At 34.9% G+C, this 72,089-nt stretch overlaps 1 long non-coding RNA gene across 1 annotated transcript; it reads left to right on the top strand.

The window, feature by feature from the left end:
* The first annotated feature begins 19,365 nt into the window (after window positions 1–19,365).
* On the top strand, window positions 19,366–46,729 carry LOC116574449. Its single transcript, XR_004279316.1, has 3 exons — window positions 19,366–19,702; window positions 20,282–20,422; window positions 46,446–46,729. It is a non-coding gene; the product is annotated as an uncharacterized LOC116574449 (long non-coding RNA).
* Window positions 46,730–72,089: the final 25,360 nt, after the last annotated feature.

A 72,089-nucleotide genomic window follows, 5' to 3' on the forward strand; every position in this document is an offset into this window, starting at 1 on the left:
AAAAATCCTCAGTATCACCTGTCATCAGGGAACTACAAATCAAAACTGCAATGAGATACCACCTTATACCAGTTAGAATGGCTAATGTTCATTTTTCTTATACGTAATTCACCTATTGCATTACTTTTTAACTTTGAAATGTATTTTTATTTTTATTTTATTTATTTTTTTTTAAGATTTTATTTATTTATTTGTCAGAGAGAGAGCGAGCGAGAGCGAGCATAGGCAGACAGAGTGGAAGGCAGAGTCAGAGTGAGAAGCAGGCTCCCTGCGGAGCAAGGAGCCCGATGTGGGACTCGATCCCAGGACACTGGGATCATGACCTGAGCCGAAGGCAGCTGCTTAACCAACTGAGCCACCCAGGCGTCCCGGAAATGTATTTTTAAATTGTGAGACAAAGTGTTATATTGAATTGATCCTATTATACAAATAATCACATTTAAATAATGAATGGAATTCCAAGATTTGAGAGAAACAACTAGTAACAACTGAGCACATAATGTGCCATGCTCATCAAATTTATGATAATGATAATCTAAAACCTACTAAATGATAAACATTATTATTATGTTTATGATGCTTAGTCATTTTTTATAAATGACTGCTTTGGTATTATTTTAAATAGTGATACTTTTCTAAATTTTTCTTGTTGTTTTCATTTTTTTTTTATTTTTTTATATCTGTAACAATCAGAAAGGCTATTGGTATTTCCTGCCAATATCTTCTGATAACAAATCATCATCACTTATTCTCCATGAATAAATATAATAAAGCAAAAACAAACACATACATACTTTAGATAAAACTGTGGCCTGTTTGCTGATACATGAACATATAAATAATAAATGATGATCTAAAGCATCAAGAAAGTATATAAGGCTTTATTTCTTACATATAGTATAATTAAACTCATAAAAATGACAAAAACAACAGTAAAAATTTTTCAACCACTGCAGAATTAACCCACAGTTAAAAACAATTAGAAAATATTTTCAACATTAATAAAAACACAGAATATCAAAACTTGGAAAAATGCAGCTAAATCTCAGGGAAATGTCTTATACATACTGGGGTGGGGGCGAGTTGAAAAGTAGTGATTTAATTCATATTTCAAGAAGCTAGCAACAGAGGACAGCTTTAAACTCAGAAAAATAAGGGACACCTGGGGACTCAGTCTGTTAAGCCTCTGCCTTTAGCTCAGGTCACATAATCCCAGGGTTCTAGAATCGAGCCCCACTTTAGGCTTCCTACTCGGTGGAGAGCCTGCTTCTCCCTCTCCTTCTGCTCCTTTCCCTTGCTCTTGTATTCAGTCTCTCTCTATCTCAAATAAATAAAATCTTAAAAAATAGACGCAGGAAAACAAAAGAAGAAAATCATCAAAATAAGAGGAGAAACCACCCCACGTCTACATGGCTTAACTGGTAAAATCTTCTGAGTATCTAAGAAAGAGTAACATCAATCTTACACAAAGTTATCCAGAAACTACAAGAGAAGAAACACTCTACAAATACTTTTCTGAGTTCATCATAGTCTTGATAAAAATTGACAAGAATGTCATAGGAAAAGAAAATTATAGATTCTTTCATCAATTACATATAAATATTCTAAACAACATATAAGCTCATTAATTCTGGCGATATATAAAATAATGAAATGCCTTCATCAAGGAGGATTTGTTACAGAAATGCAAGAAGAGGAGAAGTTTAATATTCTAATGTTAATAAACAATATGGATCGTCATATTTATAGGAAAAAACATGATGAGTTTAAATAGATGGAAAAAACTAACAAAATTTAACACCTATTTGTGATACATGGCAAATCCTTAACAAACGAGAAACAGAAGATAATTCACAAAACTGTATGAAAAATAACTACAGAAACCTCATAACAAACATCATACTTAATGTTGAAATACTGAACACTTTTCCTTAAGATGATAAATGAGAAAAGGATGCCCCTTCTATTAAACACATACTAGAGGTCCAACACAATATAATAAGAGAAGAATATTCTTTTAAAATCACAGAATTGCAAAAAAAATAAAATAAAATCACAAAATTGCAATAAAAGGAATAAAACAGTGCATACAAAGAATATCCAAAAGCAAATCTATAAATACCCCTGTTGGGATATTACAATGTGAATATGTTCAATTCTTTGAATGGTCAGAGCTTTCAGAGCAAAAATCATTGGCTTTAAAGGAAGACTGAATGGCAAATAAGCCTTGGAAATTAGAAATACTGAATGAACCCGAGGGATTTGCAGGTTTATCTTCCTGGAGACATTTATTTATTTTCAAACTGTGATTGTATAAAGGACATCCGCCTCCTTGGGGTGCCGGGGTGGCTCAGTGGGTTAAAGCTTCTGCCTTTGGCTTAGGTCATGATCCCAGTTTCCGGGATAGAGCCCCGCATCGGGCTCTCTGCTCAGTGGGGAGCCTGCTTCCTCCTCTCTCTCTCTGCCTGCTTCTCTGTCTATTTGTGCTCTCCATCTGTCAAATAAATAAATAAAATCTTAAAAAAAAAAAAAAGAAAAAAAGGACCTCTCCCTCCTCATCCTGGAGAGATTCCATAAACTCTATATACTCTCTATAGAGATCCTGTAAATTCTATAAAGATAAATGCCCATGTTCCCTTGAAGGCTCAGTCTCTCCCAATCTCTGTCTCCCTCTCCTTCTTTGTTCCTTCTCCCATGTCCTCCTTTCCTTTTCTCTTGAGGAAAGGAGGTATAGCTATATAAACTGCCTTATATAAGCTCCAAGATTCATAATTCTGGAGTTTCTCTCCCATATAGCAGACCCGCACCCATACATGCAGTCTATTCAATGCTTGCCGGGTTACCTTTGGGGGGAAATGTGGTATAAAAAATTGTCACTAAAATATTCTGCAAGTAAATAATTACTTACTTCTGATCGAGAAACCTCATATTTACTGCCAGGAATAATTAAAAAAAAAAAAAAAAGAAGGAAGGAAAGAAAGGAGGGAGGGAGGGAAAGGGGAGAGGGGAGGGAAGGAGAGGGGAGGAGAGAGGAGAGGAGAGAAGAGGAAAGGAGAAGAGAGAAGAGAGGAGGAAAGGAAAAGAAGGAGGAAGGGAGAGAGAGAGGGAAAGAAAGAAAGGGGGAAGGGAGGGAGAAAGGAAGGAAGGATTTTTTCTGAGTAAGTGAATTTAACAAGATTGTTGAATATATCATCAATATCCAAAAAACAATTGGCATTTCTACATAATAATAGTAATGTGATATATGGCAAAGTGATATACAGTAAAGTGAAAGTTAAGAAAATATAGCATCAAAATTATTGAAAACAAAATATATGCAAGATATCTATACTTATATACAGATACAACAAAAGATATGCAAGAATTCTATATTGAAGACAATAAAACAATTTTAAGAGAAATATTGTAAGATCCAAATGAATGAAACAGGAATAGAGCATGCTCATGTTCTAAAAGATTCAATATAGTAGTTATCTTAACTCTTTTCAAATTAATGTATGGATTCATTGCAATCCTAGCCAAAATTCAAGTTCTGGCCAAATCTGATAAATGGATTCTTAAATTTACATGGAAATTCAGAGGGCCAAATAGTCTAGGTAACCCTGAAGAGCTAGAACAAAACTAGAGTAACTTTACTACAATGTATGCTAATATATTGTAGTAAATATAAATAATAGATACAATATACTAAACACATAAAATATATTAAATATATATGCTATATTAAATATATACACTGTATTAAATATATATATAATATGTTAAAAATAAAACTTGCAAGAATGCAATGTAGAACTGCAAGGATCTGAAAAATAAATATAAAATGGAATATATTTATAGTACAAGTGAAGAATGCAGGCTTTGGGACACAATGCCCAGCCTTTGAATTTAGATTCTATCATTTACTAATTTTGTGACACCGGACAAATTATTAACCCCTCCAGGACTTAAATTCATTTCACATAAAATGATGCTAAAAATAGTAGCTCTTTCTTAGGATGGATTACATAAGTTCAATTATGTAGAATGTTTTGAGCAGTGTTTGTAACATATTTAGCACCCAATAAACATTAGATATCAATACTCTAGAGGAAATAAGATACACGGGAAATAAAGGGAGTGGAGGAGGCTAATGTAATTGGAAGACTGATCACAGGAGAGAGTGCTGCAAGATAATGCAGTGGAGGAGGCAGACAAATGATAATGACTGGTCCTGCTAACCATGATGAATATTTAGGAATTCAATATAATTGTAATTGGAAACAGAAACAATGGTATGCATATGTTCTCTGGGGGCACCTGGTTGGCTCAGTTGGTTAAGTGCCCCACCATTCATTTCAGCTCAGGTCATGATCTGAGGGTCGTGAGATGGAACCCCATTTAGGGCTCCGTACTTAGCATGGAGTCTGCTTAGGATTCTCTCTTTCCTTTGCCCTCTGCCCATCCCCACTGGCACTCCTGTACACACTCTCTCTATAAAAATGAATAAGCAAATAAAAAAAAAAATCTCTGGCTTCTGTGTGGAAACAAAATGTGGTTGTGAATCAGAGAGAAGAGCATCAATTATGGAATTGTTTAGGTTGATACAAAAGAGACTGGGTTAGTGTTTTTCAGTTGAAATGGTGAGAACTAGCTTGATACAAGTTATAGTTTGGAAACAGAGCTAATAGGATTTGCTAACAGACTGGACCTGCATGATGAAAAGAAGAAAAAGATCAAGGACAGATCTGAAGTTTTTGGACTCAGCAACATGTGGAATGGTGGTACTGTTCAGCAAAATGGGAAGAAGGATCTCCTCTTCAGCAGATTAGGCAGAAGTGGTAATTTAACGCTTTAGATATACTTAATATGAACTGTATATTTTGTACACAAGTGGGCATTTTGAAAAGATAGCTGGACACTGAAGTCTATATATAGCTCAAGGAAAAGATTAGGTATAAAGATTTGTGTGTGCAATGAATAGTATTTAAAATAATGGGGTGCCTGGAGAGCTCAGCCAGTTAAGTGTCTGATCCCCCCCTGGGATCAGGCCCCATGTCAGGCTCCCTGCTCAGCAGAGAGCCTGCATCTCCCTCTCCCTCTGCTTGCTGCTCCCCCTGCTTGTGCACTCTCTCTCTCCCTCTGTCAAATAAATAAAATCTTTAAAAATGATAATAACAATAATGACAATAATTATTATAAATGTTTAGCTATTTATATCTTCTTGCCAGATTCTGTGCCAGAAGCATTTTATGTATCATCTCATTTATCTCCCAGAAATGACGCTAAGGGAATGGTTGTATTTAGTATCCTCTTTAAATAAGAAAATTAAACCTAGAGCTAGAGTAATTTGCACATGATCACGAATAGGAAGTAATAGAGCTATGATCTGAACAAATGACACTCTGACTAAAAGCTTTCTTTTCCAATTATGTTAAATTTTTTTAAAATCAGGTTACTTCCTTAAGTTAGAGAATAAAAATGTGGCTAAAAGCATATAATTGTTTGTCACTATGTTGTCTCTCATACATTTATGCTTCATCTTACAGAAATTATAAATCTTTATCTGAATTATTTTGTATTAAGAGAGCAATAGTTCCTTCTCATATGTATTTATATTTTAATTTTATTTAATTTTATTTTTTTTATAATTTTTTTTTAAAGATTTTATTTATTTACTTACTTGACAGGACAGAGAGATCAGAAGTAGTGAGAGAGGCAGGCAGAGAGAGAGAGGAGGAAGCAGGCTCCCCACTGAGAAGAGAGCCCGATGGGGGCTCGATCCCAGGACCCTGGGATCATGTCCTGAGCCGAAGGCAGAGGCCTTAAACCACTGAGTCACCCAGGCGCCCCTATATTTTAATTTTAAACTGGTATTTTATAGCCTTGTAATGCAGTAACCATGATCTGTCCTTAAAGAAGAAAAGTGAAATGGAACTACGTCTTTTATTAAAGAGTCTAAAATAAGGAGGCAAAGCACCATCACTGGGGAAAAACAAAAATCATTTATCACACTTGCTAGAAGTTTTTTTTTCTTTTTCCTTTTTTTTTTTTTTTTTTACATTATAAAACACTTAAGATTTGAGCCAATCGTATACTGAATATAAATTACTTCCTGTGAATCCATCATCTTCCCATTTCAAATAATCTTCCATATATTCCCTTAGCAGATTCTCTTTTGTGGTCTCTTTGATACACAAGTTTCTTTCTTTCTTTTTCTTTTCTTTTTTTTTTTTTTTTTGAAGTTTTTATTTTAGAGAGAGAGGGAGAGAGAACATGCACAAGAGGAGGAGAGGCAGAGAGAGAGAGAAAGAGAATCTTCAAGCAGACTCCTGGCTGAGTGTGGAGCCTGATGCAGGGCTTAATCCCAGAAGAACCCCAAGATCATGACCTGATGCAAAATCATGAGACACTCAATTGACTGAGACACCCAGGTGCCCCAACACACATACTTACTATAGCTTAATCTCCCCTAAATCTGATTTTTTCTTCCTCTGCATAACCAAACTTCTCAACTGTACCTAATTAAATAGCTGAATTTATATGTTCCACCAAAAATACTGACCAACCCTTACAAGCTGCTAAGTGTTTGAGGAGAAATAAACTTCACACAACACAGCTAAAAGATAAAGACATTTTTCTCTATCTTGCTCCTTTACCCTCGTCCTCTTTCCCCTGATTTTTGTTTATTTTTTCCCTTTCCTTAATTGTTCAGTAAAAAAGAATTTATCTATGTCTTGGAGGTAATAGCATGTAGCCAGGGCAAGGTATGGTGAATAATTAGCATATGTGCAGAGTTTCCTTTTACTGAAAGATCCCACTGGGAGCAGTGGGATATAAGCCGACGTGGTTCTGCTAACCTGGAGGAATGTCTGCAACCTGGCTACAAGGCTGCAGTTCTAGATCTTAAATCCTTTAGATAAACGCTGCTGTAAGGAGAAGTAGCCAGGATACAGAGCCTTGTAAACATGATGCTTTTCTTTTGAAACCTGAAGGACCCCTGAGTCTTTCAGATTTGGAAGCTCTTATCTAGGTGGGAGTATTGCTTTTTTTTAGGATATTTTCTTGTATATTTTGATGGGTCTAATGTAGCCATTTCTTGGCAGTTCTTATACATACTAAGCTGAATAAATGAAACATCTCCTAAAGTACAAAGTGCTTAAATACAAAATATTGTGCAATTAATTATCTTTCCATTCTGAGATTTTTTTTTATTAATGAAAGATTTCATGGAATGAGTGAATATTTCTTTTGAGAATAAGGTACACACTTTCAAACAGCAAGATAAACAATATGATGTCAAAAATGGTTTCCATTTATCATATTGCAAAGAAATTACCTTTATTTCAGTTTATTTAGGAAAAAGTATTTCAGCTCTAGCTTTAGAATTTCATCATGCAATTCACTTGTATAAGACTTTTATAAGCAATGCATAGGTCATTAGGTTATTTTTCAGAAAGATATTGTCATACAGTTTGTTAAATGTAGAAAAAGAAAATTTAAAAATCACCACCCATTTGGAGTATGAAAAACCAGCACAGTATTAGGAAAATATTGTAGGCTTATAGCTAGACATACCTGAGTTGAAATTTTATCTCTATCATTTATAACTAGTTCTAGGTGAATCCCTTAACACCTCAGTTTCCTTAATTCTAAATTATAAGAACACATATATCTAAACATCAGGAGATAATAATGGTAAATGTTACAGAAGGAATGCTTGTGTCCACCTCAAAATTCGTGTGTTGAAATCTTCCCTACTGTGTTGGTATTTGAAGATAAGGCCTTTGGAAAAGAGGGCAAAGTCCTCAGGAAAAAGATTATAGAGTTCTTACACTGAGGCTCCAAGGAGCTCACTTATCCCTTCCACTATGTGAAGAACCAGAAAAAAACCTTTCATCTGCTGGTGCCCTGGTCTTAAACTCCCCAGCCTCCAGAACTATGAAACATGAATGTTTGTTTTTTTTTATAAGCCACTCAGTCTACAGTGGTTTGTTATAACACCTTAAGTAGGCTAAGGCAGAAATTGGTACCAGAAGAGAGGTGCTACTCAGACAAATACCTAGAAATGTGGAAGCAGCTTTGGAACTGGGTAACAGGTAAAGCCTGGAAGAATCTGGAGGTACATGCTAGTAAAACCCTACATTGTCAAGAATACCATTAAGGAGTGATTCTGCTAAGGGGCACCTGGCTGACTCAGTTGGTTGGACGTACAACTCTTGATTTCGAGGTTGTGGGTTCAAGCTCCACCATAGGTGTAGGAATTATTTAAAAATAAAATCTTAACAAGAGAAAAGATTACAAGAGTGATTCTGGTGACAGCTTAGAAAAAAAAAAGAAAGAGATACAGAGAAAGTTTCAATTGTTTCAGAGAATACCTAAGTAGTCCTGAACATAATATTGGTAGGAGTATGGATGGTAAAGGCTATTCTGATTAAGTCAAAGGTGAATTTGAGGAATATGTTTTTGCACAATGGAGGAAAGGTCATCCTTGTTATAAAGTAACAAAGAACTTGGATGAATTCTCATGTTCTAGTGTTTTATAGAAGGCAGAATTTGAGATCAATGAACCTGGATATTTAGGATATTTAGCTGAAGCAATTTCTAAGCAAAGATTTGAAACCACAGCCTGTTTCTTCCTTATGGCTTACAGTAAATTTTGAGAAAAGAAATGACTTAAGGTAGTACTGTTAACCAAAAAGGAAGCAGAATGAGCAGATTTTAGAAATTCTTAGCCTATGCACATTATAAAATACAAGGATGTGACCAAACATCCATTTGATAAGATTAGTCAACCACCTCCATTAAAGCCATCAGAATTGTTCAAGTCATTTTTTTTTGTAATTTAATACCAATTCATTAACATGATCTTTATTTTTTTAACATTTCAAGTTTTTGTTTAAATTCTAGTTAGTTAATGTTCAGCGCAGTACTGGTTTCAGAAGAAGAATTCAGTGGTTCATCACTTACACAAAATACCTAGCGCTCATCATAACAAGTGGCCTTCTTAATACCTATCACCCATTTGGCCCATCCTCCACCCACCTCCCCTCCGGCAACCCTAAGTTTGATCTCTGTAGTTTAACAGTGTCTTTTATGGGTTGCCTCCCTTTCTTTTTTCCCCCGTATTCATCTGTTTTGTTTCCTAAATTCCACATATGACTGAAATCACATGGTATTTATCGTTCTTTGACTGACTGATTTCCCTTAGAATAATACACGCTAGTTCCATCCAAATCATTGCAAATGGCACAATGTCATTCTTTTTGGTGGCTGAGCAATATTCTACTCTGTGTGTGTGTGTGTGTGTGTGTGTGTGCATGCGTGCATACATACATGTGTATATATGTATACACACACCATTTATATACTAAATATACACATATATATGCCACATATATACACATATGAATACCATCTATATGTGTGTTATTATAGTTTATTATAATATAAATATTTAAATATAAATATATAATAATACATAAAATATAATAATAAATAATAAACATATAAATCAAAGGAAATATAAAACACAGCAATAGAAAAAAGTAAACATCTATGAAACATTTCACAATGGAGGAAACTTTATTCTCTTAAATTAGTAGGTTTATTGTTTTACTTCTTTACATATTCGATGTTTACAGACTTCGCAGTTTCAATTAAATTCATTTTCTTATGTTTATTAGTCAACATGAAGTATATTCACTATTGAAATCATTATAATGACAAACCAAGTATTTCTAATAAACTTCCTTTATAAGTGACTAGAATAGTAGCAATTTGCCCATATGTCTAAAATGAGGTTTTTCTCAAATACCAGCCATTTGGGACTGACAAAATTCTCTACTCCACAGCTTTACCTTCAAACATTACTTGAAATAGTTATGACTTTTTTTTTCTTCCCATCTCAACTATTCATCAGAACATACTAAACCATTCATAGATGGTTTATTACATATAGGACTTTGCTTGACAATACTTCAAAAATTGAATATGTGTACTAATTTAATTTCAAGAACTTGAATTTTGAAGGAAGGGCAACAGAAAAAAAAGAGCCAATATCAAATATTTTATCTGACCCTATTTAGCCTTTTGGATAAATTAAAATAATTCACCAAATAATTTCAACTTACGTTTTATCATCATCAATATCATTATCATTGTCATCATTATCATAGTATTTCCTTTTGTCTATATAGCTCTTAAGGAATAATAATTTTTAAAAAATACTCTTTCATTTAATCTTAAAATGACACTGTAAAAATGATTATCTTACAAAGCAACTAAACCCAAGAAAGTTCTTTAAAAAAGCAATTGTGCAAGATAATATAAGTAGGAAGTAATAATGTTGTTTCAAGACCACAATTTCTAATTTTAATGCAGAGAATATTTGTCACACTAGGTGTTAGCTTTTTATTTTTATTTATTTATTTATTTTTAAGTAGGCTCCACACAGAGTGTGGAGCCCAACACAGGGCTTGAATTCAAGACCGTAAGATGAAGAACTGAGCTGAGATCAAGAATCAGACACCTAACCCTAACCAACTGAGCCCACCTAGGTGCCCTTAGGTGTTAGCTTTTTAATACGTGCATTTATTATTATTATCCTAGATATGTGCATAAAGTTTCTTGAGCACAGTAGATTATTATTACTTACATCTAACAAATAATAACTGACTCTTCTGTACCCCAATTTTTACTACTGATGTGGTACAATGAAAACCAGATGTCACCATATACACACAGGGTATATATTGTAAGTGAGGGACCAAGAAAAAATAAATCTGAACTTTATATAGGAAGAGACCACAAAAAGGTATATCTGGATATTTACATAGGAAAGTTCCCCTATCCCCTTCAGAGGGTCTGGTTTTTTGTTTGTGCGTTTTTTTTTTTTGTTTGTTTTGTTTTGTTTTGTTTTTTATTTTTTTAATATAAGGGGGAGGATCCTGGATCCTCACTCTTTGGAATCCAAGTGTACCTCTTCAGTAAAGTTGTGACACCAGTGTTTCTAACTTCATAAGCCAGGGAATGGCTCCTGTTCCAGGTTCACATCCCCCTTTGAAATATAGATTCATATTTTTGAATAAGTAAATACCTCTATCTTTCTTATTAGCTAATGAGTTATAAATTAACTTCTATGCCTTATCGTCTAGCATAGGTCTGAAGTTTCAGTAAGACTTGCTCAAAAAGACCTATTGTTCATAAACATATTTCCTAAACCACTTCACAGTAGGAGTATTTTTTGAACCTTTATGGTAAAAGTGTACCATGTATTAAAAAGAGTAGCAATTTCACAGGGTTAAGTCTCTTACATCTTGCACAAGAAAATGTCTTTTTTAAAATTAAAATTTTAAATAGAGCAACTGAATTTGCTATTTTTAATTGATATTAAATTATTGACTTATAATTAATATAATTATACATAAATGAATGATAAGTAAGGACAAGATTGGAGGAAAAACAGAATAGGAAAGATACACATGGGATGTATCAACAAGTTTCCAAACATTTATTCTCTCCAAGGTATCTTTTTTCTCTTTGAGACCAAAGCTACTGAAGGGGATTATGTCATGCCAAGAGGAAAATGAGACACTAATAAATAACTTAAAAAAAAGTAGTCCTCATGATTTGAACAACTATAAGAATTTCATCAGATTGTTCTTCCTGAAAAATAACCTCTTAGGTTGAAAAGTCATCTAGCATTATTTCTTGATAATAATTATCTGATCTCTTGTTACTGGGATTAGTTCTTACATTCATTAGATTTTCCATGTGAGCATAAACTCAAATCACATGGTTTAACTTAATGTGACATTAAGTGTTGACGTAATAAGCATCTTCTCTTTTAGGTGTAAACTTTTTACTCTCTGTGAACAAAAATAAGCAGCAATAATAAAACAGTAACTTCTAACATTTCAATAGAAATCATTTAAAAGTAATGTTGAAAGCATTTCAAACTGTATTTTATAAAATTTCTGTATCCTCATATATAATCTGATGAATACATTTTGTTATAATACCTCATTACTATTTTTAAAAATAACATCTAGATTTCCATAAACATTTCTTGATTTCAAAGTGAATGACTGTTGAATATCTACTGTTCTTATATTATAAAGAATTATGTTCAGAAAGACACGTTTAAGTTTTCACGGAATTAATTTTAAGATACTGTAGAAAAATTTTTTATTTTACTAAAACTACAACTCTACTAACAAACTGTTCATTACATTTTTTTTCTTTAATTCATCTGTTACATGAGATATGCCATTCACTTACTAGGCAGTTTCACCTCTACAGGAGGGAAAAAAAAAACAACCCTACTGCTTTATATTGACTCAGGATTTCCTTTATAGAGTACAGTACTATCTAAACAGTTAGTATCTCAGCCACTCTTGCTTTATCCCAAAATATTACCTGTTTCTTTTTTCTTTTTTGAAGAAAGGCAGACTGCCATATGCAGCACTTTATCTGGTTGTGTCTGGAGACTTAGAAGCTCCACTACCCTACATTCTCCTACAGATCAATCTTGCAAGTTTGTCTGGAGGTTCTAGTAGGAAGCACAGCCACTTGTATACCCTTGACAGAAGAATAGTCTTCCTTTATCAGGGAAGGTTGTCCTCTTCGGAAGGGGTGCAGCTTGGAGGGGGAAACAAATGGAGTGGTGGGGGAAGAAGGGGACTCCCACCTAACCAGCCAGATCAACCAAATCAGTGGGGTGACAGATGTGGCAGCTAGATTGCCTCACATCCCAAAATACTACCTATTTTATAAAGTCTTATTTAGTAAATACTCAAAACAGTTTTACCTAGTCTAATTCCTTTTCTTCTTGTTTTTTAAAAGATTTATTTATTTGAGAGAGAGAGAGTACAAGCAGTGAGGGACAAAGGCAGAGGGAGAGTCTTAAGGGGACCGGGAGCTGAGCATGGGGCTCCATGTCATAACTTTGAGAATACTACCTGAGCTGAAACCAAGAGTCTGATGCTTAATCAACTGAACCACCCAGGTGCTCCTAATCTAATTCCTTTTCATATTAAGTAGGAAAGTAACAATTTGTTCATGTTAATAGAGAATGGGGTATTTTCTTGTCAGTAGCAAAATGAATTATTCACTTTTTTTTTTTTTTAAACTTTCTTCCCCCTTTCTTCTCCCCCTGGTTTTGGATCTCTTCTGATTTTGTTAGTGTACATTTTCCTGGGCTCTTCGCCACCCTTTTAGTATTTTTTTTTTTAAAGATTCCATTTATTTAATTGACAGAGATCACAAGTAGGCAGAGAGGCAGGCACAGAGAGAGAGAGAGAGGAGGAAGCAGGCTCCCTGCTGAGAAAAAAGCCTGAGTGGGCTTGATCCCAGGACCCTGGGATCATGACCTGAGCCAAAGGCAGAGGCTTTAACCCACTGAGCCACCCAGCAGCCCCTCCACCCTTTTTAGTATTTGATTCTTTTGTTCATATATTCTTATTTGGATAAAATGACAAGGCAGAAAAACTCACCACAAAAACAAACAAACAAACAAAACCAAGAGGCAGTACCGACAGCTAGGGATCTAATCAATATGGGCTTTAGTAATATGTCAGAACTAGAGTTCAGAATGAAGATTATCACAGTGCTAGCTGGGCTCGAAAAATCCATGGAATATATTAGAGAATCCTTTTCTGGAGAAATAAAGAACTAAAATCTAACCAAGTTGAAATAAAAAAAGCTATTAATGAGGTGCGATAAAAAATGGAGGCTATTATTGCTAGGATAAATGAGGCAGAAGAGAGAATAAGTGATACAAAAGACTAAATGATGGTGAATAAAGAAGCTGAGTGGGGCACCAGGGTGGCTCAGTGGGTTAAGCCTCTGCCTTCAGCTCAGGTCATAGTCTCAGGGTCCTGAGATTGACCCACACATGAGGCTCTGCTCAGCAGGGAGCCTGCTTTTCCCTCTTCCTCTGCCTGACTCTCTGCCTACTTGTGATCTCTCTGTCAAATAAATAAATGAATAAATAAAACCTTAAAAATAAATAAATAAATAAAGAAGCTAAGCAAAAGAGAAACAAACAACTACTGGACCACAAGGGGAGAAATCAAGAGATAAGTGATACCATAAGACAAAATAATATTAGAATAATTGGGATCCCAGAAGAAGAAGAAAGAGAGAGGGGGACAGAAGTATATTGAGCAAATTTTAGCAGAGAATTTCCCTCATTGGCAAAAAGAACAAGCAACAAAATCCAGGAAGCACACAGAATCTCCTCAAAATCAATAAAAATAGGCCCACACATCATCATGCAATAGTAAAACTTACAAGTCTCAGTGACAAAGAGAAAATCCTGAAAGCAGTTTGGCACAAGAGGTCTGTAACATATAATGGTAGAAATATGAGATTGGCAGCAGACCTATCCACATAAACCTGGCATGCCAGAAAGGACCAGCACGATATATTCAGAGCACTTAATGAGAAAAATATGCAAACAAGAATACTATATCCAGGTAGGCTGTCATTGAAAATAGAAGGAGAGATAAAACGCTTCTAGGAAAGACAAAAACGAAAGGAATTTGCAAACATCAAACCAGCTCTATAGAAAATATTAAAAGGGGTTCTCTAAGCAAAGAGAAAGCCTTAAAATAACAGACCAGAAAGGAACAGAGATAATATACAATAACAGTCACCTTATAGGCAATACAATGGCACTAAATTCATACTGTTCAATAGCTACCCTGAATGTAGATGGGCTAACAAAGCAAAAGACACAGGGTATCAGAATGGATAAAAAAAACAAGACCCATTGATATGCTGTCCTCAAGAAACTCACTTTAAACCCAAAGACATCTCCATATTTAAAGTGATGGGGTGGAAAATATTTTCCATGTTAATGGACATCAAAAGAAAACTGGGGAGGCAATTATTTTATCAGATCAATTAGATTTTAAGCCTAAGACTATAGGATGCTATATCGTACTTAAAAGGTCTGTCCAACAAGATGATCTAACAATTTTAAATATCTATGCCTCTAACGTGGAGCAGCCAACTATATAAACCAATTAATAACAAAATCAAAGAAACAGATCGACAATAATACAATAATAGTAGGGGACTTTAACACCCTCCCTCACTGAAATGGACAGATCAACAAGGAAATAAAGGCCTTAAATGATACACTGGACCAGACATCACAGATATATTCAGAACATTCCATCCCAAAGCAACAGAATACACATTCTTCTCTAGGGCACATGGAACATTCTCCAGAATAGATCACATCCTGGGTCACAAATCAGGTCTCAACTGGTACCAAAACACTGGGATCATTCCCTGCATATTTTTAGACCACAGTGCTCTGAAGCTAGAACTCAATCACAAGAGAAAAGTTGGAAAGAACTCAAATACATGGAGGCTAAAGAGCCTTTTACTAAAGAATGAATCCGTCAACCAGGAAATTTAAAAAGAATTGAAAAAATGGAAACAAATAAAAATGAAACACAACTGTTCAAAAATCTGTGGGACACAGCAAAGGTGGTCCTGAGAGGCAAGTATATAGTTATACAAGTCTTTTGTATTATTTCCTTCAGTAACTTCACATTCAAAGATTTAGATAAGTAGGTAAGAGAAACACCAAGGGACTTGTATCAGTACCATGACTGAGTTTCTATAAAAATGGATGGGGTACAATAGAGGAGAAAGACTTTGGACTCATAGGAAATAAAGAAAATTCACTTTTAATATTTCCTTTGTCATATTTCCCCTTCTATATATCTCCCATTTGTTTCCTAACCACTTCATTAAAAAGACAAGCTTATTTTTTTTCAAATGAATTCATCAAAATACCAACAAATATTTGACAAGGCAGCCAAGAACACTTAATGCATAAAAGATAGTTTTTCCAATAAATGATATTGCAAAAACTTGGTAGCCACATGAAAAGAATGAAACTGGACCCCTATCTCATACCACTTACAAAAATTAACTCAAAATAGATTAAAGACTTAAGTGTAAGAGCTGAAACTGTAAAACTTCTAGAAGAAAACATAGGGAAAACCTCTTTGATATTGAACTTGGTAATGATTATTTTTGATGTGACACCAACAGCACAAGCAACAAAATAAAAAAATAAAGAAATGGGATTACATCCAACTGAAAAATTTCTGTGAAGCAAAAGAAAAAAATTAACAAAATTAAAAGGCAACATATACAGAGAGAAGATATTTGCAAACCATATATTTGATAAGTAGTTAATATCTAAAATATGTAAGGAATTTATACAACTCAATAACAAAAACCCATGAATAATTAGATTAAAAAATAAGCAGAAAACCTACAAATCAGAGATATAAACGATCATCAGGTACATCTTTTTATCAATGATCATCAAGGAAATGCAAATACAAACCAAAATGACATATCACTTAATACTTGTTAGAATGGCTATTATCAAGAAGACAAAAGATAACAAAAGTTCACAAGAATAAGGAAAAAAGGGAACCACAGGGAACCACTGTGTACTGTTAGTGGGAATATAAATTTGTTTAGCCACTATGAAAAACAGTATGGAAATTCATAAAAAACATAGAGAGCTACCATACAATCCAGCAATTCCCCTTGATATATAGTTGAAGGCAACAAAATCACTCTCGAAATATCTGCACCCCCATGTTTACTGCAGCATTTTCACAACAGCTAAGACATGGAAACAACCTAAATGCCCAGCAATGAACCAATGGAAACAAAACAAAACAAAACAAAACACAAACTGCAGTATATACAAATAATGGAATATAATCCAGCCCGCAAAAAGTAGAAAATTCTGGGGTGCCTGGGTGGCTCAGTCTGTTAAGCACCTGACTCTTGATTTTGGCTCAGGTTGTGATCTCGGGGTTGTGTGTGTGAGCCCCATGCTAAGCTTTGCACTCAGTGTGGAGTCCGCTTGTCCCTCTCCCTCTGCTCATTCCCCAACTTGAATGCTCTTTCTTTTAAATAAATAAATAAGTAAATAAAATCTTTTTCTAAAAAATGTAGAAAATTCTGCCATATGTGGGAACCCAGATGGACCTTGACGGCATCATGCTAAGTGAAATAAATCAGATAAAGACAAATACCATATAATCTCACTTATTTGTGGACTCTAAAAGATGAACTCATTGAAAACAGATAGCAGAATGATGGTTGCCAAGGTCTAGGGATGGGAGAAATGGAGAGGTATTGGTCAGTGGGTACAATCTTCAAGTTGCAGGATGAATTAGTTCTCAGTATCTGATGTACAACATGGTGACCAAGTAAATAATACTGTATTATGTACTTGAAAATTGCTAGGAGAGTATATCTTAAATGTTCTCATACCATGCCCCCCTCCCAAAAAAGGTAATTATGTGATATGATAGATGCATTAGCTTACTTTATTGTGGTAATCACTTTAGAATACTTCTGTGTATCAAATCACCACACTGTATACCTTCAACTTACATAAAGTTATGTCATTTATATCTTGGTAGAGTTGGGAATAAATATACCATGATATTGTGTCACCATTATGAGTAGGAACTAGGAAATGTGTAAGGTACAAAAAAAAAAAAGATATTTCCAGTTTTCTAGCCAAATAATTTGAGCAGACAAATCACCCAATTGCTTATGAATTACTGACATTTGTTACAGAGAAGCAAATGCAAGCCCATTTAAAACTCTCCAGGAGCTATTTAACTGTGGTTAAGATATTAAAATCTCTTAATGACTGGCTTGTCCAGTCCCTGCATTTCAAAAACAGATAATCATGTATAGAGAAGCAAATAGAATTTTCTAAGATACAGCTAGAGCCAGGTTCAATGTTCCAATAAGATACCATAGCTTCAGTCTATTTAGGATAAATATTATAATGTTTCCACAGTATATATTGTTTGATTTTTAAAACCAATGTTTGGAAAATTTCTCTCATTGAAGCGAACATAAAACCAAAAGATTAATTAAAGTATTTTAGACCTACTGGGTTATTTGACTAAAGCAAACAAATAGCAAGGTGACTGTTCGTTTGTTTGAATTTCACAATCTTGTTATTTTCTTCCAAGACCAAATTTTCCTCATGTTTGCTAAGGAAGTTTTGTCACTGTATGCATCTATCCCCAAGATAGGAATGCTCACTTCCAGTGTTTCCTGGTTAATGATTAGAACAAAAGGGGTGGGAGAGTATATAAATCTATTTTGAAAATTCAAGACTCCACCTGTACATTCTGGGACATGATGCTTCCTTCCCTTTCTTAACCACAACACCCTGTTTACATGTCAGCCTGGCCAAAAGAAGACCTAAGGCATCCAAATTTAATTCTTGATTCAGCCATCTAGATTATTTTGTTTGCAAGAGCCCTCGATCACAAGGACAATAGTGACTACTTAGTCAGGTATACTGCTTGCCAAATCTTTCTATAATGGGCCAAAGTAAGATCATATTAGAACTCTGTAAATTTTTTTAAAAAATTAAAATTCTAAACATTTTAAAAAATTTCCTTGTCCTTGAACGTACTATAGCAGATGAAATGTCTTCAGTGAGCAGGGAATTACTGAAGAAAAGGGTGAGCGTAAACCTATTGGAATGAGACACACTGAACTTTCACGGTAAAGGAGAAGGAAACACTTCAAGGGGTTGTTTCAGACCCAGAAAAGCATCTGATGGATAGAAGAACATAATGATCTATCTCTTTGAAGTTTACGATAAAATCTTCCTTAAAAAAAGAAAGTATTCTGGAGCAAGTCTCCTAAACCTTGCAGACACTTTAAATTTAAATCTTGTCATCCCCTGACAGATTTCACTGGCCACGATTTGATCGCCATTCTTTTTTTTTTTTTTTTTTTTTTACCAGGGAGCAACTGTGGTTAGGGACCTGGCTGTGCGGCTGGATCCCAGGATCCCGGGATCATGACCTGAGCCCAAGGCAGACGCTTAACCCACTGAGCCTCCCAGGCGCCCCACCATCATTCATCATCATCTCACTGAAACATCTGTCAGAAACAGCCAGGGAGGGTTCCCAGCTCCTGTACTTACCACTCAAAACACGTCAAAACACCCAGATGTCATCTCCACACGATTCTCAGTCATAACTGAGTAGGTCTGCTAGATGGTGGATGGATTCCGCTGGGCTAGAGGCAGGGGCAAATAGGCCGGGCTGGATCACGGAAGGCTGTAGGTTCGCAGCCTGCGCCGGTCTTCTTTGTTCCCTGGTGTACCTTTGACAGTCACCAGTGTAGCTTTGACGGTCTCCACAGTGCACGCAGCTTTTGGTCACGGCCACGGCAGGTTGCCCACACCTAGGCAACCTGCCTAGCCCTCAGGGCGTGGCGCGGCAGCAGTATGGCTGACAGTGGAAGGTCCAACAGAAGGTGTGCGCCAAACGCCTCACTGACGCGTGGAGTTAAGGAGAAGGCATTCCATGCGGCCTCCATCTTGCCTGAGAGCGTTTCTCTTCCGCGCCCTGCGTGTGAGCCCCTGTAGATCTCTCAAGATCCCGCGAGATCAGGCTTCTTCTGCCCAGTGTAGTAGTAGCCGCAGTGCCTAGAACTTGATTCTGCCTTTCTCTGAGCCTTCGCCGAGGCTCGGTGCGCGATCCAGGCCCTCTGCTCTCACGACCAGCATTTTCAAGTCAAGTCAATTTGAAGTGTACTATTTCCTTCCAGCAAACACATGGGAGGGCCTGTCAGCTTGTGCCCTCAAGTGATTCGGGTCGTGCTGGACAGACCCTAACGTGGCCTTCAGGTAACCGGAAAGATCTTTCCGAAATGAGGCTATCTTTGGGCTACTTGTCCCTGACTTTGGATGAAATTTTCGGGTGAAAGGTCTTGAGCACCAGAAGGCATTTCAGGTCAGCTTCAACCTGTTATACGGGGTGGTTATGAATGATGGACTTGCCCTAAACTTAACCTTTTAAGCCGTGACAGATTCCATGCAATTGCTAAAACAACCTTCTCAATGTGGATTAGTACTTTGGGAAAGGTGGAAAGGAAGGTACAGAAATTTAATGAGAAAGTCACGTGGCTTTTTAAGGTAGACTTTAGTACTTTATGGGATTTGTTAAGTTTATTTTGTCCAACACATGAAGGGGATGGTTGAGGTCTGTACTTAAATTGACCTCCTGCGACTTGGAGACCTGTTGACAGTCACCTTAATTAAATGTATGACACAGTTGAACGGTCACAGTCTCTGCAGGACAGATTAATCAGAATCATTGATCAAGTGGCATGTTCATTGGAGAGTACTATGTGTATCTCTTATGTTTCATGTTTAGTTATTTCTTGTAAACAAGACATTAATTTGCCTTCTCAAATTTTTTTTCAGTCTTTTTCCCCCAAATTCATCTTTTTAAAGATGTTTGCAAAGTGCACAACCTTGGAAGATACAGTGTCCCCCTTCAGAGGCAAAGGCAAATGTACTTACCCTCCAGTATGATGAAAATGACATCCTCCTTCAGAAAAAAGGGTAAGCTTGCTTAATATCCATTAAGAGAACCAGTTTTCCTAAGCTCAATCTTCCTTTCCTGTAACACAGTCCATTTTATTTGCTGGCATCCTTCTGTGCCTATCCCCATTGACCCTGCAGAAGTTGGGGTCAAGGTGAACTGATAGGTTGATGTTCGTGTTTCTTTCTGTGCCATAAGTAATAAAGTCCTTGGTCTTAGACTAGGAGTCTCATGTCCAGCCAGCATCCATGAAAATGTGGTAGACTGACACATTAGTTTGCAAGTGGGGTAAAATCTGAGGCTTTTCACAACTCTTGGCACCCTGGGGTCACTTAAAGCCTACTTATTTTTCTTGAAAAGTATCATGATTAAATTGTCCATTTACTGAATATTCAAATACATTTCATGCTGAGAGTCTCTTACAGCTATGTGTGTGTAAAAATATATAAAGATTGGTAGGATTATCAGACTATGAGTTATAAAGTTACAGAATACTTTCAAAATCCAAGGCCCGTCAGTTAGCGATAACAAAAAGTATGCATCACCCTTAAATGGTGACACAATATTTAGCTACATTGTTAAAACCAAATGTTGATAATAATCTCTAATCTTTCCCCAGGCAACTTCATTTGATATTAGAAGCTTTCTCTAGTTAAAACAACTTGGTGAAATTCCCAAGAAAGGGATAAAGTTGGTATTTAGACATTTCTATTAAAATGAAGGTCAGGTTTTCAGCCAGTCAGAGATTCATTAGGAGCAAGCTGCTAGCCCCTGGAAACCTTCACTGCCTCAGATCCATTATGGAGCTGATTAGTAGCAGAAATTCTATGTAATAAGTCTGTGTAATAAGTCTCATTACCCCATCTGCAGTACATCCTCCTCCACCTCCTCACAATCCGCACATTTTGTTTCATAGAAATTGTGATTTTTCTTGGTTGTCTGCCAATTTGCTACTGTAATGGAAATGTTCCAAATTAAATGTCACTACCAGAACAGGATGCCCATATTAAAAAATAGTGACTATAGACTCTGTCTAGTAGTTGGACATCAGAGCTTATAACAGAGTTTTGTATTTCCAGGATTTCAGTGATTAAATCATTTTAGATGTAGCAAAGGTTAAAGATAATTTTAGCCCTTTAGATGTTCTGGAAGGGAAAAGGGTGGGAGGAGGGAGGGAGGTGTTTTGTTGACAAGCTTTTATTTATCTTTATATTTCCTGGAAGACCATGAAACATCAACATACACAATAGTCCTTCTGTATTCTTAAGATTAAAGGTGAAAGGTGACTTCTGTGTATGTTTCTGTAGTGTCCTATGTCCATCATATAATCCAAAGAAAACACTTTATTGTACTATGATAATTTATTTACTTATTTCTTTGCTCTACTTGACAGTAATTGGCTTGGAAACAGACAATAAGTTCTTTTTACCTTTTTATAACCATTTCAAGAGTTTGGCTTATAACATCTGGAAACCTGAGAAATGGTTTTTAGATGAATGAAGTTTTGATTTTAGAGAGCTTTAACTTATTTTGTTCCATGATTCCACTGACATTGTACAGCTTCTGTCCATGAGGCTAGATCAGATAGAGAGGGATGCCACAGGACAAAAGGAAGGAAGACTCTCAGTGGTCATATTTAGCTGGAAACACTGTACCCTGGAAGATTTGCTATGGATACACAAAGCCATAATCAAAGAGAAAGACTGAGAACAACAAGAAAAGACAAAAGGAACAAAACAACTAACAAAAATAACAACAAAATGATAGGCTTTCCCTCTCCATCCACAATTTTAAAACCAAAAGCTATAGGAATCAAAATTTAAGCTGAAGGATTAAAGCAGTGTATTCGATCATATTTGAGATAGGAGAGAATGAAAATGATATAAAACAGTTAATACCTATTGAGTACTCAGGATTTGAATGCCTGTAAATACAGAAATATCCCTGCCTTTTAGGAAAAGCTTCAGGGGAGACTTTCTTAGAATGGACACAATCAGCCTTGTGTGCCTACCACTGAGCTAAGCCAAAGAATAGGAAATAATTATGGCTTCTCCCAGCACATTCAGCAGATGAGATCTATCTTTCCTTTGTTCTTTACAAAGAAAATGTGCTTTGAGGGGAACTTTAAGAATATAAAATGACTCCAAGGTAAAGAAAATATCAGTTAAAAGAGAGAGTTGTTTTTAGTAATTAAACATAGTTTATTTAAAACAGGTATTAATTAAGTTACAAACAACATAGGAACAAAAAATTTCTTCTGGAATTTCAGCTATACACATTAAACATTTTCACTCTTGAAAATTCACCAGAATCTCATTCTCTTTATTCACTTTCCATCTTTTTGTTTCTCTATAATTCGGTGCATCTATTGACCTAATTTTCAGTTTACTAGTTCTTAATAGCTCTCCCTTCTGTCTGCTGTTACACACATCCACTGGGATTTTTATTTCAATCAAAGCATTTCTCAGTTCTAGATTGTTCATTTGGTTTTGTAGTATAGATTCCAGTTTACTGAAGAAAATCTCAAAATAGTCATTTATTTCCCTGAAGATAGTCACCAGTCATCTTAAAATCAATGAAGCCAGGTGTATTTGGGGACCTAAGACCAATGCAGATGTATGTTTACTTTCTGGCAGGCTGTTAAAATCTTAGGATTCTAACAGTACAGAATCAGTCTAATGTACAAGCCTAATATACAAGTTAATGTACAAGTCTAATGTACAATGTCTAATGTACAAGTTAAATCACAGATTAAAAAGATTTAACCCTCAACCTCAGTTCCTGAAAAGCTGATTCATTTCCTGTTCACTGTCAATTCCAGAGTATAACTTCTCGGGGTTAAAATTGAAACCCCATGGATATGTCTGTGGGGTGGGGAGGGAAAGGGGAGAGAGGGAAGAGCAAGGGAGTCATAGGGGAGTGGAAATTATTAGGCCTTTCTTTGGCAGTTCCTCCTAACCTTTGTTAAAATCGAAAACTCTACTCAGCATCTCTGTTTTTCAGTTGCCTCTTCGAAAATTTGCCAGTGTGTGTAGTATGAAAATGCCACCCAGGGCACCTGGGTGGCTCAGTGGGTTAAGCCGCTGCCTTCGGCTCAGGTCATTATCTCAGGGTCCTGGGATCAAGTCCCACATCGGGCTCTCTGCTCAGCAGGGAGCCTGCTTCCTCCTCTCTCTCTCTCTCTACCTGCCTCTATGCCTACTTGTGATCTCTCTCTGTCAAATAAATAAATAAAATCTTAAAAAAAAAAAAATGCCACCTAAATCAGAACTCCTCCCTCTGGATTTCTGTCTTCTTCTAGATTCTGTCTAGTAATTTCTCCATTGGCTTGTAAGGCTTTCCAGAATTGTCAGAAGGATTTTTAATTATTGGTCTGCTCTTTAAGTTTTCCTCATAATTACGTGATTTGTTATAATTTGTTATAAGTCCTGAATTACATTTAGAAGCTAAATCATTAGAGAACAAATTGAAGCATCGTAAATCTTATTTACCATTATAATGGCATTATCTTTGGGATATCATAAATGTTTAGGTAAAACTGGGCCACAAACTATATGAAAGTATACTAATTTTCACTTGTGTCATAAATTTTTTAAAAAATCAAAAGATTTCACAGAGCCCATAAGAAAGGTAGCTTGGAGCAAGATGAATGGATAAAGCTCCCTTGATTCAATAATAATAGCACTTCTTTTACATGTTCATACACATAAAAGTTCCTTTGAAGAAAGGGTTCACCTGCTTAAAAATATGAAAATCAATGATATTTGCAGAGGTGTTAAGAATTCCTAAGCTGCATAATGACAGGAAAATGTTTGTCTATTTCATCAATGTTATTCTAATATTTCCCATAGTACCTGGCACATTATAGGTTCTCAAACAATGTTGATTGAGTAAATGAATAAATTACTCATGAAATTTGAAATGTCTATTGTATCCACAAAAATAATTATTGAAATAATTTATGATATTTAATTATTTAATGTTTAATTTTTGTTTAAATTGTAAAACTCATATTTTATAGATTTTATTGATATATAACTTATCATCAAGTTCAGTTTCTTAAAATGTATAATTCAGAGATTTTTAGTGTATCACCATATAGTTTTTATATTTTTCTAAATTTTAATTTTCATTATAGTTACACAGGATGTTATATTAATTTCAAGTGCACAATATATTGATTCAGTACTTCCATACAACACCCAGTGTTCCTCAGGGCAAGTGAACTCCTTAATTCCCTTTGCCTATTTAACCCATACCCTCACCCAACTCCCTCTGGTAACCATCAGAGTGTTCTCTACATTTAAGTCTTGGTATTTATGGCTTTTAGCCATCACCATATGGTTTTATAGTTTTTATGGTTTTTAGGCTTCACCGTAATCTAATTTTAGAACATTTCATCATGCCAAAAACAAACCGTGTACCCCTTAGCAGTCACTCCTTGTTCCCTCTCATCTATACCCACTTACTCCCTCAACCCTAGCTAACCACTAACCTATTTTTTGGTACCTAGATTTTCTTATTTGGTTGTTTGAGACAAATAAAACCATATAATGTGGGATCTTGTGATTGGCTTTTTTTACTTAGTGTAATTCTTTTGAGGTTCATCATATTGCAGCATGTATTACTTCATTCCTTTTTTATTGCTGAATATCTTCCCATTAGGTGGATATGCTGCATTTTGTTTATTTATCAGCTGATGGACATTTGAGAAGTACATATTAAAACTACAGTTAAGTACATATTAAAACTGCACCTGAGTGGCTCAGTTGGTTAAAGCGTCTGTCTTGGGCTTGGGTCATGTTCCCAGGGTTCTGGGATCGAGCCCACTTGCTCAGGGGGGAGCCTGCTTCTTCCTCTCCCTCTGCCTGCCTGATGCTCCCCTTGCTTCTGCGTGTGCGCATGCTCACTCGCTCGCTCTCTCTCTGTCAAATAAATAAATAAAACATTAAAAGAAAAAAATTAAAAAAATAAAACTATAATTAGATATTTCCTCAGACCCATCAGAAAAACTATTTTAAAAAAATAAAGACAGTTTTGGTGAAGATGTGGAGAAATTAGAACTCTCATATGTTGCTGGTGGGTATATGAAATGGTGTAGGTACTTCGGGAAATAGTTTGGCAATTTCTCAAAATTATATTAAATGTAGAGTTATTACCATATTACTTAAAAAATTTAATCCTAGGTATCTACTCAATAGAAATAAAAATGTCAATGCAAAAATTGTGCACAAATGTTCATTTTCATTGCAGCATTATTTATAAGAGACAAAAGAGTTGAAACAAACTATTTTTGTTTTTGTAGCAGTTTTATAAGATTCAAAATCTAAGAATCTATTAGGTCATCTACCAGAATGTAGGTATACAGGGGTCACTTAATGAAATGTATTGAATTCATACATAAATTCATAAATAAATATATAAGTAAATTCATAAATAAATACATAAGCAGCCCATGTATTTAAGGTCTAAAAGATTTATAAAGGCAACTATAAGTATTACACAAAGGAATACACAGGGTGATATATAGCAACAGTCATTTTAATCATCCTCTCTTTTCTAAGACTTATGGTATTCCTATCAGTGAATATGCTGTTTCATAGGTTAAGATTCTTTTCCAGTTTCACTGTGATTCATAACTAACTTTCTTATTTTTCATGTTTTACTCCTTAGCTTACTGCTTTACATAAGTGCTCATATGGTAAAATCAAATTTGAAGGTTGATAATCAAGTATTTAATTATAACAGAAGTATTTCCTTATAAGTGATACTATTTTTTATTAAACTGACCTACATTTCTTTTTTAGAACACTATCAGTGGGTTATTTTCCCTGTAATTTATCATTTTTGCTCTTCTTATTTCAATGTAAACAGTAGCACTGAGTTTTTTCCACTATATGACATATATTTTTCAATATGATAATTCAAAACTGCAGTTGGCTGAGAGCTTAATTCAAAATGCAGTTCATTTACAAGGGCCACATTGGTGGGATGAACTGCATATTTAACTTAGATTTTTAAAAATTATAAATATAAGACATTCACAAGTTAAGGTCTTATTTATATACTCAACCTATAATGTATTGCATAGAAAATAATCTGCTTATTAAAAACAATTTTGCTGGCATTGTAAAGTTTTGAATTATAAACCTGATAACAATAATTAATAGTGTTCCTGTTATTCCAAGCATTGTATTATGTACTATTATACATTAATAGATCATACCATTTCATCCTAACAACACTTTGTGGTGTTACTAGTTTTATTTTACCAATGAAGAAATCAAGGCTTAAAGGAATTATGTAATTTTTCAAGGTGAGTGGCAGAGCTGAAGGCTGATGATTTGAATTGCATAGTTATTTTGAGAAGAGATTTGATTCTTTTGTTGGAGTAGTTACAGAATAGATTTTTTCCTATGAATGTATTTCCTTGACTATGCTATTACCAACATCAGTCAAATAAATTAATCTTATTTGAATGCCTGAAGGGAGGGGCTACAACTTCTCACCTGTTTTTAGTCTCAAATTCCAGCACAATGTAGACTTTTATTTTTTTTTTTTGCTTATAACTATTTGATGAATACCTTTTAGATACATGTCTTTTAATATCTTTTTAATATGGGAATTTGCAACCCATCATAAATATCTCCTTTGAAAAAGAGCTTATAATTACTTGGAAAATAAGGAAAGATCGTGAGGGCTTGTTTCCAAATATTTGTTCTTATAAATTCACACATTGTTTAGTGGATTTTTAATAATTAATTTTATTTGAGACAAAAGGGTAAGATGAGAAGTAGCTTATAAGAAAACTATTCTTATCACTGTAATCCACTGCTTCCCAGATACCACATTCTATTACTTCAGATCTTCTAAAGTCTAGATTTATTTTCCAGATTCATAAAAAATTAAGTTGCTTTTGATAGGATCCTTCAGTGCAGGTACTAAAGGTTTTAATTAGCATGGAAATTACTTTAGAAATTAAATTGTAACAATGAACCAAAGGTCTTTAAAATTAACTGGAAGCAAGTGTTTATTGCTTTTAGAGACCTTTACATCACAGCCAAATGCATACTAACTAATTGGCTATCTTAAAACTGTAATTATTGTTTTCTGCTAAAATCATCTTCATTAAAATAATCTTCAAAGAGAGGAAAAATAACCATGATATCCAATATTTTCCTTTTTAGTATTTTTTATACTGTAAGGTAATAGAAGCAATCAAATAGTACCCTTCTTTTTCTCTTTTCATCTAGTCTCTAGGGTAAATTTGATATTTAACATTTCCTTGAATTTCTTCTTACTACTTCTACATCAGATTTTTTTCAAGAAAATTGTACTGGGATCCCTGGGTGTCTCAGTGGTTAAACATCTGACTCTTGATTGTGGCCCAGGTCAAGATCTCAGGATTGAGCCCCTGTCCATCTCTGTGCTCAGTGGGTAGTCTGCTGGAGACTCTTGCTCTCCCTCTGTCCTCTCCCCCCCATGCTCTGTCTGTTTCTGAAATAGATAAATCTTTTAAAAAAATTGTATTTTGCAGAATACTTATCATTCCCGAGTGTAGTTTTCCATTCAACATCATGTTTTTGGAATTTATCTATTCTGACAAATTTTGTGTATCACTTAAATGCTGTATATGTTTTACTGTAAAATGTATACTTTATTAATCCATTTTCCTGTTGTACTAAATTATTTACAACTTTTGTTTCAACAAACAATGCTATAATGATCACATTTATGTATGTTGGTTTGGGCAGGTAAGTGAGAATTTCTCTAGGGTGTTTAAGTAGATATGGTTGTTCATCTTTCAATATTATAAACCTCCAATTTCCTACTCAGATAATTTGTACAAATTCTGAATTCCACTAGTATCATCTAAGCATATCTCAAATACTTAGATTTATTTTACATTTTAAAGATTGCTGAAGATTTGAGGTATACGAAATGATTTTTTAGGGTTTTGATTTGCATTTTTCTAATTATTTAATGAAGCTAAGCCTCTTTTCATATAAAGCTATCTCTTGGATGAATCATTTGTTCATTTCCTTTATTCATTAATATTTTTGCTTTTTTTTTCTTTTCTTTTTTTGGTTATATTAATATGTAGCAAAATAGTTTGTTCCATTCCAAGGCTTATAATTTTACTTTCCTTATGGGGATATTTCTGTAAAGAAAATTAAAAATTATTGTGTTTTAATTAATCCATTCTCACCTCAGTAAGTTGTGTTTTTCTCTATATTTTTATTGGGGACATAAGGTACTCTTCTATATTTCTTGTCAGTTTCAAAGAATCTTTTCCTTCCTAAAAGTTCTTCCTCAAAGTCATTTTCTTTTCTCATTTTACTCACTAGAACATTTAATAATGTGCAAAATAGCAGTGATTGAAGCCGTGTACCTTTTAATTTTTTTATGTGAAAGCTTATAAAATGTCATCATTAAATATTGTAACTAATCTACTTAAAAAAAAAAACTTATGTGGTAAGAACACTTCACATAAGACCTACCCTATTAATAGTTATTTAAGTCTACATTATAGATGACAATAGCTACAATGCTGTTTAGCAGATCTGTAGGACTGACTTATCTTGTTTAAACTGAAACTTTATCATTGGTAGTTCCCCATTTCCCCCATTTCATTTGGTGGAAACCACCATTCTAGTCTTTTATCCTGTGGATTTGACTATTTTAATAACTGTATCAGTGAAATCATGCAGTATTTTTTGTTTTGTGGACTCGCTTATTTTAATATCCTCAATGATGTCATGTATTGCAGAATTTCTTTTTTAAGGCTGAATAATGTTCTGTTGTATGTATGTATATATGTATATGTGTATATACTACATTTTCTTCATCCATTCATCTGTTGATGAGCATTTAGGTTGTTTCCATATCTTGACTATTGTGGATAGTGCTTCAGTGAACTTAGCTGTGTGCAAATGTATCTTTGAGATCTGGATTTCAATTCTTTTGGACAAATAATCAGAAGTGGGACTGCTGGAGCATATGATAGTTCAATTTTTAATTTTTTAAGGAATCTCTATACTGTTTTTCATAGTGGCTGCACCATTTTACATTCACACCAATAGCATTTGAGGGCTCACTTTCTCTACATTCTAGCCAATACTTGGGGTCTTCTGTTGTTGTTGTCATAGTTGTTGTTGTAGTTGTTGTTAGCCGTCCTGACAACTTTAAGGTGATATATCATTGTGGTTTTGATTTGCATTTCCCTAACAATTAGTGATTTTGAGCATTTTTGCTGTCTTTTGGCCATTTGTATGTCTTCTTTGGAAAATGTCTATTTAAGTCTTTAGCTCATTTTTTAATAAGCTTACTAAATTTTTTGTGCTACATGAGTTATAGAAGTTCTTTATATTTTGGAGATTAACCTCTTCCTAGATGTTTCTGATAATCTGGCAGGTTAAGCAATTCTCTTTTATTCTTAATATCCTGAGAGATTTTTTTTTTTTCCCCTGGAATTTAAGCTCCAAGGTAGCAGGAAGATTTTCTTTTATTTCCCATATATAGTGCCAAAAATTGTGACTTCCTGAGATAAAGTTGACTTATACTATATTGATGTTGATTTATTAACTAAATCTTTAAATTGTATTTAATGTGTCCCCATCTATTAAAATAATCATATATTTTTCTCATCTATTAAACTGTTTTTTTAAGGAATTTCCTTTTTTCAGTTGTTGAACCATCTTTAATATGAACTACTAAAATATATTACTGGTGTGTGTGTGTGTGTGTGTGTGTGTGTGTGTGTGTGTGTGTTAGTATTTTATTTAGCATTTTTTTGCATTGCCTTTGATTAGATTGGTTTATGTTCCATTTTCTTATATTGTCTATATTGGGTTTGGTTATAAAAATTTGTATTAGCCCAAAAGAAAAAAAAATGAATAGGTTTTCATCTTCCCTATTTTTAAAAAGAATTTGTATAAGACTGGAATTATCTCTTTCTAGATTTAGCAGGGACTGTTAATGGTCTCCTAATATGCATTCTCTCCCTTTTCCTCAGCAATATAATTTTACCTAGGTATATGATCACTCAGAGTAGGGAGAGCATTTCCTAATCTCTCCTGCAGGTAGGTCTGGCCATGTGCCTGAAGTCTAGCTATGAGATATAAGCAGAAGTAGCCTTTTCTGGCATATTTCCTTTAATAATGACTGAAGACTCTACTCCCCTACCCTTTCTTTCATTATGCCCCTTTGAATGTGGATGTGATAGCTACAACTGCTTTTGATATATGAAGAAGATTGCCACATCCTTATGGATGAATTAGTAGGAAACTGTAAAGCATTACGGGTCCTTAATGACTGAATATTGCCATACCAAACCTGAACTGCCTACAGTTGGAATTTTATGTCACCCTTTATCTTGCTTAAGGTTTTTTACTTAGGGAATTTGTTCCATGCTATCAAGTATAATAACCTAACTAACCTGGAAATGAAGGGCAACACTCATGTCAGAACCTTAAGCAGATACACACATACACACATACACACATACATACACATGAGAAACTGATGTTGTCTTAGCAGTCAAACGTTAGGTTTAAAAAATTCAGTATGGAAGACTAGAAGGCCAATGATTCTTATTAAGTTAAAGTAAAAGATTTGGTAAATTTGACTTATATTATCAGAAACAAATTTGAAGTGAATAAGTTTTTGTTTTTTTTTAACATGGGGAATAATAAGAGAAAATATTCAGAATATTGGTATATGCTGTTTGCTTCTTTATAGTTTTAGTAAAGGTGCCTAAAAGAGACAAATTTACATGAGAAATAACTAGTGTGCAAAGCAAGCAACCATGAAAGGGAATACATTTCTTCTTACAATGACAATGTCTGCCTGAGGTCTGAAAATTAAGAATTGAGAACACTATAATTTACAGTCTTAAAGTATTTGAAAACCCAACAGCTTATGATTCTCTCAATTAATTAGTTATAAGAAATATCTTTGTAGCAGCAGCATTCACAGGGTATTAAAATTATGTAATACCTTACAAAAGGTTAAGAGATGGCTAGCAGATTCAAAAATAAGAATACAGGCTTCCAGAAAAGCCAGGAGTTCCATTTAGACTCTTAAGTAGACTCTATTAAATTGAGTAAAATAGGTAGAGTGTAGATGCTTAAAACCAATGTCTAGTGGATGTAATTCCCCATGATTAATAGGCGAGAAGCTGATAAACTCAAAACCATGTATGCTATCAAGAAATCTGTACTACTAAAGAAACCACACATCCATTGTGCAAAACCCTTTGTGCCTCCTAAAAACTACTGGGCCCTCAAATTGTATATGCTTATGTAGACTCACAGACTTTATGACCCCCAAAATGGGCATTGAGTATATAACCAAAGAGGATGATCCACAGGGCTGTTAAATGGACTGTTGTTGAAAATCAGTCTAGCCATTTTGTTTCCAATTATGCCTTGTCACAAAGTCAACTAGTCCTGTGCTACAGAATGAGGAACTATAATCATGAGGTGTTCATAGCAGAGAAGTACCAAGATGTGAAACTCAAAACACTCTCTTGACCAGAAATCATCCTCAATTCTGCTATTGTTTACCAGAGGCTTCTCCATTTTCCTATACTCCATCATCTAGGGGAAAAAAAGTCTTTCTATAATATTTAACTGAGGCTTATGTTTGTAGCAAGGATGATCCATAGCAAAAGAATATTAAACAAAACATGCTCTGAACTATATGAAAAGTTTTAAGACATTTGTGGACTAGAGGATGTTCAGGAAGAATAAGATAATGCATTCATATATAAATGACAAAATATGGATATTACTTATCCATCAGTTTATATAAATGTGTTCATCATTAACATGATAGAGTAAGGTGACTGAAAGGGAATATTATTTGAAAAACAAATTATACCTTCAAGAAGATAATACAAGAGAAGCAGAGGATTGAGTAAAAGGATATATAAATATTAAAATAGCCAGAAAGATTGTCATTATAGAGTTTTTTTTAATTTTTTATTTTTTATAAACATGTATTTTTATCCCCAGGGGTACAGGTCTGTGAATCACCAGGTTTACACACTTCACAGCACTCACCAAAGCACATACCCTCCCCAATGTCCATAAACCCACCCCCCCTTCTCCCAACCCCCCTCCCCCCAGCAACCCTCAGTTTGTTTTGTAAGATTAAGAGTCACTTATGGTTTGTCTCCCTCCCAATCCCATATTGTTTCATTGATTCTTCTCCTACCCACTTAAGCCCCCATGTTGCATCACCACTTCCTCATATCAGGGAGATCATATGATAGATTGTCACTGTAGAGTTTTATAAGAAACTGTTGTAAGAAGATGTTGTTTGTTTACATGCTCAGCATTACACGTAGCATAGAACACATGCTAGGCAGAGTTAAAACTTTGGGAAAAAAATGCAGAGTTAAAAATTTTTAAAGATCCATTCTTGGTATACTTCCTTTGTAATGAAAATATATCTTAGGTATATATGAAGTTAGAGTTCTTAAAAAGTGTCTCCAAGGATAAGTGTAGTAAAAAGGCACGTACGTTTCTGGAAGGCTGTTGAGTTCTTAATGAGTTAATGGGAGAAAATAATAATCATAATTTAAGCTTTTGTGAAAATATGACCTTGTTAAGTTTTTCCATGTCTACATTTACTCATTTATTCTGACAAGAACTGTATCTCTCAATCAGAAAAAACGTATTTACTTACAGAGCATCTTAGCATTACTGGTTCCTTTTGCCACAGGTCTCCACTGGGTGACATGATGTAGGCCGGATGTGCCTAAACTGATGGTGAAGCTTGCACCACAGAAGATGAGGAAATTATAAGACTTGGAGGTTAAATAGAACAGCTCTCAGATCTGCTGTTCTTTTACCATCATGAAAAGAGTAGACTTTATTTTCTAAGGTAAACACATTTCTAGGGAGGGATGGGGAAGTTCTTTATCCTGGAATATAAAAGATGACTCTGAGAGAGATAAATTTGCATGTGGGTTTCTTATGTTAGTATATAAAGACATGTCATGTCTGACATTCAATAATAAAGCCTGGACCTTGCAGAAATTTGAAAAATTTTATGGCCAAACAGAACTCATTCATTTACAAAGTTTCATGAAGCCTGATAAATTCTGTTTAAATACAAATGAGCATTTAACTTTGAAAAGAGAAATGAAATTCATTTGAAACAGGAATAAATGAAGATAGCATTAATAGTGTTAGAAATAGAGACATTGTTGAAACGTAAGCATGAGCCTCTGAACTATAGGAAACAAAATGAGGGTTGCTGGAGGGGAGGTGGATGGGGGGATGGGGATGCTGGAAGATAGGCATTAAGGAGAGCACATGATGTAATGAGCACTGGGTATTGTATACAACTGATGATTAGCTGAACTTTACATCTGAAACTAAAGATATGCTATATGTTAACTAATTGAGTTTAAGTAAAATAAGCTTAAAAAAAGAAACCTAAGTAGAGTAGAAGAGGAGAAGACTCTTTAGCATGTTCACATTTAAGTACTCTCTCTAGGATATCTTAACCAAAGTCAAATTGTGAGTGCGAAATAATTCCTCTTACTTAAGAATTGAAGGGCAGTTATTTGACTTCGTTGCATTGGGAAACAATGTCCACTGATAATGAGTAGAGGAATTGTTGAGTATTGCTTTGTTATTACTGAAACAAATTGAGTCCAATTATAACTGGAAAAAATGTTTATTTGCAGGTATCTAACAGCAAGTCAGACTGTTACTTCTGTGTGTTTGAATTAATTTTATTATCAGGTAGATTGAATTCAGTTCAATTAAATTAGAAAAGTAAAAAGAATATATCCATCTTCTGAGAGGTATATGCTAATCTAGTTCTTTATACTATAAACATCTTGAGTGATAAGATAATCTACCTACATGATCAGTACAGGTTCACTGAAGGAAACAGTAATTACTCTAGGTATTTAGAGTAAGAGAATTTGTAGATAATTAGATACTAACAAAACTATTCAAGTATCTGTAAGAGCAGCCAAAGCTGAGTCTTCAGGATGAGTCCTGGAAAATGAGAGCAGACTATAAGAATTTACTACTGTGAGACTGTGACACAAGTCATAAGGTCAAGAACATACACTTTTAGCTGCAATTTCAAAGCTAGAATAAAAAATCTTTTCTTCTGTTGCTATTGTAATTGCCTCTCAGCATCCAATAGAAAAACTTCTCATTTGTTCTGCTTATAGAAGAAAAGAAGCTGAAAAGGGCAGAAAATACTTTCTCTTTCATTTTTATTCCAAATCTCTTGAGAGTTCATTGAAGAGGTACACATTGATTTGAGCTAGAATGCTAGTTACAGAGAGTCTAGCATTCAGTTTTTAATATCTTTATGCTATGTGAAGACACTTTAGAATACTACTGAATTAAAAATCTGCAAAATATAATTACCCACCAGAATATAAATGTCATAAGGGCAGGAATGCCTGTTTTGCTCATTACATATCTTTATCCTCGAGAATACCAATTCATAGTAGACAAAAAGTATTTGTTGAATTAGTGCTTATTTTGAATAACCAACGTCTAGTAAATTGTATGGTACATGTGAACTATTTAGTATTGCTACTTTTTAAAAAAAAAATTATTTGTCAGAGAGAAAGAGAACGAGAGGGTGTGAGTGAGCATAAGCAGGTAGAGCAGCAGGGAGAGGGAAAAGCAGGCTACTAGCTGAGCAAGGAGTCCAAAGCACTCGATCATGAAAGATCATCGTCTGAGCTGAAGCAGATGCTTAATGGACTGTGCCACCCAGGTGTCGCTAGTATTGGTACTTTTTTTTTTTTAAAGATTTTATTTATTTATTTGACACAGAGCGAGTGATCACAAGTAGGCAGAGAGGCAGGCAGAGAGAGAGGGGGAAGCGGGCTCCCCGTTGAGCAGAGAGCCTGATGTGGGGCTTGATCCCAGGACCCTGAGATGATGACCTGGGCTTAAGCCTGAGGCTTAACCCTCTGATCCATCCAGGCATCCCCATAGTATTGTTACTTTTTACCAAAATTATACTTTCTCATAATACATAGCAAATACACACACAATACATACATAAAATTTTAAAACTAAGTTGAGAATGTCATTCTCTTATCTATGTTAATGTATTTATGTGATCATTTAATACCCATGATGGCTCAAAACCAGTTTATCATATCTTTTATGTTCCTAGTGCCTTTATCAAATTATTTCCCTTCTGCTGATAGTGTCCCTTGAACCTTTAATATGATCTTCCACTGCTAAATTTTCCCTTAAGTGTTCATCTCCCCCTCTAAATTCTTCATATGTTTCATAACCTATTTCTACCCCTTATAGCTACCATTTCCAACAACCACCCCACCTTGTGATACATTGCTACCTTATACCACCTCATTATCTCACATCTCCAATGAGGCTCCTATATGGCAACCTATCCCTGAGTCTTGACATTTCATTAAAGTGATACCAATCAGCTAGTCTCCGCTCTAGAAAGAGGTACCACGTGGTTGTAGCCTCCCATTGTTCTATCCTAAGGAGTTGACACTGCATTAAGAGAACAATTCATAATCCAAAGTCTACTTTACTGTTCAATATGATTTGCAATATATGGGTGTATTGTACATTCTTTTGTCTTATATCTTCAGTGTGGTAATTTTATACTTAAAACCTCTTCACTATTTTGGAGTAGTTCTTCAGATACCAAAGTGCTCCAGAAAGTTCATAAGAAGCAACAAAGCCATATTTCCATTTTCTGATCCCAGGAATCCATCTCTATGCTATTACATTAAATTTTGAAATGCAAATTCTCTAGGAGGAATTTTATTAGGGAGTGTGCCCTTGGGAGAGTGAGTGTATAATAGAAAAAAGGAAGCAGATCTGGGCAGATGAAGTTGGTCTATAATACAGTCTAGACTAAGAACTCACACAACCCCATGGAGTATTCTTATTACAAAATAATCCTGCTTGCATTGTTCTACTTTACAGTGAGGGACAAATATATATCCATTTTATAACCTTTATTTGCTTTGGTGTAGTTTTCTATACCCTGATACTGTATCTTTGTTAATTGATGCACCCAGTTGAGTTGATTTCTGACTTGTTTGTTTGTTTGTTTTTCCAGTTTTCTTATTTAAAGCTATGTAATGGATACTGTTACATGCCACCTAAACCTCTATTCAGAACTGGAAGACTTAATTCCCCAGTTGCTTAGACTGTCAGCAGGCAACTCTCAGTTTTTAGTCCTCTTTATAAATTGCTTTTGGGGTGCCCTGGTGGCTCAGTTGGTTAAGCCGCTGCCTTTGCCTCAGGTCATCATCCCATTGCATGGGAGAAGAATGAGGCACAAACAAGTAAGCTTCAAGAGAAAGGGATCAAGGGTAGACTGTAGAAGACTGTCACCCCAAACAAGTCCTCAGTCCCATATTTATTAGATATTAGACAGTAATCAGCAAAGAATCATATGCTTTGTAGATAAATAAGAAGGAAGGCAAAGTATACCTGGTCAAGCAGTATAAAGTTTATAGGTGAGCAAGCACAATCAAAGGGATCATCTAATTAGCCACAGGTGCTCTCGGGGAAGGGGAGATAATGGAAAAATGAAGCAGGCAGCGTTCTGCCCTGAGTGGCCCGGGTGTTCCCAGCTGCTCGGCTTCAAAGATGTATATCTTCCTCCCCCCCAGAGGCCTGTTGCCAGTACTTTTTCTTAAGGCTATATCTAAACATGCTTGGTAACTAGTATAATTTCTCATGGGTTATATTTTAAGTAATACATTGTTCTGAGGGACAGTTACACCTGGGATTGAGGCCCACCCCTGCCTCAGAGGTGGGGAACGGGGAGGTGAGTCTGCTTCTCCTTCTTCCTCTTCCCCTCCTCGCACTAGTGCTCTCTCTCTCTCTCTCTCTCTCTGTGTCAAATAAATAAATAAAATATTAATAAACAAATTTATTTTAATTAAAAAGATTTGTCTCACCCACCTTCCCCGGATGTGCTGTTTCTAGTGACTGTTACGTGAGAGAATCTGAAGACTTAACTTCATTGTTTCAATGTAGGAATCTGAAGAGCCATCCCAGTTTCAGAGCTCCCTGTGGAGTCATCTGAGATCGTTGTGAAACTAACTCACAACACTACTTCTCTTTTTTTTTTCCCAATCACTCTTCCCCATCTTCCACAGATGTTTATCCCAAAATAAATATCTTCCTAATAAATGTCCTGCATAATAATCTCTGGTCTCTGAGTTTGTTTTCCAGGAAATTCTACCTACAAAAGATCAAATGTTTTCAGATTTGAGAAGCTCCCATAATTTGGTATATAGTGCTAAATAGAAGTAGTTAGCTAAGAATTATGTGAAACAGGATTGTAGCACTAAAAATAGAATTTCAAAACAAAACCCTGTAATGCAATGCTAAACAAGATCATGTGGACTAAAATAACCATAGAAATTCAGAAAAGGAGGAAATTACTGAAGCCTGTCATATTTAGAGAGATTTTTATGAAAGAAATATTGAGCTCAGCCTTGGTAAGTGGACAGGATTTTGATAGATGAAAGGAATGAAGAGCATTCCAGACAAGGTGTACATTGCTGAAATGAACAGTGAGTCTGGTGAATTTCTGGTATTCGTTATCCATCAATCTGAGAGTGGCTTGGTGGTACTTGGAAAGGTGGCAATCAAATAGCTCTTATTCAGTTGTTTTAAAGTATACTTTTATGATTTTTTTTCCCTGAAAAGCCCTTAAGTTGATTGTGTCTCTTATCACAGTTTCTATGAAATCTTTAGATTTAATGAGCTTATTACTGGTTTAAGTAAGCTGCCACTGGAGAGCTGTCAACCTAAAATAATCTTACATGTTCTCATTTGGAGAACTCTCCCAGGAAATGGATGATCAAGGAAATGATTACCCTTAAAATAAAAGTATTTAGTGAAATTCTAAAGAGAATGTGTGTCCATACTCAGACTAGACTGTCTTGAGCATAGCTAAATATATTCAGATTGACATTACAACATGAATAACATGCAGAATCAGTTTTGACATGCTCTTTATATATCAAGCTCCAGTATCTTAGGGAGTCCACATTTCCAAATGAAAATTAGTGAAGTTATGTGTCCTATCTCTAGGTACAGAAAAGGGGATCTAATGGGGCAATTCAATATTTGACATTTTTATTTTTTCTTATTCTTTTTCCACTAGTCGCTCTAAGATTTATAAAACAATAGTCACTATTGTTAAGCTCTGCTTATTTTAGGACATACATAAAAACAGAGAAACTTCTAATCAGTAATAGTTGCTCACTATGGTTGGCATTCTTGAAAAAGACATAGAAAAACAGAGTCTGCTGTAACATAGATAAGACCTTCTTATATGATGCTTAAGATCCAATTCATTTACTCAGTGTTTCTCTTGAACAAATACCTAAAGCACAGAAGCCATGATCCAGAATAAGTCATTACTGCCCCATCTATTGCCAGCCAAATACACTTAAACAATTAAGACAATCTTATCCAGAGACTACAAGGCAAAGAAGGGCAGCCATTTCCACTACATTCCTCTTTGTCAACTCCATTGAAATAGGCTTTTGTATTTTGTATCTGGTTGTGAATGAGTTCGGTTAGTAGTAGATAATTTTATTCCATATTATCTGATTTATCTAACTTAGAGACAGTTTCAGAATCCCTGTATACTTTGTCAAATGGACTCTGAAAAACAATCTGAGGGTTTTGAAGGGACGGGGGGTGGGAGGTTGGGGTACCAGGTGGTGGGTATTATAGAGGGCACAGATTGCATGGAGCACGGGGTGTGGTGCAAAAATAATGAATACTGTTATGCTGGAAATAAAAATAAATAAAATAAAAAAAAATGCATAAATCTAATCCTCAGCTACTTTATATAGAAACTTTCAACTGAAATAAATGCAATACAATAAACAGTAGTAAGTATTCACAGTATGAATACTATTTGCACAGCATTCTCTAGATATGGAGGGCAAAAAAAGTAAAAAATAAATGGAACTTAACATTAATTAGACATTCTAAAATTCACTTACATGATTCTATATCTAGGCTTTCTGAAATAGAAAAAAAAGCACTAAGTATGCATTGGTCTACTTCTATTAAAGAACATCGAAAATTGCCTTAAATACATAATTATTTAAGATAAAAACCATTTTTTTAAGTAATCCTTAATAATGTGGGTAAATGTATGTGGTAATAGAAACAACACTCAGCACACACTCCAGTAGGATATATTATTTTCTATTTACATCAACACTGTGAGTTAAGTACTCTTATTATTACTGATTCACAGGTGGAAAACTCTAAGATACAGGTTAAATAACTTTCTCAAGATAGTAGAGCTAATAAGTATCAGAGCTGGGATTCAAACCTAGTTGCCTCACTTCCCATTCTGTGCTGTTAACCTCTACTCTGTGTTGTCCTTTTAATGCCTCTATATCAACACAACACAACATAAATGAAGCTGCAATATTGTGCTCACTTTGGCAGCACATATACTAAAAAAAAATAAATAAAAAGTAAAAAATAAATAAAACCTGCAATATTAAGAAGGAAAGCTTTAACTATTTTGTTAAATATGATTCATTTGATATTGCATAAAATGCATTTAAATTAATCAGTTGACCTAGATGTAGGTACTTCAAATTATTAATTTTTACATAACAATTATTTAGTATGTATATATTAGAAATTATCTGGTAAGAGAGTCAGGAGTCTATAAAATAGTAATTTTTTTGTATAAGCCAATCCTTTTGTAGTCTGTCTCAAGGGATTAGGTGATTTACCGTAAACTATAAGCTATAGTGCTGATTAGAAGAAGCACTGACAGTTACTTGGTCTCATGTGTCATAATCCAGTGATTTATTGTTTTCTGTGGTATTCCTATAATATATCAAGCAATAGAAATTCAGAATCCTATCCCACACATGTGTAAATAGGCATTTAATAATGTTTGTGGTGATGAAGAAGTGATAAACTCAATGTTTCGTGTGTTCTCTAATTTGTTTTTTGGAAGTCTGTCTCACTGTTGGAATTTTAAAGAAATTCTGAATATAAATTACTGCTACTGATGGCTTATTTTCCACTTGAATGGGTTATATTGATATGCTCAAGAAATGGGACATCACTATGGAAATATGAGAACAATTTTGATTATCTTGGCACAGTGGCCATTAATCTTTTATATTAACATAAATCAAGTAACTGTGTAGTTGTATATTATGTAACTTACTATTTCAGGAATACAGTGATTTCTAAACTATGGGAAAATTCCCACAAATTAATAGAAGATCATTATCACTTATGTATGTGTTATGAATAAAAACTTTCTTGCAGGGTCCTAATATCAGCTTTACCTAGAGAAACATAAAGCTCATGTCTGAGTTTTCAAAATGAATTTAGATAGGTTTCCTGTCCTTTCAAAATTAGCTTAAACAAACCCCCTCTGTAAAATATTGTGTAGTATTTGACAAACTTAGAATTCCCTTACTCCAAATTAAAATTCCAAATATGAGTTGAATTTTTGAAACTATGTGTATTTTTTGATAAATCCATTTTTATCTACATTCAATCCATAATTTCTAATTTATTATGTAATATAGTACAGTGCCACTTTTATTAGAATTAAACTTTTCTTTTTAATTTTCAAAAGCAAAAATTATGGTCTGTCCTCAATTCCTTTAAATATCATTCCTGGTCTTGTATATAAGCTTTTTTCATCTTCCCTTTCTAGTCATGCTCCAGAAAATATCATCTGTCACATTCTCCATATTGTCTGAAATACCTAAGGGCTATTGTATTTATTCTTACAGTTTAACTGAGAAATAAATGTTGGGCTACCTTTTGATAAAAAAATTCTTTCTTAGGCAAGCAGAGAGATCCATATGCATATTTGAGTTTGGTAGATAAACATTATTTTTGAAATTGCAGGTAATAAAATCACTTTGGGTTAGTTTCATTTCTGACAATTGATCAAAAGGGATGGTAGAAAACAAGCACTGTGGGGTTTTTAAAGATGGTAACTGATGTCTCAAATTAAACTCCATGTCAAAATATCCTTCTAGAAGGTGATAGATGACATGTGATCTGCAAGTTACTGCTCAGCAATCTCTACTTCACAGCAAAGTTCAGTTTTCTTGGTGCCTTTCTTTAAAAAGGTAGTCTTGGATATATGAATAACATTTACAAATATCCCTAAACTTGATTGAATATAATTTCTTTCATATCTCTTATATTCTTACAAGATCATTTCTTTTTCATAGAACAACAGAATAATTATAAAAATATTTTTTAAATGTGTAACTTTTACAACTAAATTTTTTAACATTTATAACATAAAAATATATACATTTGTATAGTACCTTAAGATTATTATATAGTAGCATAGTAGCATTTGTCATTAGCAATAAGTATATATTTTTGCTTTTTTTTAAAGATTTTATTTATTTGACAGAGAATACAAGCAGGGGGAGTGGCAGACAGAAGGGGAGGGGAAGCAAGCTCCCTGCTGAGCGAGGATCTTGATGCTGAGCTCCATCCCAGGATCCTGGGATCATGATTTGGGGGAAGACAGATGCTTAACCAACTGGGCTACCCAGGTACCTCTGAATTTTTTTTTTCTTTTTGAGGATTTTTTTTTTTAACTCTCAATCAAGATTATGGTCTTCTAAAATGAAATTTAAATTTTTTATTAAATTTTCCTAAATATACTGACTTTACCATCTGTAAAATAGTGAAACATTTTTTTTTTCAAAATTACTGTTGAAATTGTTCTCCAAATGATTTCTAAACAAAGAAATATATTTTCTTAAATATATTGGGTACATTTTTTAAATTATATTACTTGTAGCTCATAACATCTTGCCAACTTTAACATTTATATATATATATTTTTTTAACATTTATATTTTTGTAATAGTTTTTTCTTCCAAGTTTTGGTATATGAGTTGTTTAGCTTGCTGTACTTTCAAGACAGTTTTCCCTATTATTCTGAGGTCATAAGAATCCCTTATATTTCATATGCATTTGTCACTGTGAGGTTATGAATCTATGAAGAGTCTATGAAGGCTTTTCGGACTTATGTGTCCTAAAGCAAATTGTTTGTTTGTTTTTTAGTTCAAACTTCTGTTCATCTTTTTTTTAACCTCTTCTTGCATCTCAAAGGCCAATTACAATCATTGTTTACAAAAATAAATTTACCTTTCATCTTTATCTACAACTGCTTTTTCTCTTTCATAAATTAACCACTGTGGCAAACATTTCTAGCCTTCACCAACAATCCATGTACTCATCTACATTTCCCAGACTCCTTGCTTTGGAGCTGATTCCATAAGACCAAGTTTTGGTTCACTTGATTTGGATAGGAATAATTAATGTCATTCCCAGTCATAGCTCTTAAAAATCATTCCATGGGCTTATCTGTGCTTCCCCTGCTAGAGATATCTTGAAAGCAACTTACTCCAGAAGACATAGGTAGAAGAAAAAGAAGAACCTGCCTTAAACTTTATATTAGTGACAACCTTTGGGGGGTGGCATAAAAAACTGAGAATTAGGGGCTTTTTTCTTCGTTACTGCTAGCATTACTTACCTCAAAACGTAAGTTGGTATCAAAAGACAGATATACTTATATAAAAACCCTAAAAAATATCTGTTACTTAATTAAAAGTGAGGTCATAGGGAATAATTAAATCAATATCAAAGACTGGAAAGACCAGGGTACATGTTGTATAGTGGCAACACATATGATAAAAGGGGCAACTGCAATCACTTGTGAGGCAAGGCACATGCTGATTTTAGCTTTAGAGGAAATGTTTCAAAGACATGTTAGTAGTGTTTTACTTATTAGTGGCTATGCTTAGCAGGGTTTGTGAGATAGAAATGAACTAGTCTGCAAGCAAAAATGCACAAAAAATACCACTACATAAATTCAGAATTTTTCAAATTTGGGAAACTTCACTGCTTTTTGGTAGACCTTTTAAAATATATATATATATATTTTTTTTTTTCTCTTTATTTTTACTTATTTACTTTTTCAGGTATAATTAACATATAGTGTTATATTAGTTTCATGTGTATAACATACTGACTAAACAATTCTATAAATTTCTCAGTGCTCATCAGGATAAATGTACTCTTTTTTTTTTAATTTTTTATTTTTTATAAACATATATTTTTATCCCCAGGGGTACAGGTCTGTGAATCACCAGGTTTACACACTTCACAGCACTCACCAAAGCACATACCCTCCCCAATGTCCATAATCCCACCCCCTTCTCCCAAAGCCCCTCCCCCCAGCAACCCTCAGTTTGTTTTGTGAGATTAAGAGTCACTTATGGTTTGTCTCCCTCCCAATCCCATCTTGTTTCATTTATTCTTCTCCTACCCACTTAAGCCCCCATGTTGCATCACCACTTCCTCATATCAGGGAGATCATATGATAGTTGTCTTTCTCTGCTTGACTTATTTCACTAAGCATGATATGCTCTAAACCTAGATGTCCACCAACAGATGAATGGATCAAGAAGATGTGGTATATATACACAATGGAATACTATGCAGCCATCAAAAGAAATGAAATCTTGCCATTTGCGACAACATGGATGGAATTAAAATATATTTAATGATGAAGGCCATGTAAAATTTTCAGTTAGAAGTGACAGAAGTCAAAGAAGATAGTAAGGTATAACCTTCCCACGTAAGACTCTTGGACTCAGGGTAGCCACATTAGGATAGTTGAGAAGCATGAGGATGTGAAAGAAAGGAATCAGATGGATTTAAGAACCATATTAAGAAGAAAAACTTTGAGAACAATTACTTGTGCAAGGAACTGACTAGAAGTGAATAAATCAAAAACCTATTAAATAATTATTTGGCAAAGATACAATGAGCAGAGACTAAAAAATACCTTTAAATCTTTGAGCTATAAATGAGCTTTCAGGCCATCAAACCATGAGAAAGAGATCATCTTCAAAGTCAGATTGGCCAATGAAAGCATATTTTCCAGCATCATTTCAGATGAGCCCAAGTAGGATAATGACAAAGGAAAAAATTCTGAGAGAGTTGAGCCAAGGCCAACAGGGAAAACCTGACATGTTTCTGTAAGAGAGAAGAATCGGGATCTGCTCAAGAAAATTTCTCACTACAAGTCCAGTTTTTTTTGTTTTTTTGTTTTTTTTGGTTTTGGTTTTAGATTACAATTTCCAGTGAAAAATTAAGGCTTAAATAATGTTAGGCTTTTATTTCGTTTTATTGAATCAATATTCTATGTATCCCCACAATTCTATGAAAACTATAAAGGAGTAGCCATAATTATTTTATGAAGAAAATACAAAATATTATTTCTCATCCTGGGCAGGTTTCAGGGGAAATACACTAAGCCTTAAGTATATGTCTCACCACAGTCACATTTTTTGTGAAATGAAGTCCTAATCTTTTTTAATGTATAAGAAGCTAAGTTGTTATGTATATGGATATGAATTGAATACCTGTTTCTAATTATAACAGGGATGAGAAAATGGACTAACAGTTATTTAAAAGGTTCTTGTCACAAGACCACCCAGGTTTTTTTCCCCTCGACCAATTTTGAGGTAGCATTCTATATTAGTGCAGTGAGAATGACACCATAATTTCTGGAAAGTGCAAATAAAGATAGAAAAGAGTTTTCATTCAGGCTCACCCTGATTTTATTCTGCTTCCCCATGAAATTAGCTGTGCATACCAGTCTTTGTAGCATCCAGTATGATGACATGACTCAGGGGACATTCCTTGATATCCCAGGTTCATATTAAAATTGGACGTAAATCTGCCAGAACTGTGTGGTAGACCCCTGTTTTTTACAGACACAATACATTATCAGTATTACTACACAGGTGTGTAGGCATTTTTGAAGGTCTTGAGAATGCAGTTAATGGTGAAAAATTGACATAACTTGATTCTTAAACACCATCAAAAGTTGTCTTTCTTTATACAAATGTATGGCATTTGGGAGGAAATGAGATATAAAGATATTCTAAATAAAACCTGTCACAGTTTTCTCTGTGGCTAGGGGAGTAGGAATAGAAAATGGATTCATTACTGTAGAACCATCTAGAGGCCAGTAGAAGAAGCAGAAGACACAATGTCCTCTATACTGCTTCTTTGTCATAGATGGCACAGGTTTTGAGTTAACCTTATAAATCACATGACTTTTCAGGGAATAAATATATATCCTTGAATGTTCCTTTGTGTCCTAATCAGGATCCATTTATAATGTACTGCTTAGAAGCACATCTGTAGCATACTGAAAATAGTCACAGGGGAAGTGGTCATCTACTAAAACACTCTCTGGAATCACATAGCAGTTTACTGAATATTCTGAAGACAAAAGTTATGGGTATAGAATAATAATTTTTAGTAATTTGTGGATAGAGAATACTTTTTGAAAAAAATATTTCTTCACATAAATACATAGTTGGGTTTCTCTTCTGAGAATTCCTGTATCCAGGGATTAAATTGGTTTCAAAGTTGGTAGAAGTTAAGAAATTGCCCTAACTTGCCTATTTTCCTTTAAAAGTAGTTAATAAATCTAATAGTTATGAAATTCCATCATTAAGCAATGATCACAGTCAATCATTCAACAAATTGATTCATTGAGTGGTTTAATAATTATCATATACTGGGCATCATTCCATGTGCTACAGAAACATAAAAGAATAATATGGACAGAATTCTTGCGTTAAGTGGTAATGAAGTCAGACAAAACTAATATATAAGTCACATTAGTATTGTTTTGAAAGAATTCCTCTGGCTGCTTCGTTTGGGAATACATTAGAGAAGAGTGGGAACAAGAACCTCTAAAACGGTTATGAAGCTATTAAATAATTCGGACTAAGAATAACAGTGGCTTGGACCAGGATTGTGGCAGGGCAAGTGGTGGTAAGACATCAGAGTCTGGATGTGTTTTGACACATAGTCATAATTTTCTTGGTAATATAAATATATACTATTTTAAAAATATTTTTAGAATTATATTCCTTATAAACTAAAACCCATCTTTCTGTGTTCTAAAATTATGGTTCAGAAAAATTAGGGAGGTTATGTCATCCATGGAAGGAAGAATATGTGACGTAGGAGCACAATCACTTCTCCAGGACCAGTGGAGAAAAATATACAAGTAGGTGGAGGTAATATGTTGTGTGACTAGATGTCTTCACTCTGAAGCATTGATGAATAAATTTGCATTTCTCAATCTCAGTATATAGGAAGTTATTCCATTAAAAATATCCCAACAATTGTTGGTCATTCATTTCTGGGTCATGTGTATATTATAACTTCCAAGTAGTATAATTATATGATTCCACAGTTTTTTAGAAATACATTCCCAATCTAATGTAACATGGACTGTATCTGGGAGATTCATTAATTCATCATGCATCCAAAACCTCACAAAGCTGTGGTACCATGAATTACATCATCCAGGTTCTCTTACATGTGTGTGTTCAGAATGTCAGAGATCAGTTACTGTGGGGCAGTCTTGGACTCAGAACACATTGATATGTTAGAACTCACAAGAGATTCATAGATCCTTTGCTTTTGCTACAGTTTGAACCACAGAGTTGCCAAATATAAAGAAGAGTATATGATCCTTAAAAATTCCTAGGAAAATCTCAAGAGAGGGACAGGACTTGGGACATTATAGTAGGCAAAACAAGAAGTGATATAGACATTTATTTAGAAAGGGCCTCCACCACTGGGTAATGGTACTAATTCTGTGTTCTGGAGAAACAAAGCTTCAGGTAATACTCAAATCAAATTATCAGCTTGGCTACAGTAAAAATGAAGTTTGGTCTTTAGCTAAGTGATATTGGATTTAATACTAGAAGCTATGCTTCTCACATGCTAATCAAATATATATAGCTATATCAGCACACTCTCTGAAATCAGTCTCATTGGACAATATTGCTATAGCAAGATAATGACTCAGAGTTATACCTAAGATATTAGCATTGCCTCCACCAAGGTGCATGAATTATGAGGTTAGGGCAATTATTTATTATTTATATGAAGGGAAGAGCATTTCAAGAGAATTATCAAACTTTTTTTCAGGAAGAGTAAGTGGTAGCTGTTGATTTGTTTTAGTCATATTCTGAGCTGGTAGAAAGAAGGTGCTACTTCTTCTTAGATTGATTCCTGGCCCCATAATATAATTGTGGTTTGTAATTATATGTCTCAAATAATGTAGGAGTTTCTAAAACCTTGTTATATTTCTCCCATGACGGTTTCATACTGATCTAAGGAAACTTCAGTTCTTTCGTCCTTTGTATGGCCTAACCCACTTCTTTGCCTGGCTTGTCAGCTAGCTTAGTAAAAAAAATGTTATCGAGTCAGTCTCAGGGATGTATATGAAGTATTGCCTTATCCCTAACAGTTCTTACCACATCATGTGTAATAGGGAATTCTAAGATTTTTACTTGGACTGTTAATAGAGGGATAAAAACCATAAATGATAAAAAAAAAATCAGAACTGAGACACTGAATAAGTTTTCAAGGGTGAAGATAAAATGTAACTTCCATTGAACTATTAGAACTAAATTGTAAGGCAAGGGCTCAGATACAGAAAACTTTCTCACCTTTTTGTTAACTAGTTTAACTAATTTTAGTATTTTTTAAAGATATTATTTATTTATTTGTCAGAGAGAGAGAGTACAAGTAGAGGGAGTGGCAGGCAGAGGGAGAAGCAGGCTCCCCGCTGAGCAGGGAGTCTAATGCAGGACTTGATCCCAGGGCCCTGGGATCTTGACCTGAGCCGAAGGCAGATGTTAACTGACTAAGCCACCCAGACATCCAAATTTAAGTATTATTAATTGAGAAACTGATAGTAATAATTTTGGGTATTGGTTATACAAAGATAAACAGGACATACTTCTCTGAAGAAACAATAATCATTTGGAGACACAAAAATGTAGTGGAGCCTGGTATATATATTATAACTGAAGTCTTCTCAAAGTATAAGATGACACAAAGAGAATGTTGAGTGTGTTAACAAAAGACACAGAGAGAGCTTCAGAGATGTTTTAAACCTTTAGTCTTAACATGAATTGCAAGGCTTCTCTTAAAATGGCTGTAGTTGAGTTATTTGGGAAGAATACTTAAAGAGTGAAAATACTATGTTCAAAGACATAAAAGAATGAAAAGTATTGGTACTTTCTGGAAATGGCGTAACTGGTTATGACTAAAGAAAACTATCTAAGGGATAAAGTGGCAAGGGCTGAGCCTGGGGCGATAGGGCCATGACCAGATTGAGAAGCACCTTTTGTACAGAAATAAAGCCACAGTGTCCATCTGTGACATGGAAGATCCTGAAAGTTATCACAGTAGTGGTAACAAGGGACTAATGTCACATTTTAGAACATCAGTTTGGAGCCAGGAAAGATTAGTGTGGTAGAAAGAATGGAGACAGTATGACAAGTTAAGAAAATATTAATAAATTCAAAGACAGAGATCATGAGGAATTGAATAAATGTGTTGGCTGACTCAGTGAAGAGAGATGAGTGTAGTAGAAATGTCTTTGAACACATTAATTATAAGACTTCATTGACTATCATGGTTGAGAGAAAAGAATTAGTGACCACACCTAGAATTCTGAGTTTTATGATTTGTAGGTGGTACCATCATTCGCTATCTTAGCACTTTGCTCTGAGGTGGAAGAAGAGATTTCCGAGAGAAATAATGACTCACTTAAGGATTTCTACTATTGTTATAGCTGCATCTGTGGAAAAGCACTAGACATATCAGCCTAAAGTCTGGTTGATATCAATGTGATATATCCATGAAGAATGTGAGCCTGGAAATGGAGAGTTAAGATGTGGAAGTTCTAGAGCAATCAATAAAAATAAAGGTCATCATATAATTTCAATTTTTTACAATCAAAATTGAAAAGAATTTGTGTTTCTATGCTGAAAAACACAACTACTTGCCTGTCAATGTTCTGATCTTTATCATAATGAGGGTTGCTGGGGGGAGGGGGTTTGGGAGAAGGGGGTGGGATTATGGACATTGGGGAGGGTATGTGCTTTGGTGAGTGCTGTGAAGTGTGTAAACCTGGTGATTCACAGACCTGTACCCCTGGGGATAAAAATATATGTTTATAAAAAATAAAAAATTAATTAAAACCTTTTTTAGTAGGGTCTGACTTTTTACTTTTAGGAAGAGTTAAAATATAATGATTAGCCTATGATTCATCTTGTTTGCTTCTCACATGATTTTTAGTTCTACCAAGAACTGATTTACTCTGAAAGGTTTGTAGTAAGTGGAAATTGGCATGCTTATTTGCTCATCTGGAAGTGAAGCCCCAACTATAAAGGATAAATTTCTGGAAATGGCCTTTTAAGAAAGTCATAGACAGTCTTTAAAGAAAATTAGCTAATAGCCATGATTTTAGTCTCTAATATATGAACTTTTTGCGATCTTCTTTCTTTGGTTCTGCTTTACTAATAGCATATATATGTTCAATCATGTGAAGTAATTAGAATATTCAGTATCATGGGGTGACAAAGCTTTTCAGGCATATGTGATCAATTTATGCTGATCACATTTATGAAAAACAATCAATTTATGAAAACAAATACTGATTATTTTGTTATTTTGTAAACTTATCAAACCACAGATAATAATAGCCAACAGTTCTGGGTTGTAAATATCAGTGATGATAGGAAGAAGAACTACCACTCCCTTAATGTGGCGATTCTTGGCAAAGATTACTACCACCATTATATAATGTATACAAACACACACACACACACACACACACACACACACACACGGATTTTGTTTATTTATTTGACAGTGAGAGACATACCAAGAGAGGGAACACAAACATTGGTTGAGACAGAGGGAGAAGCAGGCTTCCTGCTGAGCAGTGAACCCAGTACAGGGCTCAATCCCAGGACCCCGCAACCATGACCTGAGCCGAAGACAGAAGCGACTGAGCCACTCAGTCACCCAATTACAGATATTTATAAATGCTAATTTTGGATAATCTGGAAATTGGCAGGAAAGAGAACAAAGTTGATTGGAGAAACTATGAGTTGCAATGGTAGGAAAAGTTTTGATGAAGAACTACATGCCAAAAATATCTAAGAAAATAAAACTGAAACAACTAAGAGGTTATTCAGATGTGGAATTCAGGAGAACTTTGAGGGGACTATATTTTACTGAGAACAACAATTCTCTTTATGGGAAATAGATGGGAGAGAATGTTCACTTTATGCTATCACAGACCTTCTGGAAAGAGCAGTTTCAGTGAAAATGTGAGTTCTTCTCTGAAAACCAGGAATAGCAAAACAAAACAAAATAAATAAGTAAATACATAAAATATTGTATCTTGTTAGTGGTAAAGGATCTTACAGAGAACCTTCATTATTTTTGAAGCAGAAGTAGGGGAAAAATAATTCAGTAAATCAAGCTTCTCATTTACATATTATAAAGCAATCTCAACTGACTATCCTTTATCAGAAGTTTGTCTGAGGATGTTTAAAACTGTCCAGAAGAAATGCCTGTACACCAAGTGACTAAAGTATCTGTAACTGTACTATGGCTTTCAATGAGAACCATTTTGTTTCTACTTCTTTTGCACCTGTTGCAGTATCAGAAGTTTTTTAATTCATCCTTTCTCTGAAGACCTTATTTGATGTCTGAACAATTTCAGCTTCTGTGTTTCCATCACCTACCCTCATTCTGCATTTGATCTAAGCTTGGGAAATCTCCAGTTTTACTTGACTTTACCACAAACAGAAAGTCCCCATTTATGACATGTTTTATAGCAACTGATGGGATTTCATTTTGGCACAGATAGGGTGCTTATACAGACATTGCAAGTCAAATCACTATTAGCTGCTTTTGTACTGTCTTCTAACTGTTCTGAAGCCAAGGATGAAAAATTTAAAAAGTAAAGATGTTCTAATAATAATTAGAGTATTATTTACCATTACTAAAAATGCAAGGACAGAGATCATGGGGAATTGAATAAATGTGTTGACTCAGTGAAGAGAAATGAGCGTAGTAGAAATGTCTTTGAACACATTGAACACATTGAACATTGATTTTAAGACTTCATTGACTATCATGGCTGAGAGAAAAGAATTAATGACCACACCTAGATTTCTGAGTTTTATGATTTGTGGGTGTCTTAGCACTTTACACCAAGGTGGAAGGAGAAATTTTCTAGGGAAATAATGACTCACTTAAGAATTTCTACTATTGTTATACCTGTACCTGTGGAATGCAATGAATGTATCAGCCTAAAGTCCGCAGCTTTATTTTTGTGTAACAGGTTCTTCTCAATCTGGTCATGACCCTGTCTCCCCAGGCTCAGCCCTTGCCACTTTATCCCTTAGATAGTTTTCTTTAGTCATAACCAGAAAGTACCAATAATTTTCATACTTTTATGTCTTTGACCATAATATTTTCACCCTTTAAGCATTCTTCCCAAATAACTCAACTATAGCCATTTTAAGAGAAGCCTTGCAATTCATGTTAAGACTAAAGGTTTAAAACATCTCTGAAGCTCTCTCTGTGTCTCTTGTTAACACACTCAACATTCTCTTTGTGTCATCTTATACTTTGAGAAGACTTAAGTTATAATATATATCACACTGCACTACTTTTGGGTCTCCAAATGATTATCATTTCTTCAGAGAAGTATGTCTTGTTTATCTTTGTATACCCATTACCCAAAATTATTACCATCAGTTTCTCCATTAATACATAAATTGGTTGAAAGAGTTAACGAAAAGGTGAGAAAGTTTTTCTGTATCTGAGCCCTTGCCTTTTAATTTAGTTTTAATAGTTGGATCACTGTACTTTTTATTCCATATCCAAGTTTCTTCCTTGTAACTTGTTTAATATTCCTGTTTCTCCAACTCTGGAGCTCTAATTTATACCCTGATATTCCTTGTTACTAAAGTTGTATTTTGCACTCTGCAGTCTCTGTAAATAGATCATGTCTGCTTATATTTACATAATGGCCTAGAACTACCTCTGGTGGCATTTTGTTTTTCTATTGGATGTCACTGACATGCAACCATGCACCTGTTTGAATCTGCTCATTGGGCCTTCAGTGGAGGTTGTATTTTATCTTCACCCTGAAAACTTATCAAGCGTCTCAGTTCCGATTTTTTTTTTAATCATTTATTATGTTCAGCCCTCTATAAATCCAAGAGGTACATATACCTACTGGGTTGTGAAAAGGATATGCAAGTAAGTAATTTGGAGTGTATTTACATGTATGTGCAAAAATAAAAATCCAAATACCATACAACTAGATTGTTGAAAAGTTGTGAAGTATTGAGCTCTTTTAAAAGAAACTTATCATCCACAATAAGATGATAATTCTTAAATAGTAGGGAATTTATTTTATTTAAATAATTTTATTTTTTATTTTTTTTAAAGATTTTATTTATTTATTTGATAGAGAGAGATCACAAGTAGGCAGAGAGGCAGGCAGAGAGAGAGAGAGGGAAGCAGGCTCCCTGCTGAGCAGAGAGCCCGATGCGGGACTCGATCCCAGGACCCTGAGATCATGACCTGAGCCGAAGGCAATGGCTTAACCCACTGAGCCACCCAGGCGCCCTATTTAAATCATTTTAGAATTACTTAAAAGTGTCATGTGTTTTTTCAATGTTAGTTCATACATGTATATTTTAATTTATGTCTTCAGTTTATATTGGAAGATGAAGAACAACAAACAATGTTATTTGTTTATAAAATATCACATTTCATGCCTCAAATTATAGGGGATATATAAAGATTAAACAAATAGCTTAAAACATTGTGCTGGAGAAAATTAGGTAACTGAGAATTGTTATTTTTATTCATGACATAGTTAATATGGTTACACCAGCTTGTGAAAATTCGTCAGTATTGGCTGAAGAGGTATCTCTTTTCTTGTTCAAATAGACAATGCTAGATATACATAAAAATGACATTATCTTTAAATTAATTAGGGGCATCTGGGTGGCTCAAATGGTTGAGTGTCTGCCTTCGGTTCAGGTCATGATCTTCAGGTCCTGGGATCAAGCTCCACATCAGGCTCCCAGCTCAGCAGGGAGTCTGCTTCTCCCTCTCCCTCAGTCTCTCCCTCTGCTTATGTGCGCTTTCTCTCTCATGAATAAATAAAATCTTAAAAAAAATAAATTAATTAGAACATCTTTACACAATTACCAGGGAAATTTTTTATTATATAATTTATCTGTTCATGAAATTTTGCTTCAACTATAGGAGTCACAATATATAAGTCCACCAACAAGATAATTCTTTTTTGAGATATAAGGGAAAGATAAGAGTAGAAACTTTTTTTTTTGAATTTCAAAAAATGGGTAGATTTTATCTGTTTTCTTTTTTCATTTCATTTTATTTTATTTCTTTCCAGTGTTCCAGAATTGATTGTTTCTGCACCACACCCAGTGTTCCATGCATACGTGCCCTCCATAATACCCATGACCAGGCTGACCCAACCCTTCCCCACTCCCCTCCCCTCCAAAACCCTCAGTTTGTTTCTCAGAGTCCACAGTCTCTCATGGTTTGTCTCCCCCTCCAATTTCCCCCAACTCATTTCTCCTCTCCATCTCCCAATGTCCTCCATGTTATTCCTTATGCTCCACAAGTAAGTGAAAACATATGATAAGAGTAGAAACTTTTAAAACTTTATTGGATTATGATTATTTATACAGTACTATTACATTATATATTCATTTAATATTTATTAATTAAACTTAAGTGACTGAAAACATTTTATCATAGAATCTTTTTTGTAATCATAGAATCTTAGACTTGGAAGGAGTTTTAGTGATCATGATCCTTTAGATACAAAAAAGTTTATGAATTTGCCTTAATTTATAAAGGTTATAAGCCAAAATACTCCATGTGAAAGTTTGGAACAACAACAACAAAAATGTACCTTCTTTGTAAAGGCTGAGATGTTTAAGTCTCATAGACATTTATAGCTTATGAGGGATGCTAAAGAGGAAATCTCTGAACGACACTTGTTCTAATAATGAATGACTCAGTTTTGCCATGGTGGAGGGATCACAACTTCATTCTCCAGGATATTTACCTTTCCTGCCAGAGACGTGTACACAAATGTACCTTAGAGATTTCTGAAAATCAACATAACACCACCATAGTTCCTTTCTTAACTAAAACAATTAGATTAAATATAAGTTATATAAGATCAAATCAATATAAGTCTTTGATGATGGTGATTGAGGTTGTTCCTCTAGTTTAAGAATCTTATAAGAATTCTACTAGCCACCTTCTATTCAAAAGATTTCAAGTCCTGAACAAGTCTGCAACTAGGTAAGTATCCTTGATTCATTTTGTTAGGATTTTAGTTCATCAGACAATCCTGACCCTTTAGCTCCCATTTTGTTGTGTCAAGTCTTCTTTTTACACTCAAATCAGAAAAGCTCACTATCTCTGCAGCAGTATCCCTCCTTGCTTAATTGTGAGTTGGGAAATTTGCCACTGATGAACACCAGAGATATTGTCAGTTACAAAAATGCATCTGACATGGTTGCTTGAGACCATGGAGTGTTCAAAAACAGCGCTATAAATAATAAAGAAGAGAGATTGGAATAGGGTAAAAGTAGTTCTGCAATAATTGCAATTTGTCATAGACAACAAGAGGACATTAGAAATTAAAGCACATGAGGTGATTGTCAAGCCAGCCCAAAGAAGCACCTCATTAGTCTACAGATATAAGATATCATAGACAGGAAAAATGGGTTTGCCTCTTCAAACCATGTTTAGTGGTTTCTATTAGGATTTATTCTTAAGAAGAAAAATGTCTCTTTGTCCATGCACTGGAATGGCAAAGAACAGTATTCAGAAAAATACTCAAATGACAGGCAAATGATCAGATGAAGAATCTCTTATTCTTGGAGTCTTATACCTCTTTCACAAATATGAGTTAATGCATATGTATACTTTGATTAAACAGTACAATCCACATCATGATTGGTATGTGGAAAACATCTGTGAAGGCAAAGAAGTAGCAATAGCTAAACCTGCATGAAATAGAGTCTTGTAGAGGAGTTTACACTTAATTCTGAAAGGTGTTTTATTTTGGTTTGTATTATTTCTAAACAGGCAGAGATATCTCAGTATTATTCCAGGAAGTAAAAATAATGTGTTCAGGTATTATGTGGAAAAGCATTGTGTGAACAGGAAACAATGGTAGTGTAGCATAGAGTGTATAGAATTGAATGGTTAAAACTCAGATTTGAAGGACTACATTCTGGTTCATAAAATAATTGCTCAGCTGTACTATGGAGTTTAAATTTTATCTTGTAGGTGGTAGGAACCAATGAAGGCATTTTAGTAAAAGAAGTAGTATAAAGGTACTAGAAATGGAGAAGATAGAGGCAGTAAGGCAAGTTACAATGTTCTCAAAGAAAAGTGATAAAAAGTTCATACTAATAGTCAGTTGTAGAGAAGAACTTAATTTTTATCCATGTTTAAAGAACCTACTTCTCCTTAGTTTTGGTTTTCTCATATGCATAATCTGTGTTTTGAACTCAGTGATTCTGAATATTTTTCTAGTTAATCAAATTTATTTTCCCAGTAATCTATTGAACAGACAAAAAGTTGTATTTTGGCTGAGATGATAGAGTGAAAATCCAAAAATCAGTCTCCTTTTCCCAGAACAGTTCTTGTGGCATCTCTGAGAGAACATAATTCTTATAGATCCAGTTATAAAACTGCTGGATTAGATAATTACTAAAATCCTTCCAGCTCTATTGTGTTATTATTCCCTGAGGATATGATTACTGCAGTGATTGATTTCTGTTTTTACACAAGGTGAATATTCTCAGCAATAATGTCATTCACTAACAGTGAAGTATGATAACTTACATGAGTGGGTGGAAGAAAACAATATATAGTCATTTCCTTTTAAAGTTGTGATTACACTTCTTTGTAATATGTCAGTGAAAATACTTCTAGTTAAAACTAAAACTGAGTTGTTTTACTGATTATACCATTTAAAATTGTAGAGTAAGCTAGTTTAGTCAAGTAAGGATTAAGTGACCAGTACTTTTTCTGATAGGCAAGAATGTATATGAAAGAGGAAAGAAAACTACTACAGAGCCATTCTTTCAGGTAATTACTATGTATTAAGACCTGTTGTTTATTAAAGTCTCTCCTAGTTTAGGTCAAACAAAGTTATATCATTATCAAAGGCAAGGCTCCCTGTTCTGTTCTCTGAGGAAGATGGCAAATGGTTTCAAGTGATAAGAAAATAAATATAGGGAAACAGTACACAGTTCAATTTCTTCCCACTTGAAATTGCTCAATTTGGTGTTTTGAATTCTGTTAATTTTGGTGTTTCTTGAGGCTTTAAAATACAAGCTTTATATAAGCTTTTATTAAAGTATTAAAAAATGTTTAAAACATATTTTTAATATACCTTTTTAATTATCAAAGAGATGTTCAGGATACTTAAAGGAGAAATGAATCATGATAACTTTATAGGATAAATTTAACTTAAGTTTCTGTTTTGGAAAACATAATTTTTTTACATGTACGTTAAGCAAATGATGTAAGCAGGCATAAAAAATGTTTAATATGAGTAATCATTTTGTTGAACAAGTATAATCCATAGAAAGTAATCAGAAAACAACCTAATACTTTTATAGCACTCTCCATTTATCTTACTCTTCAAGACTAATTCTTCTCTGTCTTTCTAGAGCAAAACTAGAATTGATCCTTTATTCTTCTGATCATTTTCACATGACAAAAAGAGCTTGGTTTCTTTTTTAGGCACTTGTAGTCATAAGGACAACTTTAGTTCAATAATTAATATGCATCTTTATCCTGGTTTGTTGTTTTCAACTCTTTTGTTGATATCTAGTTATCTGGAGGTGTACACCTCTAGGTTTTTTCTGTTGAAGTCTTCTAATCCCTAGTAAGCTGAATCCAGCAAACATATGTAGCAAACCCATGCTAGCTACCTTTTGTTCATTATTATTATCTGGTTCATGGGGTATATGTTCCAAGCATTCTTTTGCTCTGACAAACTATGGGATATGGGGCCAACCCTAACCCATCCACCTCTCCCCCTTCCATAGCCTTCTCATTTATAAAACATTCATGTTGTTTAAATGTATTAGCTCAGAGGAAGACCCTGACATTCCATATTTTTATAGAGTTCCCAATGGGGTTGACTGGTTTTGCAGTTCCTGCATTGCAGAATGACTTCTACCCAATCCTGCTTCATTTCCCTTTCTTTTCTGTAAGAGTTATCTTGAATAAATATCCCATACACTAAACTTTATCAGATCAGTAACTGCCAAAAAACCAAACCCGAGACATTTTATGTGATAGAATTGTTCAAGTCAGGGTTGTCCTGCAGTGGCTCAAAATGGCTGCATCTTCACTGTTGGTGGGAATGCAAACTGGTGCAGCCATTCTTGAAAACGGTATGGAGGTTTTCAAAAAGTTGAAAATAGAGCTACCGAATGACCCAGCTATTACACTACTGGGTATTTGCCCTAAAGATACAAATGTAGTGATCCAAAGGGGCACATGCACCCAAATGTTTGTAGCAACAATGCCCATAATAGCCAAATTAAGGAAAGAGTCTAAATTCCCTTCAACAGATGAATGGATAAAGAAGCTGTGATATATATATGCAATGGAATACTATGTGGCCATCAACAAATGAAATCTTGCCATTTGCAAAGACATGGATGGAACTAGAGGGTATTATGCTAAGCTAAATAAGTTAATCAGAGAAAGACAATTATATGATCTCACTCATATGAGGAATTTGAGAAATTTGAGAAACAAGATAGGGGAAGGGAAGGAAAAATTAAACAAGATGAAACAAAAGAGGGAGACAAACCATAAGAGACATTTACTCTCAGGAAACAAGCTGAGGGTTGTTGGCAGGAGGGACGGAGTGACTGAGTTATGGACCCTGGGTTGGGGGGTGTATGTGCTATGGTGAGTGGTGTGAATTGTGTAAGACTGTTGAAGCACAGACCTGTACTCCTGAAACAAATAATACATTATATGTTAATTAAAAAAAAAAACTGGGATTACATGGGCTTTTTTTTTTTCAACTTCTTTTTTAGTTTTCTATACCACTTTAAAAAGAAAAAACTGGCAATCTTATTATCAAAATCTAAAGGCCTATTTAAAAATTGATAAAATACATCAATATAGTTCACCACTAAAAAATTGGCTGCATCTTTATACTTAGGACTCTTACAGGCCATTCAGGGAGGTGCACCCCCTTGGTAAAAGTGGTTCCATGAAGTGGAGACAAACCATGAAATATACATCAGCTGGAAACTGTGTATTGACAGTTGGGGCAAGAAATCTGTCCTTTAACAGTTAGCTGGGAGGTACATAGCCATGTTCCCTGAAACTTGAAAGTAGGTCTTCCTCTGAGCTATTTGACTGCTGAGGTCTTAATAACTTGAATTTATCTCTATGTAGTACTAAACCCTTTGTATTATAATTGTCTATTTAATTTTTTTTTATTTTTCCTAATAGACTGTGTGAGAAGTGATCAGTAATTTACTTACAGTGTTTGTTCAATAAAATATTTTGAGTAAATGAAAAATATAAAGTAAATGTCATATAAGCTATTATTATGCTTTACTAGTGTCATTTTACCCCTAAAACTCAATAGGTTGTGTGCAATGAACATGAACTTTTTATTATTTTATAAGAAAAACTTAGTTATGCATTCATGATACAATAATTTGATCATGCAGTTTTATTATCCTAACTATTGTGACACTACATCTTTATTAACAAAATGTCTTTTTTTAATATTTAACATTTACCTTGCATTACCTAGTTCTATATCTTGGCAGATATTATGAATTTTGTAAATAATGTAATATGCTATCAGTATGATTATAGATTAATACTTAATATTGTCTCTAAATATATCTAACACTTAACTCAGTTTTGTTTTGAGAGAACCATACACAATAAATTCTCACTAAGTTATTAGGGTAGCCTAAACTGCTATAAAAAAAAAGTCTCAAAAGTATAGTGGCTCAAACACAAAAGTAGTTTATTTCTTGTTCACATAACTACTAAACATTTTTTGTTTTTTTAAGACTTGCAGGTGACTCTTTTGCAATTGTTAAAACCCTGCCTTTCTTTTGGAGGCTCCAGCAACCTCTGAGGGTGTTGCTCTGGCCAGTTTTATAAGCTTGGATTGATTCTTGTATTCTTACAAAGACACATTTGCAGTGTTCAGTAAACTGATGTTAAGAATCCCACAGTGGGGTGCCTGGGTGGGTCAGTGGTTAAGCATCTGCCTTCGGCTAAGGTCATAATGCCAGAGTCCTGGGATCAAGTCCCAACATCGGGCTCCCTGCTCAGCAGAGAGGCTGCTAGCTCTCCCTCTCCCACTCTCCCTGCTTGTGTCCCCTCTCTCACTGTATCTTTCTCTGTCTGTCAAATAAATAAATAAAATCTTAAAAAAAAAAAAAAAAGAATTTCACAGGGAAGCTGTAAGAAAAACAGGTTCCCAGGTTCTAATTCTGGACATTTGTTTCTATGTCTGAGTTATGGTCTGGGAATCATTAGTTATAAAAAGTATGTAGTTGATAAGAAAAGAGTGGTAAGCAAAATTCTAAGCCTAGTGATGGGTATTAAGCAGGGCATGTATTGCATGGAGCACTGAGTGTTCTCTGCAAGCAACGAATCATGGAACACTACCTCAGAAACTAATGACATACAGTATGGTGACTAACATAACATAATAAAAAAATTCCACAGTCAAGTAAATTTGCAATATTGTATGAAAAAACTAAATAAAAATATGGAATTCTACAATCTTAGGCAACCTGAGTTGTGTACACACAACTTATTTCTTATTCAGCCAAACACTAGAAACCCTTGTGAAGATATTTTGCAGAATAATTAAAGTTGCAAACCAGTTGACCATAAGATAACGGTGGGCCTGACCTAATTGCTTGAGTCCTTAAATTCAGAAAGTTTTCTCCAACTGGTTGTAGAATAGAAAGTCAAAAAGGCATTCTGTATAGTCTGAAAGAAAATAAACTTCCATGTTGTAAACTTCTATGGAGACCACATGGAAAGGAAATGTGACTAACCTCTAAAAGCTGAGTGGTCCACACCAAGAATAATCAGGAAAACGGTGACCTCAGTCCCCACAACTAAAATGATATGAAAACTGCTAAACAAGTAATTACAAACTAGGTGGCTTAAAACAACATAATTTATCTCAGAGTTCTAGAAGCCAGTAGTTTAAAATCAATATCACTAGGCCAAAAATCAAGTTTATATCAAAACCTAACTTTTTCCAGCATAGAGGGGACAATTTGCTCTTTACCTCTTCCAGCTTCTTGCGGCAGCCAGCATTCTTTGGCTTGTGGCCAAATGCCCAGTTCTCAAAGCCAGCATCTTAAATTCTCTTTCTACTCCATCTTTACCTGTCCTTCTCCTCTCTGTGTGTGGCTCTTATGTCTCTATGCCTCTCTTGATTGAAATAGGGACCACCTGAATAACCTGAAGATCTTTAACTTAATCTCATCTACAAAGACTGCCAGATAAGGTAACATCCCCAGATTTCAGTGATTCGGACGTGGCTAACTGTTAGGAGCCATTTTTCAACTTAACCACATCTAGAGAGTTTAGAAGAGCCCAAGGTCCAGGGAGAAACTGCAGCCCAGCCAACATTTTGGTTTCAGCCTCTTGAGACTTAAGCAGAGAATCTAGTCATACCACGTCTGGACTTCTCATCTCTGACTTTATGTTGTTTTAAGTTGCTAAATTTGTGGGGTTTCGTCATACGGTAATAAAAAACATTAGAGATGATGGGGCTTTATTGAAGTATTTAGGCTGTGATATTTCTTTCCCCCTTCTCCAAAACTACTTCTTCTTTTTTTTTTTTTTTTTTTAAGATTTTATTTATTTATTTGAGAGAGGGAGCAAGCAAGAGCAAGAACAAGCAGGGTGAAAGGCAATGAGAGAAGCAGGTTCCCTGTCGAGCAGGGAGCCCAACTTGGGACTTAATCCTGGGAACCTGAGAGCCCAACATGGGACTTAATCCTGGGACCCTGGGATCATGACATGAGCCGAAGGCAGATGCTTAACCTACTGAGCCACCCAGGGGCCCTCCAAAACTTCTTTTACGTTACTTAGTTCAATAAAGAATAACTTCTTTCACTCAGAAGTGCAATTCAGAAACCTGCGAGTTTTCAGGGATTCCTTCTTCTGTCAATCTTTGCCCAAATAGTCCTCAAACACAGTGCATCATATTTCCCTAATCATCAAATCTCTACTCTTCATTACTATCTCCACAACCTTCATTCACATTCTTACCGTTTTTACCTCTGTTGTTTAAATAGCTTCTTAACATCAACGTGTATTCCATCTGACTTACTTGTTCTTAACAAGGCTGACAAAATGATGCATCTGAATATCAACTATAATCATGTCACTTTCAATCCAAATGCTCTCTGCTACCTCCCTATCAAATTTAGAAAACAAAACAAAAACAACAAAAAAAAACCTAAGTGTTTTTTCATGAATATAGACAATTTGCATGTATATTTAAAGAGCAATGGAGAAATTTAGTTTCCTAGTACAAAACCACTTTGAGCTCCTGAGCATATGAGCCATTATTCTTTGTAGTTAAAAGTACTTCCATGAAAAAAGGTGAGAAACCTGTGCACAAGGCCCCCTCTTGGCTATCACACTTTTCCTCCACCACTCTGTAGACTCACCTGGTTAACTGTCAGGATTTGCATGCTCATGCCACAAATAACCTTTTCCCTTGAGTCTTCCTGTGCTACCCCCAGGCTGGAATAGTCACCTCCCCTTTGCCTCCATAGTTACTACATCACTTTCACTAAATACTTACCTCCCAAGGGTTACGTCGTCATTTCATTCTACTGCCTATACTCACTGCTTAATCCAATGGTCAGCATATAGTTAGTTGTTCTCAGTGTTTATTAAGTGGAAGAAATAAAATATATGGTGGATGTTTGTTTTTTTTCTAGTTGATTTTTAAAGAATGTTTAACTTATGAACTATCAGTCCTTTTATTTTCATTTATTTCTCAATTTTTTTTCATTGGAAAAAAATTTATTAGCACAGTATATTGTAATAGTTATTGTTATATTGTTGTAATAGTTATTATTGGCCAGATTTCCTTAACTCTGATGTATAGGACGGTCTTTCCTTTGGCTAAATGTTGTCCGTATTTAACAGAAGTTCTGTGCATATTATTTATTATATATGTTTTATTTAATAAATGATAATGAAAGGGAGGAATTTAGGAAGGAACCAAGGGAAGAATAAAAGAGAGAGAGAAAGAGCTAATGAGGGATTTGGGGAGAACTTGATGTTTAAAGGAAAATAACATGTAATGTGATTTGAAGTTGGGGATGTGAGCACTTTTGTTGTTTTTTGTTTGTTTCTTTTCATTTTTTTTTTTTAATTTATGCTTATGGGAGGAAACAGGACTCATTGGATGGGAGGAGGTTGGAAATAAAATAAAGAAACTTTTAACTAAATGATCAGGTCTTTCTGATCAAAAAAAATGATCTTGCAAAAAGATGCAAGAAGGTATAATCAAGTGCGTAGGTGATTCTTTCCTCTCAAGGAAAGTTTAAAGGTGGAAAAGAAAAAAAAAAAAGTTGAGAGAAGTTTCAAAAGATGGTCTCATTTTCTCTGCAATAAGAAGCAAGGTTGTCTGCTGAGAGTAGAAAATGTTGTGGGATTCCTTGCTTAAGGAAGGGTGTTTGGGAAAGATACAAAATGGTTTCTTTGGACTGAATGAAAGCAAAATCTGGTGATTAAGGACAAAAGAATAGAGCCATTTTTGCTCTAAATCTCTGCATTTAGTCTTTCTTCTGACAAATCCTTTCTGTTCATGTATGCCAGATGAAGCATAATAAAATACAGTTTTCCTCATGTCATTTCTTAAGATAAGGCCTGTGCATTTCTGATATTACTATAAAAATATATAAGGTGTTTACTTAATAAATATTCTAAAATAGATAATAAGCAAAATAAAATATATTTAGATATCTTAATAGTTGGATTTACATAAAACCAAAAAGACTGTTCATAATGCACACAGCCATACTTTCATTACCATGTGTTACAAAGTAATAATAAATTATATGCTAATTAAGAGATGATATTTAATATAAAGATAAAGACAGTAGGGCAAATTAGAAAAATAAACATGAGGATTATGGTAATCAGCCAAAACCACATGGGAAATACATTTATCAGTGTATTTTTTTCATAACTGGTGTCCAGATGTATCGTTATATAGGTTCCATTGGGTTCTCCCCAATCAAACTTGGCAAAAAGTTTTACGAAAGAATAGGACTGAAGGAAGATAGGAAAGTATTGGAGGGTGAAACTTGACAAATTCAAGGTATGGTCTTTGAATTAATGAAGTTATCTTTACCAATGGGCATCAATGCTATGTCTCACTGCACTGACTTGAGATAATAAAAAATGTATGAGGGACACCTGGGTGGCTCAGTCAGTTAAGCATCTGCCTTCAGTTAAGCATCTGCTTTCAGTTCAGGTTCTGATCCTGAGTTCAAGTCCTGTGTTGGCCTCCTTGTTCAGCGGAAACTCTGCCTCTGCCTGCTGCTCCCTCTGTTTGTTCTCTCTCTGCCAAATAAATAAATAAAATCCTTAAAAAAATAAAATAAATAAAATAAAAAGCATTTGAGCCCAATATATTGATTAGATTATAAGTGATATTAGAACATAAGAATTATTGGGAGTACATTAAATTAATGTATGTACATTCAATCATATTTCAATAAATTTTTGTCATTTTCATTTTATTTGTTGGTATTTGACTATTGTAGGGTATATATTTTATGCCTACTCTACAGTGATAATTATTACCATCACAAAAAGCAAAACTTTTATCAAGAACATTGTTAACAGACTAACAAACTGCTATTTTTCACTTAAGGAAAGTTTCTCATTAAAAAAAAATCAACATTTTCTCAGAATTTTAAAATCAACTGATTATTAAGTGTACCAAATTATTGAAGAAATTTTATTACAGTTAATATTCCAAAATATTGTCCTAGGACCCCTAGAAATTTTAAAAGGATAGGATTTAGCAAACCTGTCTCATAAGCCTGACTTTGTCAATCACACAATTCAAAACATCTTGCTGAACTGAATGCTCCAGTACTGTAGAATTTAAATCAGTAAGTAAATAGGTGATAGTTAGGAAAAAGCATGCGGAAAATAAAGATTGGATGAAAACATTTTAGGCACAAAAAAACTAAAAACCTTTAAATTTGTTTAAAAGGTAAGCCAGTTATTAATTTTTCAAAAAATATTTATGTAGTAAATACTATGAATGACAACCTGTTTATTAATTTCTTCAACAAATATTTATGCCCCCATGCTACTCATTGTTGGGGAAACAACAATGGAGAAAACACAGTCCTTGCCTTTGCTGTCAATAATTGTGGTGTAGTTATAATATTTCAGAAATTATAAATATTTCATTGTTTCTAAATCATAAATAGTAAAGGGTTGTGGTGGGAGCTGGGACTGGATAGATGAACAAGAACTTTCTAATAAAAGGTCTTACAGAAAATGAAAAGATCTTGATGTGCTGATTATTTCTATGGATAATGTACACTTGATCATAAGAAAAACATATGTCAGAATTAAGATATTTACTCTAAGAGCCAAAAAGAGATATGCACTTTGAATATATCCTAGTATAGTAGGACTTAAGGCAGTTATTTAAAGAAAACAAGTTAATATATGTGTAATATGTAATATAAATAGAATTAATAACATTAATATAAATAGTATAACTTTATGTATACACATATGTAGTATATAATATATATGACCAGCAGAATTGGGAAGATTAATCAAACATTCACATGGAAATGATAAGCTTTATTTAAATAGTGCCAGAGACTTAGCAAATGCCAACAGCTTTTGTCATAGAACTAGAAAAAAAAAAAAAGCCTAAAATTTGTATAGAACTACAAAAGACCCCAAATAGCCAATTTTGAAAAAGAAAAAACTAGAGATATCACAATCCCAGATTTTGAGATATATTACAAAGCTATAGTATTCAAAACACTATGACACTGGCACAAAAATAGACACATAGAACAGACTAGAGAGCTCAGAAATAAACTCATGTTTATATGGTCAATTATTCTTCAACAGAGGAGGCAAGAATATGCAGTGGGAATAAGTCTTTTCAACAAGTGGTGTTGGGAAAACTGGAGAGCTCTATACAAAAGAGTGAAAAGCGGACCCCTTCCTTATACCATACACAAAAATAAACTCAAAATGGATTAAAGACCTAAATATGATCCCTGAAACCATAAAAATCCTAGAGGAGAAAACAGGCAGTAATTTCTTTGACATTGACAGTAGCAATATTTTTCTAGGGAGAAACAAAAGCAAAAATAAACTCTTGGAACTGTGTCAGAATAAGAGGCTGCTGCACAGTGAAGGAAATAGTCAACAAAACTAAAAGACAATATACAATATACTGAATAGAAAGAGGTATTTGTAAGTGATGTATCTGATAAAGGGCTAGTGTCCAAAATATATAAAGAACTTCTACAACTCAACACCATAAAAACAAATAATCCAATCATAAAAATGGGTAGAAGATACAAACATTTCTCCAAAGAAACATACAGATGGCCAACAGATGCATGAAAAGATGATCATCATCACTAATCACCAGGGAAATGCAAATAAAACCACACACACAAACACACACACACACACACACACACACACACACACACAAACAGGAAGAAGAAGAAGAAGAAGAAGAATGAAAGAAAAGAAGAGGAGGAGGAGGAAGAGGAGACAGAAAACAGACTCCTTACTATAGAAAACAAACTGAGGGCTTCTGGAGGGGTTTGTGGGTAGGAGGTTGAGTTAAATGGGTGATGGGTATTAAGGAGCGCACTTGTTAAGATGAGTACTAGGTGTTATATGTAAGTGGTGAGTCACTAAATTCTATACCTGAAAACTAATATTACACTGTATATTAACTAACTGGAATTTAAATTAAAACTTGAAAAAAAAATCCAAAATAATTTTTTCATTTAAAAAAGTTGAAAAAAGAAGGGGAGGAGTCAAGATGGCGGAGAAGTAGCAGGCTGAGATTGCTTCAGCTAGCCGGAGATCAGCTAGATAGCTTATCTAAAGATTGCAAACACCTGAAAATCCATCGGCAGATCGAAGAGAAGAAGAACAGCAATTCTGGAAACAGAAAAACAACCACTTTCTGAAAGGTAGGACCGGCGGAGAAGTGAATCCAAAGCGACGGGAAGATAGACCCTGGGGGGAGGGGCCGGCTCCCGGCAAGCGGCGGAGCAACGGTGCACAAAATCAGGACTTTTAAAAGTCTGTTCCGCTGAGGGACATCGCTCCAGAGGCTAAACCGGGGCGAAGCCCACGCGGGTTCAGCGTGGCCTCAGGTCCCGCAGGGTCACAGAAGGATCAGGGGTGTCTGAGTGTCGCAGAGCTTGCGGGTATTGGAACGGGAAAGCCGGCTACAGAGACAGAGCCGACAGTAAGCTCACAGTTTGGTGTTACCTTGAACCGGTCGCAGGCTCGGTGAGCTCGGAGCGCGGCCGGAGGTCAGGCAGACAGGAGTAACTGGCGCTGTTCTCTGAGGGCGCACTGAGGAGTGGGGCCCTGGGCTCTCGGCTCCTCCGGGCCGGAGACCAAAAGGCCGCCATTTGTATTCCCGTCCTCCGGAACTCTACGGAAAGCGCTCAGGGAACAAAAGCTCCTGAAAGCAAACCCGAGCAGATTACTCACCCCGGCCCCGGGTAAGGGCGGTGTCATTCCGCCTGGGGCAAAGACACTTGAGAATCACTACAACAGGCCCCTTCCCCAGAAGATCAACAAGAAATCCAGCCGAGACCAAGTTCACCTACCAAGGAGTGCAGTTTCAATACCAAGGAGAGCAGCAGAATTCCAGAGGAGGAGAAAGCCAAGCACGGAACTCATGGCTTTTTCCCTGTGATTTCTTTTTTAGTCTTGCAGTTAATTTAATTTTTTTTTCATTTTTTGTTTTTTTTTTTTTTTTTTCTCGCCTTCGGGTAAAATTTTTTTTTTTTAACTGTTACCTTTCTTTTTTTAACGATTTTTTACTAGTTTATCTAATATATATATTTTTTCTTTTTTACATTTTTCTTAGGTGTTTTCCTTTTTTTTTTTTTAATTCTTTTCTTTTCTTTTTTTTTTTTTTTTTCTTTTTTCTTTTTTTTTCTTTCTTCCTTTTTGAACCTCTTTTTATCCCCTTTCTCCCCCCTCACGATTTTGGATCTCTTCTAATTTGGTTAAAGCATTTTTTCCTGGGGTTGTTGCCACCCTTTTAGTATTTTACTTGCCCCTTCATATACTCTTATCTGGACAAAATGACAAGACGGAAAAATTCAACACAAAAAAAAGAACAAGAGGCAGTACCGAAGGCTAGGGACCTAATCAATACAGACATTGGTAATATGTCAGATCTAGAGTTCAGAATGACAATTCTCAAGGTTCTAGCCGGGCTCGAAAAAGGCATGGAAGATATTAGAGAAACCCTCTCGAGAGATATAAAAGCCCTTTCTGGAGAAATAAAAGAACTAAAATCTAACCAAGTTGAAATCAAAAAAGCTATTAATGAAGTGCAATAAAAAATGGAGGCTCTCACTGCTAGGATAAATGAGGCAGAAGAAAGAATTAGTGATATAGAAGACCAAATGACAGAGAATAAAGAAGCTGAGCAAAAGAGGGACAAACAGCTACTGGACCACGAGGGGAGAATTCGAGAGATAAGTGACACCATAAGACGAAACAACATTAGAATAATTGGGATTCCAGAAGAAGAAGAAAGAGAGAGGGGAGCAGAAGGTATACTGGAGAGAATTATTGGGGAGAATTTCCCCAATATGGCAAAGGGAACGAGCATCAAAATTCAGGAGGTTCAGAGAACGCCCCTCAAAATCAATAGGAATAGGCCCACACCCCGTCACCTAATAGTAAAATTTACAAGTCTCAGTGACAAAGAGAAAATCCTGAAAGCAGCCCGGGAAAAGAAGTCTGTAACATACAATGGTAAAAATATTAGATTGGCAGCTGACTTATCCACAGAGACCTGGCAGGCCAGAAAGAGCTGGCATGATATTTTCAGAGCACTAAACGAGAAAAACATGCAGCCAAGAATACTATATCCAGCTAGGCTATCATTGAAAATAGAAGGAGAGATTAAAAGCTTCCAGGACAAACAAAAACTGAAAGAATTTGCAAATACCAAACCAGCTCTACAGGAAATATTGAAAGGGGTCCTCTAAGCAAAGAGAGAGCCTACAAGTGGTAGATCAGAAAGGAACAGAGACCATATACAGTAACAGTCAACTTACAGGCAATACAATGGCACTAAATTCATATCTCTCAATAGTTACCCTGAATGTTAATGGGCTAAATGCCCCTGTCTAAAGACACAGGGTATCAGAATGGATAAAAAAACAAAACCCATCTATATGTTGCGTCCAAGAAACTCATTTTAAGCCCGAAGACACCTCCAGATTTAAAGTGAGGGGGTGGAAAAGAATTTACCATGCTAATGGACATCAGAAGAAAGCAGGAGTGGCAATCCTTATATCAGATCAATTAGATTTTAAGCCAAAGACTATAATAAGAGATGAGGAAGGACACTATATCATACTCAAAGGGTCTGTCCAACAAGAAGATTTAACAATTTTAAATATCTATGCCCCCAACGTGGGAGCAGCCAACTATATAAACCAATTAATAACAAAATCAAAGAAACACATCAACAATAATACAATAATAGTAGGGGACTTTAACACTCCCCTCACTGAAATGGACAGATCATCCAAGCAAAAGATCAGCAAGGAAATAAAGGCCTTAAACGACACACTGGACCAGATGGACATCACAGATATATTCAGAATATTTCATCCCAAAGCAACAGAATACACATTCTTCTCTAGCACATGGAACATTCTCCAGAATAGATCACATCCTCGGTCCTAAATCAGGACTCAACCGGTATCAAAAGATTGGGATCATTCCCTGCATATTTTCAGACCACAATGCTCTAAAGCTAGAACTCAACCACAAAAGGAAGTTTGGAAAGAACCCAAATACATGGAGACTAAACAGCATCCTTCTAAAGAATGAATGGGTGAACCGGGAAATTAAAGAAGATTTGAAAAAAATCATGGAAACAAATGATAATGAAAATACAACGGTTCAAAATCTGTGGGACACAACAAAGGCAGTCCTGAGAGGAAAATATATAGCGGTACAAGCCTTTCTCAAGAAACAAGAAAGGTCTCAGGTACACAACCTAACCCTACACCTAAAGGATCTGGAGAAAGAACAAGAAAGAAACCCTAAGCCCAGCAGGAGAAGAGAAATCATAAAGATCAGAGCAGAAATCAATGAAATAGAAACCAAAAAAACAATAGAACAAATCAACGAAACTAGGAGCTGGTTCTTTGAAAGAATTAATAAAATTGATAAACCCCTGGCCCGACTTATCAAAAAGAAAAGAGAAAGGACCCAAATAAATAAAATCATGAATGAAAGAGGAGAGATCATAACTAACACCAAAGAAATACAAACTATTATAAGAACATACTATGAGCAACTCTACGCCAATAAATTTGACAATCTGGAAGAAATGGATGCATTCCTAGAAACATATAAACTACCACAACTGAACCAGGAAGAAATAGAAAGCCTGAACAGACCCATAACCAGTAAGGAGATTGAAACAGTCATTAAAAATCTCCAAACAAACAAAAGCCCAGGGCCAGACGGCTTCCCGGGGGATTTCTACCAAACATTTAAAGAAGAACTAATTCCTATTCTCCTGAAACTGTTCCAAAAAATAGAAATGGAAGGAAAACTTCCAAACTCATTTTATGAGGCCAGCATCACCTTGATCCTAAAACCAGACAAGGATCCCACCAAAAAAGAGAGCTATAGACCGATATCCTTGATGAACACAGATGCGAAAATACTCAACAAAATACTAGCCAATAGGATTCAACAGTACATTAAAAAGATTATTCACCACGACCAAGTGGGATTTATTCCAGGGCTGCAAGGTTGGTTCAACATCCGCAAATCAGTCAATGTGATACAACACATCAATAAAAGAAAGAACAAGAACCATATGATACTCTCAATAGATGCTGAAAAAGCATTTGACAAAGTACAGCATCCCTTCCTGATCAAAACTCTTCAAAGTGTAGGGATAGAGGGCACATACCTCAATATCATCAAAGCCATCTATGAAAAACCCACCGCAAATATCATTCTCAATGGAGAAAAACTGAAAGCTTTTCCACTAAGGTCAGGAACACGGCAGGGATGTCCATTATCACCACTGCTATTCAACATAGTACTAGAGGTCCTAGCCTCAGCAATCAGACAACAAAAGGAAATTAAAGGCATCCAAATCGGCAAAGAAGAAGTCAAATTATCACTCTTCGCAGATGATATGATACTATATGTGGAAAACCCAAAAGACTCCACTCCAAAACTGCTAGAACTTATACAGGAATTCAGTAAAGTGTCAGGATATAAAATCAATGCACAGAAATCAGTTGCATTTCTCTACACCAACAGCAAGACAGAAGAAAGAGAAATTAAGGAGTCAATCCCATTTACAATTGCACCCAAAACCATAAGATACCTAGGAATAAACCTAACCAAAGAGACACAGAATCTATACTCAGAAAACTATAAAGTACTCATGAAAGAAATTGAGGAAGACACAAAGAAATGGAAAAATGTTCCATGCTCCTGGATTGGAAGAATAAATATTGTGAAAATGTCTATGCTACCTAAAGCAATCTACACATTTAATGCAATTCCTATCAAAGTACCATCCATCTTTTTCAAAGAAATGGAACAAATAATGCTAAAATTTATATGGAACCAGAAAAGACCTCGAATAGCCAAAGGGATATTGAAAAAGAAAGCCAACGTTGGTGGCATCACAATTCCGGACTTCCAGCTCTATTACAAAGCTGTCATCATCAAGACAGCATGGTACTGGCACAAAAACAGACACATAGATCAATGGAACAGAATAGAGAGCCCAGAAATAGACCCTCAACACTATGGTCAACTAATCTTCGACAAAGCAGGAAAGAATGTCCAATGGCAAAAAGACAGCCTCTTCAATAAATGGTGCTGGGAAAATTGGACAGCCACATGCAGAAAAATGAAATTGGACCATTTCCTTACACCACACACAAAAATAGACTCAAAATGGATGAAGGACCTCAATGTGCGAAAGGAATCCATCAAAATCCTTGAGGAGAACACAGGCAGCAACCTCTTTGACCTCAACCGCAGCAACATCTTCCTAGGAACAACGCCAAAGGCAAGGGAAGCAAGGGCAAAAATGAACTATTGGGATTTCATCAAGATCAAAAGCTTTTGCACAGCAAAGGAAACAGTTAACAAAATCAAAAGACAACTGACAGAATGGGAGAAGATATTTGCAAATGACATATCAGATAAAGGACTAGTGTCCAGAATCTATAAAGAACTTAGCAAACTCAACACCCAAAGAACAAATAATCCAATCAAGAAATGGGCAGAGGACATGAACAGACAGTTCTGCAAAGAAGACATCCAGATGGCCAACAGACAC

The sequence above is a fragment of the Mustela erminea genome, chromosome 15 (assembly GCF_009829155.1).
Source record: "Mustela erminea isolate mMusErm1 chromosome 15, mMusErm1.Pri, whole genome shotgun sequence".
NCBI classification, from domain to species: domain Eukaryota; kingdom Metazoa; phylum Chordata; class Mammalia; order Carnivora; family Mustelidae; genus Mustela; species Mustela erminea.